At 36.0% G+C, this 66,019-nt stretch overlaps 4 protein-coding genes across 5 annotated transcripts in view; 3 read left to right on the top strand and 1 right to left on the bottom strand.

Annotated features, from left to right (window-relative positions):
- LOC115988651 (NADP-dependent malic enzyme) overlaps positions 1-3,598 on the top strand; it is a 7,568-nt gene extending 3,970 nt beyond the window's left edge. For both annotated transcript variants that reach the window (XM_031112238.1, XM_031112237.1), the window contains exons 8-20: positions 12-107; positions 234-305; positions 421-504; positions 589-687; positions 1,096-1,143; positions 1,254-1,307; positions 1,398-1,496; positions 1,596-1,685; positions 1,780-1,857; positions 2,003-2,077; positions 2,175-2,265; positions 3,025-3,153; positions 3,242-3,598. In XM_031112238.1, the coding sequence (XP_030968098.1) occupies positions 12-107; positions 234-305; positions 421-504; positions 589-687; positions 1,096-1,143; positions 1,254-1,307; positions 1,398-1,496; positions 1,596-1,685; positions 1,780-1,857; positions 2,003-2,077; positions 2,175-2,265; positions 3,025-3,153; positions 3,242-3,330 (1,104 nt within the window). In that variant the 3' untranslated portion in view covers positions 3,331-3,598. The remainder of the gene's footprint in view (positions 1-11; positions 108-233; positions 306-420; positions 505-588; positions 688-1,095; positions 1,144-1,253; positions 1,308-1,397; positions 1,497-1,595; positions 1,686-1,779; positions 1,858-2,002; positions 2,078-2,174; positions 2,266-3,024; positions 3,154-3,241) is intronic.
- An 18,055-nt stretch (positions 3,599-21,653) lies between these two features.
- Positions 21,654-27,041, top strand: LOC115988653 (transcription factor MYBS3). The gene is made up of 3 exons (XM_031112243.1): positions 21,654-22,178; positions 25,729-25,937; positions 26,285-27,041. Exons 1-3 carry the CDS (start codon positions 21,809-21,811, stop codon positions 26,813-26,815), a joined length of 1,110 nt encoding a protein of 369 aa, XP_030968103.1. The 5' UTR covers positions 21,654-21,808; the 3' UTR covers positions 26,816-27,041.
- Positions 27,042-39,074: 12,033 nt separating this feature from the next.
- On the top strand, positions 39,075-41,394 carry LOC115988654 (histidine-containing phosphotransfer protein 4). Its single transcript, XM_031112244.1, has 6 exons — positions 39,075-39,216; positions 39,659-39,789; positions 39,897-39,965; positions 40,064-40,135; positions 40,725-40,797; positions 41,115-41,394. Exons 1-6 carry the CDS (start codon positions 39,157-39,159, stop codon positions 41,163-41,165), a joined length of 456 nt encoding a protein of 151 aa, XP_030968104.1. The 5' UTR covers positions 39,075-39,156; the 3' UTR covers positions 41,166-41,394.
- An 18,914-nt stretch (positions 41,395-60,308) lies between these two features.
- Positions 60,309-61,058, bottom strand: LOC115990133. The gene has a single exon (XM_031113989.1). It carries the CDS (start codon positions 61,056-61,058, stop codon positions 60,309-60,311), a length of 750 nt encoding a protein of 249 aa, XP_030969849.1.
- Positions 61,059-66,019: the final 4,961 nt, after the last annotated feature.

Genomic DNA, 66,019 nt, shown 5'->3' with positions numbered 1-66,019 from the left:
AATTGTTTCAGTGCTTGCCAATAACCATTGATGTGGGTACAAACAATGAGAAGTTACTGAATGATGAGTTCTACATTGGACTCAAGCAAAAGAGGGCTACCGGCCAGGTTTGTAATTTGCGTGCTAAATTCTTCTAGCATTCATTTATTCATTTGAGTTTCATTTATGAAGGACATGAAATTATTTGTTATACACTTATTCTAAAGTTTACTTGCCTTCTTTTTGAACCATAGGAATATGCTGAACTTCTAGATGAGTTCATGATGGCAGTCAAGCAGAATTATGGAGAAAAAGTCCTCATCCAGGTAGTTGGCCCCAGCCAAAGATACCATTTAATTGTAATCTGGTTTGCAGGGCTTAATGGCTTATTTATCTATTTGTAGGTTAGTGTTTTCTAAATCTGTTTGCCATGTCTTGCAGTTTGAAGACTTTGCAAACCACAATGCTTTTGATCTGCTTGCAAAATATGGCACAACACATCTTGTTTTCAATGATGATATTCAGGTAAACTAATGTTGATTTCCATTATTGATATTTGGCAAATTGGGATACATGCATCTTTAATATTTGGGTATTCACTTACTGCAGGGGACGGCTTCCGTGGTCCTAGCTGGGCTGGTTGCAGGACAGAAATTAGTTGGGGGAACCTTAGCTGACCACAGATTTCTGTTCCTTGGTGCTGGAGAGGTCGGTATAAATTATGCTGTATTGAACAATTAATAAAGGGATTAAGGCTGTGTTCTTGTATTAAACAATTAATAATAAAAAAAGAAATAACAAATTTCTGGATTTGAAAAACTTATTAAATGGGTGAGTTGATGACAGTGGAAAACCGTAATATTATTCAATCATGGCTGTTATAAGCGCTTGTGAGCCTCTAATTTGCTTGGTCCTTGTGGGCTCTCATACCTGCTGTATTTAATAACTCTTTCTTAAAAAAGTAATTACATTGTTCTATAATGGAGAATATAGGATCATTCTTATTTCAACTGTAATTCCCTACTTGTTTTAGTAACCCTTCTCTTCAATTTTTTTTTTTTCTCCTTACTGTAAGTGCCGAGACTTTGTTGTCTCATTTTTGTCTGGTGGTTACAGGCTGGTACTGGAATAGCAGAACTCATAGCCCTTGAGATGTCTAAACAGGTTATAAGCTGCTCTTAGGGTTTTTCCTTTTACATTCTTTTTTGGGTGATGTGATTTATGGAAGAATTAGTAGATACATCTAAATATAGTATTACTCCTAATTTGTGCAGACAAAGGCCCCACTAGAAGAGACACGCAAGAAGATTTGGCTTGTGGACTCTAAGGTAGGGACAACCTAATATAGCTCCTTGCAGTGTGCAGTAGATTATTGTTTCTTTCCATCAGTTAAAATTTGCATACAATTCCTTTTTCAGGGATTGATTGTAAGCTCCCGCAAGGAATCACTCCAACAATTCAAGAAGCCCTGGGCTCATGAACATGAACCAATAAAGGAACTTGTGGATGCTGTTAAGGTCTGAACACTCTCTGACTGTCTCTCCCTCTCACACACACACACACACACACCTAACATTTCCTTAGTTTCTATTCCCTAACTTTTCTCTTGTCATTAGGCAATTAGGCCAACCGTGTTGATAGGGACTTCAGGAGTAGGAAGAACATTTACTAAAGAAGTGGTTGAGGCTATGGCCTCCATCAATGAGGTAATTTGTCTATCCATTTACTTCTGTGTTTTAGGAGTTGTATTTACACCCTAGAGAAGCTAAGTTGGTCGTTGTGTATGCTTACTGCTTGTAGAAACCTATTATTCTTGCTCTTTCAAACCCAACTTCACAGTCTGAATGTACTGCTGAGGAAGCTTATACATGGAGTCAGGTAAGAAAAACATGCACTTGTGTTTTTTGAGTTATAAAGAATCTTAAATTGTTTTTGAATGATATCTTTCAGCTTTTATAGCTCTTCTAGATTACTAATGATGACCCACTTCTTTTTGTTCTTTATTCATCTCTGTTACCCACAGGGTCGTGCCATTTTTGCTAGTGGAAGCCCATTTCCTCCTGTTGAATATGACGGGAAGGTTTTCGTGCCTGGCCAGGTCTTAAATCTGATGTATTTAATGAATAATGTGCTAAATGTAGACACCTGAGAAACTTGGCAACTAATTTTGGTTTTTTTTCTTTTTTTGGATTCAGGCAAATAATGCATACATCTTTCCTGGACTTGGTCTGGGTCTAATAATGTCTGGTGCCATCCGTGTTCATGACGATATGCTCCTGGCAGCCTGTAAGTGCAACAAAACATGGATTTTTAAGAGTTAATTTTTATTTTAGCCTTGGAAAACAGGATGTAGGGCACTTTTTTCAACCTATCAACTCCAAGAAAAATTGGTGGTTATTCTCATTAACTTTCATCTAATGTATAATGTTATTAGATTCTGCAATTTTCAGTGCCAATGAACTCTGGTTCAAATGGCACTTCCTCCAAAATAATGGGTGTAGGGTGAGATTGTGAGTTTAAAACCCATTGTATGCATGTGCTACTCAACAATAAGGGGAAAAAAAAAGGTTCTGAACCTCTTTTTAGGTGGGCCAAATGTTGGCCTAAGCTGGAACCAGACTTTCTGGTGGAGATAGGAAAACGAACCAAAATTATGAAAGAGTTTGTGGTCTATCCCTTGCCAAAATGTTGCATCTGATTTTTATCTTTTACTTTTAAAATTACCTTCAGTAGACATGGAATGTCGAAAAAGTATTTTTTAAGTTTGATGCAGTCAACTCAACCCTAAAAGGCTGCATCCGAAGGTTGACAATGATAATTAATGACTCATGCCTGATCTCTTTGAAAGAATTCTTGGGACTGACTTAGTCCATTGGAATGATGAACCTTTTCCTTGTTCTTGTGTATGTTGTAGCGTACAATTAACCCAATTATTGTGATTAAGGTCTTTGTTTAGTTGTAGCATCTGATTTTCTTTAACAGTCAAGGAAAACTTTCCTACTGATAACTAATACATCTTTGGCCGTGCATGCTTCCTTGGAACAGCGGAAGCTTTGGCTGCACAGGTGAGCCAGGAGAACTTTGACAGGGGTCTCTTATACCCTCCATTCACTAACATCAGAAAGATTTCAGCTCATATTGCTGCTAATGTAGCTGCCAAAGCTTATGAACTTGGTGAGTCATCCAATTGCTGAGATTGCAAAAATTTTGCTTTTCCAACTCCAACAACTTTAGCAGTTAACATCTTACAATTTCTTTGTAGGTTTGGCTACTCGCCTTCCCGAGCCTAAAGATCTGGTGAAGTATGCAGAGAGCTGTATGTACAGCCCTGCCTATCGAAATTACCGGTGAATTAGTAGAAGTTTCTCTAGAACTTGTTGTATGAAGTTCACCATAATCATATAACCTTTCATTGTCATTTGTCAATTTCATTTTGGTTATTTTCATTTTTTTGAAGCCTTTCTCCCCCTTTTTTCTATCCTATAAGTCGGGTGGATGAAGGAATAGGGTGGGTGCTGGTAGTTGCATTACAGGTAAAATATAGTTTGGAAAATGTTGTGCACTGTTCAATTTATCATTTTACAAGAAATAAAAATTCAAAAATTTCAAATTAGGAGCATTTTAATTTTATGGAGTTACAAAAATGTATGCCCCACCCAGATATTAGGGGGTGGCACTTATGATTCAGGTCATCTTGATTCCCTAACTTGTAAATTGCAATGGTATGGAAATCTGAAAGTTCTGAACTACATTGTCTGCGGCTATAATACATAGGTTTCACACGGGTCCCTTGTAGTATCGCATGCTTTACCTTAGAAAGTTATTGTCTATCATGGACTTATAGTAACGAAAGTACATGTAGGCAGTAATGGACCTAATGGTCAGTCTACTGATACAAAAGGGATGTGAAAATTTTGGTAAAAAAAAAAAGGTCTCTGTAGCAGTTGTTTAAGGCAATATTGCCCCACTCCATTAATTTGATTAGACCATACATGTGGTCCTCCTAAGCAATACAACCATTCCATCCCCCTCTTTAGTGCACAAGGACAAGTTGCAGCCTGCAGGTAAAATAATTGTAGCCATTAAAATCACCCCAGGCCCAGCGCATAAATGATGTGAAGTTGGATGTATTCAACCAAAAACCAAAAAAAAACAAAAAACAAAAAAAAAAAATTTGTGAAGATGGATGAATTTTAGGTGCCTAGTGAATCCAGCCCAAACCTGCCTTGGGCTGAAGTTCACAAGCCTAGATGGGGTACAAATAGAAGCAATTAGATGCCTGACTTGAGCCTATATGACATGACCAATCATTAGACCAATCAATTATTCAATTAGATCGTGGTCTTGGCCTCTTGGATCCAACCCTATCAAGTAGTAAAACCTAGCAGAATCCTTTTTAAATATTTTTCATGTTCTACATCTATAGCCTATAGGGGTATGAAGAGCTGTGACCAAAAGATTGACCTAATGTGTTTTGTGCAGAGTGTACATTATACATTTATAATTTGGGGTTTTAATAAATATCATCCTTAGATTTTCATGTATCAATTTAGTTCTTACATTTTTTATTTAACGAATTAATGCTATGCTTGTGACAAATAGAACCTTTCTTCTCAAACCATAATGAAATATATCGCATGACATGCACTTACGTATTTTAATGACATTATAAAAGGTCATAGCTAGTGCATGATGCTTTTATTTTTATATACACACGCACTAATTATACCCCAACCCCTACTTAGGGAGGTTCCATTAGACCAACATGGTCATTGACTCATCCACATATAAAATTTTAAAGCACATGTAAATGAATATTTGAAGAATTTCTTTTTCCCAATTTCATTCAATTGATTTTTTTATTTTTATTTATCTTACATACAATTCTAATTAATTTTTTTTTTTAAAAGGAAAATTCTAATTTGAAAAAAGAGTCTATCGTTCAACTGAATCCTCTCTAACAAACGGGTATTGTTTTTGTAAGTTAGTTTCTTTAAGTGGTATCGTTTATTTCACTTTTTTTTTTCTTTTATATTATTTGACTCTTATGAAGTTATGAGAATGATCCATTTTAACAATTTAGTTAATGTTGAACCGAGCCTTGTAGGCAATCATTAGTCTTCTTCTTAACTAGGTTTAATAAATTAAGATATGATTTTATTTAAGAAATATGATAATGTGATAACTTCATTCAAATTTTAAGTAAAATTTTTTTCCTTGTCAGTTGGCACAAGTCACGTACATAATATATATATATATATATATATATAAATATTTTTTTTTTTGAGAAACCAGACAAGGAGCCTGAGCAGATATTATTAAAACAAACTCAATGAACGTCAAATAACAGTAAAGGAGCAATGTCTGCAGGTGGCTCTGGCATCCACACCTGATGCCCCAGCTTGCTTTGAGCTTTTTTTCGCTAAACCATCAGCTACACAATTACAAGAACGACTAACATGATTGAATTCAGAAGACTGAAAATCTGCAGCTTTACAGCGAATGTCTTCAATGATGTTTCCATAGGAAGCAAACTCAGCATCACCCTGATTAAGAGCACTGATAATCATAGTCGAATCCCCTCCAAAAATCACCCTTTGGGGCTCAATATCAGCAACAAATTGGACTGCTCTTTGGCTCGCCACGGCTTCCATATCAGCAACAGAATGAGACAGGGGAATGGACATGGACAACGCACCAACAGCTTCACCCCCGCCAATCCCGAGCAATTACTCCAATTCCAGCCAACCTGGTAGCTTTGAAGTTTGAATTGATCCGCTTCTAGTGGGCGCTGTAGAGAGGGAAAATTCCCGACCTATCACAAGCTGACACATCATACTATAAAGTCCACAAAATACAGCCAATGAACTCTCATAAGTGTGTCTTGAACTTGAAATGGACTCTCACAAGTGTGTCTTGAACTTGAAATTAAATTGGGTCACTACTTCAACCTACCATTCCCGTTCGGTGCCTATCAGTCTTCCACCTACCATTCTCCTTTCGGTGTCAAACATTCCCATCCACCATTCTCACAAAAAATTCTCATCTGCCATTCTCAACTACCCATCTACCGTTCTTCATCTTTCCGCTATAAATAGAAGGGTCGGATTCATTGAAAACTCATCAAGAGAAACACACTGAATCATGAAATGAAGATTTGCCTCTTTCAATTTTTCAAGTCCTCCTTCTCACAGCCATTTCTCATTATAGCTTCATTATTCTCAACACCTAGCAACCAATATTGTTTCATAATCAATTTGAAATCAACCTTCTCATGGTTCAATAGAAACTCTTCTCACAACATCATTGTTATTTTAAGATCCAAACAAATTTTGTTTCCCCATTTAACGACCCCATTTGTCCATAAAATTACTCATAACAAGGCCAGTATCGTTGTTCCGTGCATTCTCGAACTTGGTTGGCCAAGAAATCTAAGTCCAGCAAAGACACTTGTTTCTAAGCTCAAGGACCCTGTAGTCTCTCTCCAATTGCTTAGTCTTCCAGCAGAAGCAGTGGTTTAGAACAAACAAGAACTTGGCTGGTTTTTCCAACAAGTGGCATTAGGTGAAGGTGGTAAAAAGTGTTGGGGTATCCTACAAATTTTCCCCCATCCAACACTTATGATGACCCCCAAGGTACCTGCTCATCAGAAATCAACCTTTGGTATCGGTAAATGGTTGCTAAAGCCTTATTCCATGTTCCCACCAGTGTGGGACCTAAAGGTCATCATTGCTGGTACCTTAGAACACACTTTTCCAGAATTACTCCAACTTAAATTCTACTTGAAGTATTTCAGAAAGTACTATTTTGAAATTACTTCAACTTAACGTCTGTCGACATGGTCTCATCACACAGGCACATTCGATGACTTGCTGCGGGACCTCATTCAGCATGCAGTCAGTCCTATATCCCAAAGTATACTCCCCAAAAACATCTACACTAGAGAGTCCTGCATGGATTAAATTGATACTCACATAAGCATGCCTTATAATATTATTACAAACCATAGTTAATTAGAGATGCTTTGTTGCTTTTGTAGATTAATGTATTTCATAAAAAGTCAACGAAGACTCATAATGGAAGGGGGAAATAATTCTACTCCCATTTGACCAAATATAACAAGGGAAATATTAACATTGATTTAGAAACTACTTTTATAAATGTTTTTATGGGACAATGATAAAGTAATTAATATTGTTGATAGCTTTTTATATTTTTCCTAAAATTTGTGTTAAAATTTTCCTAATATAGTTTATTAATAATTGCCCTAAGAGTAGGACACTCATTAATATGACCCATGTAACATAACTAATAGGCATTTCTTCTGGGTTTGAGTTCATGTTTCATCTAGTCACTTTTGATATGACTACTGCATTAAGCCTGACCCAAACAAAATATTTAAATAGGCCCACAAAAATGCGTATAAAATTTTATATATAAAACAGTTCCTCAAAAAAGGAAAAGAAAAAAGCGTATAAAACTGTATATAACTATGTTTTGGAAACAAAGATGACAACTAGTTCAAACTGAATCCATAAAAAGTATTTGATGTTTGTGCAAGCTCAAAACTAAGATGTGTCATCTTGTGAGTCAAATCCATAGAGCGAGAACAAAAGATATTTATTGCAAAACGTAGTCATCTAGCCCAATTGATCGTATTTTTGGTGGGTTGTAGACTTGTAGGCCTAGACTTCTCTTTGAGTTTGGTTAGCCAAGACCAAAATTAAAGGTAGAAATGTTTAAATATGGACCTTAAGGTGGGGGCGTTTGGCAACACCAATGCACTAATCATTTTGGTTGATGCCATGGTCGTGTACTCGTGTTAAGATAATACAATTTCTCTTTCATATAATAATAATAATTCAATTCCTCTGGTGAGAATAAAAATTGATTCAAGATATACTTCGATAATGATTTTATGGATTTTCAAATTAAAAACTATATTAAAGGCCATCTTTAAGAACCTTGAATTAGGAAATCAAAGTGCTTGTGAAAGTTGTGAATGGTAGGTTTAAAATTAAATATGTAACTTATTGACTAGGTTTGTTTGTTTTTGTTTTTTTTCTTTTCTTTTTTTGCACTCAAAATATTGTATTATTAAACATTGACGTGAATTATCATAAACAGTACTTAGAGTCCTTCCACTACAAACATATCTAAATTTATACTCAATTTTACAACATACTTATATATTAGTTTATAGTTGAATTTTAGCACTTATCCATGAGACCATCGCTAGTACTTTCCGAAAAAAATTTTTAGTTGCATCTATCATAATATAACACTTAAGAAGGTCGTGGATTAACTATCTAAAAAAAAAAAAAACGTAGGTCGTGGATTTAGGGGTGTAGGTAGATGTGTCTCTAGCTAGCTAGGATTATTCCGGTGGTTAATGGACCTTGAATCTCATGATTGTACTAGCCATTTTGGGCCGAAAAAATTTTAGATTACTTAACAACAATGACTTTAAGGATTTACGTGGCCCAACTAGCATTTTTGGGCCAATTTTGAAATTCTTCCTAAATCGGAATAATGAGAAATTGGGGACTCTCTAGTCTCTTCTACTGCCACTTGGGCTGAGCAAGTCCATGTTTGACTTTGAAACCCTCTTTGGGCTTTGTCAAACTCAAAGTCAAAGTAGTCAAACTATAGAACAAAGAAAGGACCACGACTGGGTTATACCTAAAGCTATGTAAATGGAAAGAAGCAATTTTTTGTGTGGACCACTAGTCAGCTGAATTGTGCACTCTAGGCTCTAGCCGACATTTGTTTTAAGATTACTTCTCTTCTTTCTTTTTGAACGTTAATTTCTTTTTAAACAAGTTTGGTGGAAATTTCTTTAAAATAAACTTAAAATGGCTTTAAGATTATAGCTTTTTTTTAAAAAAAAAAAAATTATATTTTTGAACTTAATTTTCTTTGAAAATAGTGTCTAGAAAATTTCTCGAACTTATTACGTGTCGATTTTAGTAAGGATCTATGTATACTTTTAACCTAGAAAGTATGGACACTTTATTTAGGGCATTGTACTTGCGTCATGTATGTTGGTGTCATTTTTATATTATAGTCAAAATATCAGTGGATGGTCATTCAATTTGTTTTGCGAATGAAATTTCATAGTCCATGAAAGCAATCATGGGGCACTCAACATTAAGTATCCACACTTTAGCCCCCATTGTTGGAACATAGACGATAGAACCAGCTTGGTCTACATGCAAGTTCTATTCAAGGTCATATATAATGTTTCTTTTACCTTTGACCAAGGTGAAGTATCAAACAATTCTGTGTTCTTTCCGTGTGGACCTAATCTCTACCTCTTTAACTAGTCTTAACCATTAAAGATCATAGGAACACGATTTGATCCAAAATGACCTTTGTTTGTCATTTATTGATTTCAAAGTTTCCTCTTTAGAGAACCTAGCACAGTAAATTTGCTCACGTTTCTTTTCATAGTTTAGTAAAAACTAAAAAAACAGCATGTTGAAAATGCTAACACAGACACATCTTTTTGTCTCATTTACCTTACGCCATCATTTTTTAGACCTCAAAGAAGTCTACTTTTTTGACACGAAATTGAGTCTAGGGTCCACTTCTCAACCTTTCAACCTAAATATATAATCTAATTCTAATCGAATTTTCTCAGCAACCACAAAGAGAGGACAAAGATTTCAGATATTCTTTGGCTTCACATAAACCTAATTGGACATTTTCTTGGTTATCACTTAATAGTCATACTTTAGAAAAATTGGTACACGAAATTTCCTAGGCATGAAGTCAATAGTTGAACAAATTAAGGGCTCATTTGTCCATGACTTGGGTCTTTCAGGTTGTAATTCTAAAAAAAAAGGACAATCGGGAAATTATTAATGTCTTTGTTTTGGTGGAACTGATTTGTCGAATTTTGGTTTTAAAGTTTGATTATATATGCAAATAACCATTGCTTTGTGTTTAAGAATATCAAATCTTTTCATCAGAAAAAAGAGCACCAAACTTGGCCTATATTTGAAAAAAAGGAAGGCATTGGTGGCCCATCTTTATGCATGTGTCATGCTTTTTTATTTTTTTGAGATCAACAATAACTTATTTATTTAGCCCAAGAAATTTAAGAAACCTTATTCTTATTTTATGTAGTAGTAAAGGTATATCAAAACCCATCAGGTAGGGCCATCAACAAATTAATTTTATTCCCCTCAAAAAAAAAAAAAAATTTATGGCTGAAGAAAAATAATTGAAGTTGTTGGCACAAGGAATGGGAATGAATCACTTCGTTTTTGTTTTTTTGTTTTTTGGTCTGAAAGGAAAGAATCACTTTTGACTTGTGCATATGTTATACACATTATGGATGGGGTCATTTTAATTTAATGGATGAACTGGAAAGACCCTTACTGATTCTATTTTTTTGAATGATAATGACCCTCACTGATTCTAATAAACAAAATCTCAAATAGTTTTATTAACCTATTCAGTTGTGAGGAGCTTATCAAGAAAAAGAAAAAGAATGAACATTTAAGTTTTTTTTTTTTGTTTTTTATTTTATTGAGATATAGTTCTACTTAACTTAATTTAAGTGTATATGTTTGTAAAAATCCTTCTTGAAAATTTGAATTTTAACCTTTATTCCTCTTACCCCATAAAATTTTGTACCTATAGAATGATTATCACATAAAGGGGTGCCCGATAATTGCTTCTAAATTTTTAATTTTTTATATTTCCTAATCAAATTTATTATAGTGAATTTTCTAAATGAAGCACATAAACAAAGTTAACATTTCAAAGGGCATTGTCTCTCTCTCTACATTTTTATTGTTTTTGTCCCAACTTGTACAAACTGACCTGCAGATAATTGCCGACTATGTGATGCGTGGTGCTTCGCAAATTATACTTCACGTTAATTTGTATAGAAGTTTGTACTTTTTTATTTTTTGAAATTCTCGTCTCAAATAACATTTATATCAGGTGGGATCAAAGATTATTTATAATGAGAAAATCAATATAGGATTTACTTTCACAAACTCACACCACCCATTACCTAATTAGGTGCTTATTTCAAGCCACTTATGCTGTCCTTTTGTATTAGTATAATTGGATAGTTGTGATTACGATGCCAGGCAGCTTGATTCAATAGCTGACTATATACTATATAGTGATCGAGATTTGGGTCAAGACTGTTAATGACTAAAAATAAATAAAAACTACACACAAACTCCATTTTTTCTTCTTGCTTTAAAACTGAGTCTCACACACACGCTTTTACTTTCTTCCATCTTACCATGGAGAAGGAAAACTTTGACTTTGGAAAATGCCACTAAAGACTAGAGTTACCATGAACTTTCGTCTTCATCTTTTAACTTCTATTCTAATGAAGTCATATTTTTAGACTTTAAATAATAAAAAATGACTTCGTGTTAGCTTGAATAAGCTCAATTTTCTGCATCTTTAATTATTTGTTTATTTACTTAAAGTACGGTAGAGATAAATAATATATATATATATATATATATATATATTACCATGAACTTTCATCTTCATCTTTTTACTTCTATTCTAATGAAGTCATATTTTTAGACTTTGAATAATAAAAAATGACTTCGTGTTATCTTGAATAAGCTCAATTTTCTGTAACTTTAATTATTTGTTTATTTACTTCAAGTGAGGTAGAAATAAATGAATTATATATATATATATATATATATATATTTTGTAAGGACCATATTTGAGTCCCTAGCCTAAAAGATGGATGGACTTAGACTCAAAAAACCCAAAACAATGATTTTGTAGAGAGTGAGTTAGAAAACTGGGCTAAAATGAGTTGGACAACAAATACAATGGGCTCAAAATGAAAAGAACAGGAAGATAAATTGATTTAATCCAAAAAAAATCGTCCTCGGCACAATCCGAGGAGATGAATTCTTATATATTTCTCACAAGTTGATTATAAATTTGATTTCTGATTGCTACATTATTTCTCTCTTGACTTCTCGATCTCCTTATTCTGATGATCTTCACTCTAATTTATACTATCTCTTCTTTCTCATCTTTACCCTACACGTGGACAGTAGATTGCTTATGTTGATCTTTGTCCCATCAACACCTTCTTGAAGTCTTTAGGGGTAGCTGTAAGGCTGAAGAACATTGTTCAGAGATCACTTCCTCATTAATGCAGCTAGAGAGTTAGTTATAAAGCATTCAATGCGGTGGTAACAGCTTTTCTTTTAGATATTTCTGAACTCCCATTCCTCTTGTACGTTTACAATTCAAGTGCTTATCAGTGGAGCTTCCTGGAAGGCCACCTTGAATGGTATGATATACTTTTGATTTATGCTCTGTTCATCTGAGGTGACATTCCTCCTCGGCATGCCTTCCCAACCTTTTCGTTTGTAACCTACCCACAGGATTCTGAGCTTAACATCCTCACTACTGTTTATTCGTCCTTGAACCAACCAACGTCCTCGGCCAAGGCCTAATGCCCAATATATAATTTTGGACCCTTGTTCCTACATATATATATATATATATATATATGAGAAAGAAATAAGTTTTTATTTATTTATTTTAAAGATAGTTACAATATGTTGTTAATCTCACAATTCGAATCTTTTCTCCCTTAAACTCTCAAATACTTTGTGCATGAAGAGTTGTCAGTTAAGTTATAAAGTTATTGGCCAAGAAAGAAAGAAATAAGTTAGGTGTACACAATCTCACCATTTTCAATGAGTCCAAAATGTTGTGCTTAAAAAGATAGCCATTAATTTAAGTTGAAAATGCACCCAATTAAATGGAACCAATTGCACACTTATTCTTTTAGATAAGTACTACCTCCATAATATTTTCACAATAAATATTAGGTGGTAAATTGTTATTGGTTTTAATTAGTGATAAACTAATTATCTTAGGGAAACACAAAACACCTTCCGAGGAATGCCAATTCTACTGTCTACGAGAAGGTGGAGGCTCCAACTATCTTAGCGACTGAAAAACCTAATTATCTTAATCATATATAAATTTAAGAAAGCAAGAATAAGATCTAAAAGGCTCAATAAAAGATAATTAGATAAATTGTACTAAAAATTTAACTAAAAGGAAATAAAAGATAAATGTCACATCCCACAACTTTTCAAAATGCAAAAGTGTCCTAAGCATGTTGTCCATCAAATCTTTGTTTTATTTTGTCCTAACTAACCACCTCATGCACCGCGACCTGCCCCACATCCTCTTGCACCTTCATGTCTAGGCCCACGTCCTCTTGCACCTCTTTGACCTGCTCCATGCCTGCCACCACCAGTAGGAGCGCCATGTCCAGCCCTAGCTGCAGGAGCTCCACCTCCCTACCCAGTAGGAGCTGCACCTTCAGACTGTAGGGAATATACTTAGTGACTTAAAACCATTGGGAATTATAGCTCAAACTCCTAAAATATTCAACAATTCCTATATATATATATATAATAAGAAACCATTACATATATTAGATATGTATGATTTAAAAAAAGTGCAAACTAATACCATGTATAATTGAGAAACCATTACATATTATAAAAATGTATGGTTTAAAAAAAAAGTGTAAGCTAATACCATTTATAAATTGAACCCCTTCTCAAAAAAAGTTTAATTTGAATTGTATAATTGTGATTTTTTTAACTCAAAATTTTGAATAAGGTATATAAACACAAACAAAAACACAAATAGGAAGTTTTCTACGAACAATGATTGAGTAGGTTGAAGTTTTCTATGCACCACGACTAGCCCCACGTCTTCTTGCACCTCCGCAACCAACCCCATGTCCCCTTGCACCTTTGCGACCTGCTCCATGCCTACCATCACTAGTAGGAGTGCCATGCCTAGCCCTAGCTGCAGGAGCTCCACCTCCCTACCCAGTAGGAGCTGCACCTCTAGACTGTAGGGAATATATATAGTGACTTAAAAACATTGAGAAATCATAGCTCAAACTCCTAAAATATTCAACAATTCCAATATATATATATATATGTGTGTGTGTGTGTTAATAGCAAAAATTTAGAGAAAATCCAATTAGATTTTAACTGGATTATCAATTTTACACCATGTGAATTAATTCACACACACACACACATATATATATATTAATTCACATACAGTAATCCTTTAGTTTTCTCTAATCCAATTAGATTTTTTTAGCCAAGTGAATTAAACAACTTGATCTTATTATGCGTACTATACTAATATATTACACTTTACATATGTATTTTTTTTTTTTTTTAATAAAGCTCCCATTTATCATTCAAAATACTCTTCTAAAAACAAATCATACAAAATAAAAGTAATTTAAAAAATACACATTTTCTATAATTAAACATATTAAATGTTCTTCTGTACAAAATATACTTTAACTTAATTGAACAGTAATTCTTTTATCGAAAATATAATTGTTTATTCAGTTAAGATGTGTCATTATATATAACAATTAAATTATCAAAATTAATACTTTTAGTTTAATGTTTTATTATTTATATTAAAAATCAAATTATTCATGTTTTTATTATAATCTTGAAATTTTTTCATCTATTATTACTTTTTTTTTGTTGTTAAGTAGGTGCATGAAAAAATATACTCTATTAAACATTATATTATTCATTCACTTGTTATATATTTTCTTTAAAAACACAACTAAAATTTGATTAAAAGTATTGTGGGGGATAAAAGATCAATAGGCCCACATCGATGTCTACACTGGGCCAGGGGCCCAGCCTAAGAAAAAATCCCTCATCCGCCATGGGGAAAATCCTCCTCGGCATGGATATAGCCGAGGATGAGAGAGGCAACCTGCCACTAGTAGTAACACTCTATATCGTTCCACAGAGCAGGAAAATGACTAAAGCAGAAAAGGACAACAGAAAAAACGGAAGTGTCTAAGGGAAAGGCTGTTATTATTGCATTCAGTGCCTTGTGCCTGACACGACTATACTTCTCTGTCCTTACAACCATTCCCAACAACTGGAGGGAAGGGCAGATGGGACAAGCACCTACCCTAGGGACCCCATTTAGGAAGAAAGAAACTACTATAAAAAGGGAAGAGAGAGAGACAGAAGGGGCGGGGCTGAGACCCCCCATCCCACTAGAGGCACTGAAAAAAGCTCCCTGGACCGTGCCGATGAGCAATCCTCTCTGGTAAACTCGATCCATGAAGAACGCCGCGATTATCGTTGTTCATAAACCAAAAGCTTAGCTCTTTGGCCCACTCTTTACAAATTCATTGTATCGGGCTCACAGTCCTAAGGTCTCAAGCATCTTAGACCGGGCCTGAAAAACGTGACCCTACAAGTATATATATACTAAATTTATTAAACTTCTTCATTAGTTGAATTTTTATTACATGTTATAAAATTATATTAAGATAATATAAGTATGCTACTAAATTGAAATATATTAAAAGAAATAAAATTGATTCACAAAAAAAAAAAAATAGTATATATATATAACGTTCTTTTAGTCCCAAAATTTTCATTTAAATTTATAATATACCCATACTGACTAAGGACATCTATTTTTGATTTTTTTTTTCTGTTTTTTATTTCACATTTTAATTAATTAAATTAAGTAGGTCCCACGTGAAAGTACATGCTTCATTACCATGTACTTTGAATGAAAATGTCAGTGAAGAAACAATAAAAAAAATGTTATTTATATACAGTATCTTTTGCAAATACATTGAACTTGTGTTTACTTACAGAATCTTCAAATATAAATCTATTTTGATATAATATCTTGAATTTCAATACAGTAATGAGGATCATTAAAATGTTACATTTCACTTAAAACTAATATTTATTAATTAAATACTTTATTATATATTTTGAATTTCAACGTGATAAAGACTAAAAATAATAGAAATAATAAGATTCATATTAACCTATAAGAGTATTAATTATATTAAATTGTTAAATTTCACTTATTTATAATATTTATTAATTGAGGTTCAAGTAAACTCAACTGGTAAAACTTTTTATTAAATAAGAGATTTGAGTTCATATCTATAAGTATTAATACAAAAATATTAATTAAATACTTTATTATATATCAATTTGTATTTTATGGACAAATTTTCATTTATACGGATTATTGACTAAAATATGATAAAAGTCACGCAGCTCAAGGTTGGTAAAAAAGTACTGTTTTGAGATTATCTCAAAAACAACAACCAAGGGTTAGCAAATCTCATCTTAGATATATGATAAGGTTACACTAATCTCAAAACTCAAATGATAAAGTCACACTTATCTCTTTGTCTTTTTTGATTTCTGTTTTTCTGAAAAATATACTTTTATTTGAAGAGAAAGAAGAGAGGATTACAAAAATAAAAAATAAAAATCTAGCACCACAAAATAATGTATAATTTTTGCAAATAACTCTCCATGTAATTAACCATAATTGGTAGATGAAAAATAATAAATTTATATAAAAATAATTGACAATCTAATACAATTTAAAACGTAAAAAAGTTGTGAATTTATTTATTGGAGTAAAATAACTCTACAAAAGAGAGTACCATTGCTGGGGCTAGAGGCATTTCTTTCCAAGTCACAACTTATCTCATCAGGATCATAAAAAGTCTCACACACCCAGAGATTCCTGGAAGTTCATCTTCAAGATAACGTACTTTATGTGATTTCTTTTTCTTTTACATGGGAAAGATAAAAAATAAAAAAACTCTATTGTTCTCTTGCGTATCATAATCAATTCAGCAAAGCTTGACTTTGCTTCATCACCCTCTCCATTTTCTAGGAGCAATTTTTCTTTTCATGGAGCATGTGATGCCACGTGGCACCAAAAGTTGCCCTATCCCATGCTTTCACGTGTCCGTGCATGTCAACCTTTAACTTTGACACTTTAGGTTAAGATAGTGTACTTTTCTTTAGTATTATAAGGATTTTAGTCGACCATTTTGGCTATCCCTATGTGCAGTAATGGTCAATGATTTGATCTAGTCAACACATCCGATGGTCGTGATTATTGGATCATGGAACTATGGTCTCTTTCAATAACTAGTGCATCACCAATTATTTTTCTTTTCTTAATCATCACTAAGTTTACCTCAATTCATTGTTTTAAGGTAATTAATATTTAATAGTACTAGGTTTAGTGTAATTATATGGGTCAAGTCGATGATATACTCAAGGTTTTGGGACAATTAAAAGACAATAATAACATCTTGTAATAGTAGACTACTATTTCTTCCATTTTCAAATGATAAATGTTAGATCATAGATGACGATTTGGTCTTGTTAATTAATTGTATCCAAAGCATCCAAAGCTTTGACATTTGGTCTCTGGACCAATCATATAAGACTATAAGTATATATCTCCAAACAATATGCTCATAATTAATTGGATAAAACTACCAATATAGTTTTTTTAATATTTTAGAAACGACCACGTATAGTATTAAAATAACTAAACTTTAAACTTCACGAAAAAAAAAAAACTAAACTAAACTTTGAACAATAAAATAACAATTCTATTTCTTGGGTCAATAGCAAATAGCTAGCCTTGTTTAGGTTGATGCTTACATATATTGTTATTCTATAATAAATTGTTGATATATAATGAAAAAAAATGCTAAAACGAATATCAGTTTAACTATAAAAATATTTACAACTAAAGTGATAATAAATATAAATATAATTGATGTCAAATAAATTATTTATTTATTTTTTTCGTATTATGTTTAAAAGCTAATATATTACTAGTTTGTAAAGTTATCATTTGGTTCAGCTTTTAAAGCATTGTTTTGTTATTGCTATTCGCTTTGTCTAATGCGAAAACACAGAAAAATCACATTATTAGATAAAAAAGAAAACATGATTTGTGCATTTTTCTAAACACATTAAATCAAGCGTGGTAAAATTTTCCCCAAAACATGGAAACCAAATGGATACATAATAAAATTTATAATATATCTTTAACATCATTCATTATGTCATTCATTTGATAATACACTAATCTTTGTGTAGGTAAATTGAAAACAATCTAATTAAATTATTCATAAATAATCAAGAGAATCTTATAGTTCAATTAACACTTCTTGAAATATAATATACTAATCTTTTGTGTAGGTAAAGTGCAATATAGATTAATTATATTATTCATAGATGGCAAAAAGTCTTATAACTTAATTATAAATTCTTTAAACTAAAGTTTAGAGTTTCATAACTTCAAGTTCCTCTCGCTCAATTATTAAAGTTTTAAAAGTTTCGATCTCTCCAAGCACACACACAGATTATGGTCAAAATAGATTTGATTTAGATCTATTCACATTCTTTTTATTTTTTATTTTGATTGAGATCTATTCACATTCTATTATTGAACAAAGCAGGCTTTTCTTTTTTGGGCAAAGCAAAACAGGCTTTTTGAATGGGGCTGCATGTTTTTGATGTGAGTGTGTGACAATCGTTTTTCCTGTTTATAATTATTGCAAAGCATTTCACGCAAAAGATCTTTACGAGAGCCGAAGCATAATTAGCAGATATTCCTTTATGGATTAGGTGGATTTTTAGGAAAAAAGTTTCGGCAAAAAGAATAGGTGGATTAGAAAAAAGGAAAAAACACGTCGGTCTAACGTGTACACGTGTGTGGCGATCCATGCAATAAAATTGATATCGTACCAAGTCTTTGAAGTTTGAACCCCACATAAAGCTAGTGTGGGCCATATCTAAATCCACATGGTCTATTGTGGTTGGCTAAGTACATCCACTAGGCTTTTTGGGAGTCCCAATCGATTTGATAAACATGACTGATCAATGTACCTTGCACAATAATATCCTATCCAAATTAATAGGTGCCACAATAATAGATACAGGTGTATATTTATGAATATTCCACAATCCAAATAAAAAACCCTTTTTTTTTTTTTGCTACAGTATGTCCCATTTTGTGGCATTAAAAAAGTGCAATATGGTCAGAAAGAAAAACATTTTTTTTTTTCTGACATGAAATGGAGTAGTTCATAAATACCCACAAAAATTTCGTAATGTTTTATAAATACCCACACAATTTTTTTTTGGGATAAAATATGTTCCCCGAGTTTATAGCCAGACCATGCAATTCCCATAAATAATCTAAAGACAAAAGTGCTATATCGATTGACCCGATATAGGAAAATGACCTTTTTGTTCTCGGAGATAAAGCGAATATCTCTGTATTCCTGTTTCTGTGAAAATTCCAAGGCTCTTTCGCATTCACATTCAGGCATGGTTTCCATGTTTTGTATATAAATCAAATTTAGAAGCCACCTTTCTTTTTCTCTTTTTAACTTTTCCAACAGTAGAGAATTGAACTTTCCCAACAGTAGAATTGAACTTCCATATTTAAGAATAAAAAAAATTCAACACCCAACAATTTTTTCGGCTATTTTAAATGAACAAGGTTTAAAATGAAAGAGCAATCTAAAAAAAAAAAAAAAAAAGAAAGAAGAAAAAAGAAAGAGCAAACCTTCTAGAAAAGAAGGTTATAAAGATCCTGAGCTCCTTAAATTAGTTTTTGCTAAAAACCCACTTTTCACGTATATCTTTATCATACTTCTTATATTTTTCTTTTTAGAAAAGAACTTTATAAATATCATGAGCGTAGCTTAGTTTTAGCTAAAAACCCACTTATCACATGTATCTCTATCAGACTTCTTATATTTTTCTTTATCTTATATGGATACTATTTCTTTACTTTTTTTAAAAAAAAAATTAGAGAAGGAAATGTATCAAACTTAAATACAAGCTTTATTTATTTATTATATATATATATATATATATTATAATCGACACCCTATCTTTCTTTCTCTCTCTACTTCTTATCTGATATCTTCTTTTGAATATTTTAAATGAAAAAAAAGTAAAATATCAAAGAGCAAACCTTCTAGAAAAGAACTTTATAAAGATCATGAACTTAACTTGGTTTTAGCTAAAAACCCACTTTGCACATATATCTCCATTAGACTTTTTATATTTTTCATTATCCTATCTCTGGATACTGTTTCTTTACTATTTTTTATATAGACTGGAGCATGAAATGGGTCAAAAACTAAATATATAAGAGCTTTTATTTCCCAATTTGACACCCTATCTTTCATTCTCTCTCTACTTCTTACTTGGTATCTCTTGGTGAGTTACAATATCTCACTAATGGTAATGTAGGTAGCTTTCTCAAATTTTTGCCAACATGTGCCTAACTTGATGAAGCTTCTTTTTTTTTTTGGGGCTGCCCTAGCTAGATTTTGGCTAAAAAGACTTGGGGTATTTTTAAGCAAAATTACCATTGTGGGAATAAATATATTTAAGCTATAGTTGAACTCACCCAAAAAAGGCCTTGTGGCCCTCCCAACCAAACACTTTCAAGATTGGTTTCTCAATGGACAGAAGTTGCTAAAATCTTCAACATAGTGATAGCATCCTACTTTATTTATTTATTTATTTTTTTGGGGGTAAAAAAAAGAAAGAAAAACCTTGCTGTCACTCATGCAAGATATTTTTATCCAAAATGGCATGCACAAAACGTTGTGATGAGAAACAAATGACAAAAGACAAAAGCAAGCCATCTGTGCCATAAATCTTTTGATGATTGCGTGTAATCTTAATCTATTGTTTTGTAAAATCCCTTTCAAATTGAATGCTCATTGTATTCTGATAAGATTTCCAATTATTAAAACAACTTACAATATTTATAACATCAGATCAGATGAAAGATGAATAATTTTCGTTCTGAATGAATAATAAACAACTATTTTTCTTCACAATCTTTTCTTTAAATCGACTCTTTCCAAATAAATGTCCAAAACTTCTAAACTTGGCACTCAATATTCATAATGACTTATGAGAAGGTGTACAACAACCACCAACTAAAAACAAGGACCAACAATGCTAATTACTAATCCAAAATCTAGCCAAACTGACATGGCCACCCCTCTGTTTTCCTATTGTACAATAAACCACCATCATAATTCCATTAATCTTTTTTTTCTCATAAAGGCTCATTAATCGTTCATTAAAACTTTTACTTTATTCTCAAGAAGAAAAGTACAAATTTTTGCATTAAAAAAAAAGTAAAAATTTTCATCTAAATTGAATTAGAGAAAGGAGGTAATTATTTTTTTATAATAATTATAGAATTGGAAATTGAGTATTTACATTCTAGACGTTTTTGTTAAAAACAATAGAAAGTGCCAACTAGTAATAATCAATAAATATATCTCCTTAATTACTATTTTATGTCGATGATATATTTATCAGTACGACTGGTGTAATAAAATTGGGAAGTATTCTTAATATTACTCAAAATAAAAAAGAAAAAACAGGTCAACAAGCTATATAATAGGGAAGAAAAGGAGAGAGAAATTCTTTGGTTTTGAATTGGAATAAACCTTTGTCCAAAACAAAAGGGGGGGGCCAAACTCTCCCAACCAAGATCTAAAGAAAAACTCCTCACCAAAAAAACAGGAGACGCGTATTACAACGTTATCCTTACTATAATACATTTCCTCCGAGTGGTAGGGCAAAACCGTCATTTAATTAAAAAACGCAACGAACGAACCCCCGCATTCCTCTAATCCCTTAAATTAACCTTTTAATTAAAAATTACACGTTTCCCATTTTACCCTTTTCTCTCTCACTTCCCCAAAAATCCCAAATATAAATACCCATTTCTCTCTCTCTCTCGCTCGCTCACAGCCTCTAATCTTAAAAACTCTCTCTCTCTCTCTCTCTCTCTCGCGCTCACTTTCTCTATCTATCTCTGTTTTTTGGGTTTATATATCCGAGTTGGAGTAATTGACTCGGGGGGTTGGTGGTGAGGGTGTGGGAACGACACGGCCATGACTCGGCGGTGCTCGCACTGCAGTAACAACGGGCATAACTCCCGCACGTGCCCCAACCGCGGAGGCGGAGGAGGTGGAGGTGGCGGCGGCGGAAGTGGTGGCGGAGGTGGTGGTGGTGGTAGTGGTGGTGGGTTGAGGCTGTTTGGGGTGAGATTGACAGATGGGTCGATGATAAAGAAGAGTGCGAGTATGGGGAATCTGTCGAGTGCGCACTACCACTCCTCGTCTTCCGCCGCCGCTTCACCCAATAACAACCAACATGACTCGCCTTCCTCCGACCAACACGTCCACGTGTCTGATGGTTACTTGTCTGATGACCCCACTCACGCTTCTTGCTCCGCCAATCGACGCGGCGACCGTAAAAAAGGTACGCGACAATCTTAACCTATAGCGTCAGCTTCGGATGATTACTTTTTATATTTATATATATATATATATATATATATATATTCACGCACGTACGTTTTGATGGGATGTGGTACACAGCGTGATCATAACCATTACTTTTTAATATTCACTTTTTTATTCAAAAAATAACACTTTTTTTTTTTCAAATTTTTTATTTGAGATAAAAGATGATCATGTGGATATCTATGATTGATATATTTATTTTTGATATGTGTGTATTTTGTAGATATAGTTGGGATTAGGATTGGTATGTGGTGATGTAGGATGAGGTTTTTGAGTTTTGGTTCTGTTTATGATAATAATGTAATTAATTAAATTTATCTTTTATTATTTATCTATATATATATTTTATTATTTTTTTGTTTATGGGTGTTTGAAGTTTGATTGGTTTGTGGTGATGATTTAGGATAAGGTGTTTGAGGTTTGATTCTGTGTTTGGTGTGTTTTACGTTTGACTAAATTTAGGTAGTAAATTTATGTGTCCATCATTCATGGTAGTAAATTTCATTTTCATTCATTTATTTTTATGTACTTATTTTTGGCCCTCTAAAATTTTGTTTGTTTTTTGCGGTAGATGGGCTGGTTCTATCACCTTTCGTCTCATTTTGACTCAGTCCCTTTTACCTTTTGTTTTTTTTGGAAGGGGAGAGGGCAAAAATTCTTTTGCGGGGGTTGGCGGTGTTCATTTTTAGTATTATTTACTGCTTCATTGTCTTTTTCACCACTGTTGAAAAGAATTCAAAGTAATTTGAATTTTCTGAGTTTTTTTATTTTTTATTTTAAAATAAAATAAAATTGCCAATATATTTGTTTTGTTCAAATTTTTAATTTTTTTTCAAAGTTTGCTTCTATATAGATGAAAAATGACGTGCTTAGCAGCAGATTTGTTGAGTATACTTTAATTTGTGGATGCCCATTAATAAGCTCGGGCTCAAATGACACTTTCTTCTTTAATAATGGGCTAGAGAGAATCAACGAGTGCAATTACCAATAAATAAAAAAAAATTCTGGATAACCATTGCAGTATGATTTATATTAAAGCTTGGTCATGTTTTTATGCATTTGATAAAGAAGGAAATAGTGGGAATCAAGGTTGGTTAAAAAAAAAAAAATTATTTGTGAAAGATTTTTGTAGTTTCTTTTTTGGGCCACATGACATATTATAATGCTCTGCTTTTTTTTTTTTTTTTAAATTATTTATTCCCAAACACTTTTGTCTTTGTGAACCAAGCACTTAAGGACGATCCTTTTTGTTTGACATCTTATGAATTGAGTTGTATTTGCTTCTGAGGCTGGATCGCTGGAGGTTTTGTAACTCTTGAGGCCAATACATTTTATTTTACGTTTTCGCAGCATTATTTATAGTTAGTTTTGAGGTAGATTAAATATCACCATAGCCTGATGAATGACTAGATGAATATGAGTTTTGCAATGGCAGCCTATTTTTAAAAAGCACACCGGGTGTCTAAGTTCTAACTGATGAGGGGAAGGTTGAAGGCAACTTTTGTATTTCTATGGAGTTTTGTTAATTTTCCTTTAAGAACTACAGCACATTAGTGCTTTACAGAGAAATAATGTGTAACTTGGAGGTAAACTTTTGAGCAATGGACACACCCAAATCTGTGTTATGTGAACATAAATAAGCATACACTATAATCCTTGCTATTGTAATTAATCAAATTATTACGTCAAAGCAGTAGTTTTCTCATGCTTTATGACTTTTGAGAATGGTTTGCCACATTACCTATATATATATATATATATATATATTAAAAAAAGAATAGTTTACAAATGATCTATTTTTATTCATTAGTTAATTATGGCAATCTAAGATTGTTTGACATGTATCAAACAGCAGTTGACAAAATGCACGGCGGAAGAGTATTTTTAATGTGATTGCAGATCTTCAGTGGGTTTCTTATATTTTTTAGATTGAATGGAAAAACCATAGCATTTGTCTCAATATACATAGTGGACTAGTCATAAGCTTATTCTTACCTGGTCAATATTCTAATTCCACATTGTAACTACTTGTTCTTTAATTTTACAATAGTCATTAGTAAAACTACCATCTTGCTAAAGCTTTAGTTAATCTCAAATTGTGTAGTTAAGTTCATTTTAGTTGGTTTTATCATAGAGTCCATAATAGTTCTTGGATCTTTTTAGCAAGTTAGGCATGGTATAGTGAAAAATAGGTATTGACTTCTCAAATAAAAATGAAGAGTAAGTTATGAAATTTATCGATATTGTTTTCATTTTCTTTAAAAGAGGATTATATTTTGGGATATTCAATATGGAATAAATGCTATAAGATGGATGGAGTATACTTTTTGTAATATATATATATATATATATATATAAATATTTGGAGATAGGTAGATAGTAAGGGGGGGGAGGGGGAGGTGGTGTTTGAACCACAGACATTGGGCACCATAAAGGATGCCATTATTACTGAGCTATCACTTGACTTGAACCCCTAGGAAGCTGCTATTTGCAAAGCCTTTTGGAGTCTTTGCCTAAATTATATGTTTTTATTATTGTAGTGGATAAGTTGTGGGTTCTAGTTAGTTCCACTGGTAAAGTTTATTATTATCGACTGATGAACCTAGTTTCAAATCCCTCCTATTCCAATACCCAATTGGTGTCCTCTGACTCCAAAAGTCAATAGGTGTCTTGGCCTAATGGTGAATAACAATTATCATGGAGCAAACGCTATAGGCTTAAATCCTATTGCATGTAAAAAGAAAAAATAAATTATTGCAGTGGATAAGATGAGGTTGTTGGTCCACATTTATGCATATTCAGTTCGTTTATCAAAGTGAGTTCTCTTTGTACAGAGGAACATTAGCTGTTTTCTCTGACCCTCTGTGCTGCGCATAGGGCCTCATTATAATAGTGAATTCTCAATCAAGCGTTTAGTGTAAAGAAAACTTTCACATATACATAAATTTCATCATGACTGTTCTGCCATGTTGGAGGAGGCAACTATTTGATTGGCCCTGTGGCCTACAACTTTACTGAACCCGACCACACCCTGCAACCCATTATTATTGGGGGAGGGATGCTATTTGAATTTTGAGCTAGATCTTGTTAGCCACTATTGAGATGATTCCTGCCACACATTGCTTTGATTGTCTTGCATTATCCCATGTTTCTGTTTCTCTGACTGTTTAGGGGCATCATTAATTAGGCACCATTAGCTTCTTACCATACTTAAGTTATCCTATTGTTTTGGCTTTCAAGATCAAGAGAATCTACTTTCTAGCGTCCATAATTCTCACAGTTCATCAATCTATTACAACTGTTTCTTCTCTGTATAGTTGCTTAACCTTCAGAGCTCTAGTTGACTGATGTATCAAATGCTTGCTCATTGAATGTATATATAGACATAAGGACAGCTACCTTTGCATTCTATAAATCAGTTATCTATCAAATCAACCTAGTTATTGTGCAAGTCCAATTTTCTTGTCAAAACATTTTTTTTTTACTGTACTGGATTTGATTTTCAGGTGTCCCATGGACAGAAGAGGAACATCGACTGTTCTTATTAGGCCTTCAGAAATTGGGGAAAGGAGATTGGCGTGGGATAGCACGAAACTTTGTCATGTCACGGACTCCTACACAGGTGGCGAGCCATGCACAGAAGTACTTTATCCGGCAGACTAATGCTAACCGAAGAAAGAGGCGTTCCAGCCTTTTTGACATGGTTCCTGATATGGTTTGTCTAGCTTCTTACATTATCTTAGTTGTTTCACACATAAAGACACTGGAATCTTTGCACACAGACAGTCACTGCCAAATGCTTATAGGTTCTTACTTAGCCCACGCATTCATATTTTCCATGTTGTCAGTTACATCATCCCCCATTTTTCTGAATTAAAATCCATAACTCAGCTGGAGAGAGTATCAATTGTGATTATTGCATATTTTTACAAACATATATCATAATCCAATGAAAGAAAATGGTATGTTATTCTTGTTGAAGCAGGGCATTAAGCAAATGCAATTTAATGGTGGCAGTAATAAATTCTTCTCATTGATTTTATTTTTGGTTATTGTTGTCAGTCTACAGATACACCATCTGTGCCAGAAGAACAAGTATTGCTGCCTTCTGCTCAGGCAAGAGAAACTGATACTGCAAACCCATTACCTTCATTAAATCTTTCCCTCAACTCGGAATTTGAACCTATGGAAGCTATACCTCAAGAGGAAGCCAAAGAATCTGGTGAAAGTGTGACAGGATCAGGTGGAATGGCACCAATGATTCCTGAATTTTTCCCTGCTTTTTTAACTCTCCCTTTCCCAATGTGGCAACCAAATACAGCTCCTGTAGAAGAAGAGAAGGGTGCAGAGACATCACATCATCAGGTCTTGAAGCCAATTCCAATCCTTCCCAAGGAACCTGTCAATGTTGATGAACTTGTTGGCCTGTCTCAGCTTAGTCTTAGAGAGGCTGAGAGACTCCATAGAGAGCCTTCACCACTCTCCTTAAAATTGATAGGAACGCCCTCAAGGCAGTCAGCGTTTCATGCAAATGCTCCAGTCAGTGGGTCTGACTTAAACAAGGGTGAGAGTAGTGTGATCCAAGCAGTTTGAAATTGGGTGAAGAGAGCTGTATTAAGATCCTTTTCTTTTTCATGAATTTGTACAATTACATCTTCACTAAATCATGTTGGTTTATTTTTTGTTAGTACGAAGAATCTCAGTCTCTATAACATAGGTTAGATCAACATCTTAGGCAATATTTATTCTTTTCAACTGTAAACAGCTAGCTGTTGAAATAATTGAATTGATTTGGCAAAACAGTTCTGATTTTTGTAGATGATGACCTATGATAGGTATATCCATTTTCGTACTTGGTTGTCCATGCAATCTTAGGCAAAGCTCTAACCCTTATTTCTACTGCTCTTATGGTAAAAGTTGGCCAGATCGTAGTATGTCTTTTAGCTAGTGAAGAATTCATCTTAAGGTCTATGACCTATCTAATTACCACCACAGTCCTCCATGTCTAAGCCCAGCCCCCAGGTCTTTGCTGCATTTCAGAGGCCCCTATATTTTACATTTTATCAGAGGTCTTTGCCATATGCTATCAGCTCCTCAGATCCCAAACTGCACCAAAGGAACAAATTCAAATGTATGGTGAATTTGTATTTTGTGCAGAAGGCATATGCAGCTTCAATTTCTTCCTGGTACATTTGAGGAGTGTCTTAACTTGTGTCTTTACTAGGGAGAGATCCATTGCCACGAGGTTGGTAACATCAAGGCTAATGGCGAATGCTGCAGTTGAAAGGAAATTGTGAAATACGAAACAAGATCGGTGATAGGCTTAGGCAGTGGTCAAGAACAAAAACTAGGGGGAAAAAAAAACCAAAATGCTACATTATAATGATATTATAAAGAAACAAATGCAGATGTCTTACGATAGTTCCCTTACACTTCTTTTACAATCTTCAAACGAGACATTAAGGATTAAAATCATCCCTCTGCTAGATTGCATTTGGACCCTAATCTATCAAAAATGTGCCACTGAATTCCAAGAGGATTATCAATGGATGTACTAAAATGGGAACTTCGACATTAACAATACTTCTACTAAACATGCACCTCCCTTGGCTCCTCCCTCATAATATTGTGTGCTTACAATTTTCAATTTGGCCTTTCCTTTAGAGGCCGTTTGGTTTGCGAAGTCTTAGTAGGATTCTCATTGCTTTCTGTGAATTTAACAGGTTGTCTATGTTTGTTTCCAGTTCAGACTCAAGACATTCTTGAAATGACATTCCTGAGGACTCAGATTGTAGCGAGGCAGCTACTGGCTTTGCTTCACTAATGCCTATCTTATTGGGCAAGACTAAACTGACTCAACTAACTATCTGGGCTATAGGCCTGGGGCCTGGGGGCTCCAAATCGTGCTTTAATTAGGCAAATAAACTCAATAAATTGCATTGAGTTGATACACAGAATTCTCTTCAGTCTAGACAAAATTGTTGTCCAGTGGACAAATTAATTTATTCTTCTCTTCTACCTTTGGGCTTGCAATATAATTTGTGACCCACATTTTCAATACGAGCCAGTCAGTCCCATCACTATTTCTGCTGCTTGAATTAAATACTATTATTTTTTTTTTGAGAAATAAATAAATACGATTATTAATTAACCTTTGGGCTTGCAGAATAATTTGTGACCCACATTGCCAAACTAACCTACTTGTGCGAATAATTGTGAGCCATGTGTTTATATATATTTTTTAAAAGTAAAATAGTTAGTCCAAGTTTGTTTGATAACAAATAATATTTTTGTTGATTTTGAGACACTACATTGCATGAAGAATCATAATTTTGAGATACAAGTTTTATGGTACTCAAGTTAGATATGAGTAAAGCATATAAGCGAGTTGAGTGGTTTTTCTTGAAGGAACTTATGAGGAGGATAGGTTTCAATGAAAGATGGATTAGTCTAATTATGGTTTGTGTGAAGAGTGTTACCTACTCTATTCCTGTTAATGGAGAGTCCAAATGCTTGATTCACTCTACTAGGGCCTAGGGGGATTAGACAGGGAAACCCATTATTTCCCTTTCTTTTCTTACTTTGAATTTAAGGGTTACATGGTCTCATTAAACAAGTGGCTAGGTTGGGGAAGATTAATGGTTTCTCTCTATGCAAACAAGGGCCAAAACTAACACATTTGTTCTTTGCAGATGACATTCTTCTCTTTTGCAGGGCTAACTCTAAAGAATGCAGCAATGTTTTGAATCTTTTATTCGACTATGAGAGCACATTTGGTCAAAAAGTTAACAGGGATAAAATGACTATTTTTTTTCTTCAGCAAATCTGTTATAGAAGCTACAAGACAAATCATTAAAGGTGTTTTGGGTGTCCATGAAATTAAGCATTAAGAAAAGTACTTAGGTCTCCCATCTCTTGTGGGGAAGGGAAAGAGAGCAAGCTTCAACTACTAGTTTGGAGGAAGCTCCAAAGTTGGGAAGGTAAATTATGATCACAAGTAGGACGAGAGGTTTTAATCAAGTTGGTTACTCAGGCCATTCCTACTTATGTTATGGGGTGTTTCAAGCTCCCATTGGGTTTGTGTATTGAGTCTAAGGTTTTGATCATAAAATTTTGGTGGGGACAACATGAAGATAAAAGAAAAATTCATTGGCTTAAATGGGATGAAATGACTAAATCTAAGATGATTGGAGGTATGAGATTTCGGGATTTGACTCTTTTCAATGATTCTCTTCTTGCTAAGCAAGCCTGGCGGCTTTTGCATGATAAGAACACACTTTTCTTTCAAGTTTTCAAGGCTCGTTTCTTTCCCAATTGTTCAATAATGGAGACGAAGGATTCTAGATCAGGCTCTTATGCGTGGAAAAGTATTCTTGTTGGTGTTTAGGTGATGGAGAGTTGTTTAAAATATGGCAACACCATTGGCTACCTATAAAACACCCTACCTTGGTTTCTTCTCCTCTTGTTAACTTGCTCAAGGAGGCAACAATTGATTCTTTGATTAATGCATCTACAAGACAATGGGATAGTGATATGATTGATGGCATTTTTGCACCTCAAGAGGCTAATTTCACTAAGCATATACCCTTAGCTTGGTGTGTGTCGACAGACTCTATCTTTTGGCCCATGTCACAAGACGGTCAATACTCATGCAAGTTGGGTTACAAGATCTTGAAGGTAGAAGCAACTATGGATCACCATGTGGAGCCTTTGCTAGATGAGAAAAATCTTTGGAATGGTATTTGGTCTCTTAACTCGCCAAATAAAGTCAAAAAATTAATGTGGAGAGCTTGTCAAAATTTATGCTCATGAAGTCTAACTTGGTATGGAAAACTATAATCAATTGTCCTCTTTGTGATCAGTGCAAAGCTGTTCTAGAATCTCCACTGCATGCCTTATGGTCCTACCCAGAACTTGATCTGGTTTGGTCTGATGCTACTACATGGATCGCCATGTGGAGCCTTTGCTAAATGAGAAAAATCTTTGGAAACGTATTTGGTCTCTTAACTCGCCAAATAAAGTAAAAAAATTAATGTGGAGAGCTTGTCGAAATTTTATGCTCAGGAAGTCTAACCTGGTATGGCAGACTATTATCAATTGTCCTCTTTGTGATCGGTGCAAAGCTGTTCAAGAATCTCCACTATATGCCTTATGGTCCTACCCTGGAACTTGATCTGGTTTGGTCTGATGCTACTACATGGATCGCCATGTAGAAGTAGCTATGGATTGCCATGTGGAGCCTCTGTTAGATGAGAAAAATCTTTGGAAAGGTATTTGGTCTCTTAACTCGCCAAATAAAGTCGAAAAAATAATGTGGAGAGCTTGTCGAAATTTTATGCTCATAAAGTGTGATATCCCAATTTGATTGATTGTGTAATGTGTGTGGGTGTGTGATGAGTCCCACATCAGGTATTTATTGGGTAGATCTAGACTTTATAAACAACTACAAGAAGTCTCAATTATGACTAGTCATTTTGAGGTATAGTGCAGTTGTGGCTTGTGCTTTTTCATGGATCGTTACATATGGTATCAGAGTTGGCATGGTAACCTCGTGTGGGCTCAGAAACACTACCCTATAAAGTGGGCCCTAACGAGGATGTTAGGGATTTAAGTGGGGGAGATTGTGATGCCCCAATTTGATTGATTGTATGATGTGTGTGTGGGTGTGTGATTAGCGTCCGACATCGGGTATTTATAGTGCAAATGTGGCTAGCATTTTTTCTTGGGTCATTACATGAAGTCTAACTTGGTATGGCAGACTATTATCAATTGTCATCTTTGTGATCAATGCAAAGTTGTTCCAAAATCTCCACTGCATGCCTTATGGTCTTGCCAGGATCTTGATTTGGTTTGGTCTGATGCTACTACATGGGGTTTTTGCAATACCTCTTCTTTCTTGGATTTCAAGAAGCTTCTTTCATGGGTCTTAAAACAGAACAAAAATTCAGAGTTATTTGCAATAATCGCCTGGTCCATTTGGAATCAAAGAAACCAATTTCATTTGGTTCAACCATGCTACAACGTAAATTCAATTAGCTTAGCTTTCCAAATATCGGTTTGAGGAATTCATTGCTGTGCATCCACCTGAGCTTCTTCATCCATGCAGGCCTCGTTTTTCCTGGAAGGCTCCACCTTAGGTAGCTTCAAAATTAATTTTGATGGTGCAATCTTCCCAGGGGAGAATAAGTCTAAAATCGGAATGGTAGTTCGTGATTCACAGGGCTTAGTCATTGCTTCTTTGTCCCAATAGCTCTCCCAAGCCTTTCAAGCTTTGGAGATTGAAGCTATAGTGGCAAGCCAAGCTCTTGAATTTGGTATAGAAGTCGAAGTTCATCAAGCTATTTTGGAGGTAGATTCTACCGTGATTATGTAGGGGCGGCCCAACATAATTTGGGGCTCAAGGCGAAAAATTTATGCGGGGCCTTTAATATGTAAATATTAATTAAATAAAATTATTTAATACTAATCAAATTAAGGTTAATTTGATACATTAAATACATAAATAATACCAATTAGACTAATGTTAATTTTATATAGAGAATTAAATATCATAGTTGAACTATAAATATTAATAAAAAGAAATAAAAATATATTGCGATTGAAAAAGATACTTTATTTTGGATATAAGGCAATGCATAGTTAAATAAAGTTGTAATCTAATTTTTAATTTTATATTTTGATTTTAAGAGAGAGAGATGGATATTATTTGGTGTGTGGCTTTGTAGGATATTAGTTTACAAAAATCAAAGTCTATAATTGATGATTTAACACATTTGCAACATCTTTTTGAAATATTTTAGGGTTTCAATTGAGTTAAGGTTCTATTGGTCTCATACTTTGAGAGTCTTAATAGAAATGAAAAAGAAAAATGCACTAATTAAAAGCACTATAAAATGTTCAAAATATAATGTGACATTGTCTCTCATTGTTGAACTTCATCAATTTAACTAATAAATATTTATATCATTTTTTTGGTGATTAATAACATGGTAATTTGTAAGCCAATAGTAAAATTTGTAGTATCCTTAACATCACTAATAAAAAAAAAAGTACAACCTTAGGCCTTAGTAAAAAAATGTACAACCTTAGACCTTAGGCCTTATGCATAATTTTATAAAAATTTGAGCTTTTAACTATGGAAAGTGGGGCCTTTTTTTCATAAGGAAATTTTTTTTTTTTTGGTGGAGCCTTAGGCCTAGGCCTTGGGCCGGCCCTGTGATTATGAAAGCTTTGGGAGAGGATGCGGTGTCTTTAGCCTCCTTTGATCCTCTGATTCAAGATGCTAAGTTTTTCTCTAGTTCTTTTAGTTAATTGCTATACTCTTATGTTAAGAAAGATGGTAATAAATTTGCTCATAATCTAACTAGGCATTCTCTTAATGTCACAGATTATACTGTGTAGATGGAGGATGTTTGTAGCATGTTCCGCCATAGTTTTATTGTGTTTTTCAGGCTGATAGCCGGTCTTCTTTAATAAAGTTTTTAGGTTTTCTTCTTCTTCAAAAAAGGTCAAATTTCATGTCAACATTTTGTTAGGCCACGTAGGACATAAACTAATAGACAGACGAAAAAACAAAAAATAAAACATGTTGCAAGGTTTATGGACAAAAAATGAACTTTTGAAAGTTTAGTAGGTACAAAAAGTCACTATTTGTGCTGTTTGAATGTGCTGTTTGAATGAATATGATTGATTATTAATTATTAACTGAGCAGTCATAGGATTGATGCCAATAATGCAGCAGTCCTTCAAAGTTCAAACAACCTTGACATTTGACACAGTGAAAACCTGTCGTTTAGATAAAGGTCATTGACAGCATGTTGAAATATTAAGTGGCCTACATCTGCATTATAAAACCTTAATCTTCCACATTTTTTTAAATCAAAGATAGTCTTAAACGTCCACATCTTTGCCTTTCAGTTCTGTATATTTTACAATATTTTCATTCAAGAATATACACAGCACACAGTATTATAAAACTACACTAGTCCATAGTCTTAAACGTCCACATCTTTGCCATTCAGTTCTGTATATTTTACAATATATCCATTCAAGAATATACACAGCACACAGCACACAGCACTACAAAACTACACTAGTCCATGTTATTACAAAAGTCACGATGCATGACAATATTTACGGTATTCATGTGGTATTCTGACAAGATATGCTAGTTTGAAGCAAAAAAAAAAAACAAAAAACAACAACAACATTAATGATGGATTCTTAACCCTCTTAATCCTCAGAAACTACTCAACCAAGGTCAAGAAGATGATGATGCAGCATAACATAAGTTTATGTAAAACTCGAGCTGCCTAATAGAGCCAAAGCTAGATTGCTTCAATTCCCAAATACTTCATTTCAGTGTCATGCCTTTTCGATTTATGTTCAATTTTATTCCACGTAATGGTTAAATTATCGAATCCACACGTTCCCATCAGCTCAACTTCTGGAATAAGTGATAAAATATCACAAGAATTTGATTGTTTTTGATATTTGTATCTGTCACACATCAGATGATTTGCAATATCTGTCTCTGTCCATCACACAATCCTCTACAACTACAAGCACGTTAGTCGTTTTATGCACAAATGCAGCACAAACCTCAAGGCTTTACAATGAAATTTGATTGTGTTGGACCATGAAATTTGATTGTGTTGGACCATGGATTTGCTAGCAGCAAAGTTACAAATTTCTATTTGCTAGGCACTAGGCAACATTAATTGTGATTTTATCATAACTTGGTGAATCAATCATGATCATTCGGTCCTTGAAGCACAAGCTAGCCTAAAGTGGGGATGCTTCTATTACTATCAATAATGTGTATAAGGCAAGCAGTGGATTCTGATGAAGATGAACAGAATTGATGCTGCAAAGAGGAGAATATCTGTGTAAAGGTCACTAAGAAATTAAAGCAAGCTTAAAGCTAACTTCTGTATGATTGCATCAATGCCCACAAGTTCGGATTATTCGAGAGGTCCTGCAAGCAGCTAATTCTTTGATGTGCCTAGCAACCTTGAGCTCTCCCTTTAGGACAATATGGCATTGGCATCATAACCCCATGCTCCTTTCATGTCACGGATTGTACTAGCTTTAACTTTTTTAGCAACCAGTAGTTGATATAAGCTTGATTTTTTGTTTTTAGCATAACACGCTTTGCCTTTGTAAAGATTCGAGACTAGGCTGGTTTCCCAAGAATTATGCAGATTTCTCTTTCTGCCAAATATAGATATGTGCAAGAATGACTTTAAACTAGTTGTGCTGTTGAAATACTGAAATTACAAGGAAACCTCCACCTTCTTGTGCATAGCCTAGACTCACTGATCCTGCATCGAGACACTTAAGCTTAACAACTTTAAACTCTTATAAATAAGAAATTTCTTTCCTTATCCATATAGGATTCAATTTTTTTTTTTTTACCAAACCACTACCTCCTCACTATTTTTTTTTTCTTGTAATAGTTAACCACCTTAGTGCTTAATTAATTCATTTAATCATTTTAATATTAAAATGCACCTAACAAGTTATGAGAGAGATTTGTATAAAATGGAACTCCTATTGGATGTCTGGTTCTATTACTTTGCATTGGGGTTTCATAATTCATTAGGGCATATTAAATGGGTTACCCCCCTTTTCACCAATCAATATTAGTAACAGAAAGACTTATTAGTAGATTTTCTGTAGCCAGATTTGATCATTCTCTCTGTCCAATAAAAGTGAAAAGATCAACAATAACAATTGAATTTAAGCCAACAAAGAAATTTTCAACTTCCAAAAACTGGAAAGTTTGGTGAATCATCTTCTGTTAAATTACTTAATTAAGAGGAACGTGATCCATGACATATATTATATGTAATATGCAATATGCTTGTATAGTATAAGGTGATGAATCATGATCTAATCAATTGGTGGCGTGGTGACTAAAAAATTGTAGCTGAAAGTCTTGAACCTATCCTACCCTATTATCCAATGCTCAAAGACCAAGACTTTTTCTTTAGGCAGAAAGTAATAGACAAAGCCAATGCAAATTTAAATTCATACGAGCAATTCAAAAGGAAAATGTAAATATTTGATAGGATTTAGTAATGTCATAATCAGTGGCCTGATGATTTGCTGATGTAATTTTTTTATGCACACAAAAATTATATAGTTCCTTATTTGCAAGCATGAGATTGATCATCATCCTGGGTGGGATTCTTATCAACATAGGAGAGAGTGAGGAAAAAAGAATCACACACTCTATGCCAGGTATAGAGAACACATAAACATATTCTGATCCACTCCACTCACCCAAAACCCCCCTCAGCTTTTTCAACTCTTTTAACAAAGTAGTAGATGTGACCATCCATTTGCAAAAGAAAATGTAAGAGAGAGTGGGACAGTGAATTGTTAAACATCTATTTCTCCCTCATCTCACTTGGGTGTGGCAGAGGAATAAAGGGATAATCTTTTTATCCAACAGTACTATTTCCTCCTTTTAACATGCATCTTGATGAAATTGCAGGCTGTGCAAGAGAGAGAAAGGAAGTGTGGGGGAACATGGAAAGGACCACTTCCATGCAAGGTAAAGTTCTTAAGTCAATCATTGGTGGGATTTTTTCTCTCTCTCCTAAATACTTATTATTTTCCTTTTTAAGTCGCTCTATGATTCATTGATTCTCACATTCTTGGCGTGTTTCCTATCAAATCATTATTCTCCACCCACCAAATCTACCACTGTAACCAAGATTTTTCATGTTTTAATAACTCTGCAGAATCAGAAAGAAAATAAATAAATAAATAAATAAGTACAGTACAATAGAATAAAGCTAAACTAAAGTTATAATTATTGGGCAATATGTACAACCCCGCTTAATGTACATATAGTCACTTAATGAATGACCTTTAATGATTGAGATTGAAAGTTGTTTTTTTCAATTCTAAATTTCGGACATTGATATTTATAACATTAGGTGCGATATCTTAATCTTCTTTAATTGAAAACCTTCTTCACCTCTCTAATTATTTCTTTCTTTCTTTTCTAAATGTTCATTTGGGATAGACTATTTTTATTGGTTTTTAAGAATTCAAAACTAATAATAATTTTACTTTAAAAATACTGTAAATTGATGTGATTAGTGTCACTTCAATAACATAATCAATAAATATTTAGAGACACATCAATTTGTAATACTTACATAGTAAAATTTGCAATATCCTTAACATGAGTCTTGGTTTATTTTGCTTAACAAAAAAGTTGGACAAAAGGAATAGTTTTTTGTTTTTTAAATTTTAAAAGTTGTACATAAATCAAATTAAAAATGGGGAAGGTACCATATTCCGTCTTTTCTTCATAACCCAAACGAACTTGAAAAGGCAATAATAACAATTACCATCGACAAGAATGATAATATAATATTAATAAAAGAAACCTCTGCTATGGTGAATGGTCCATCTTCAATTGCCATTATAGTAAAAACTATAATATTGAGATCCATTTGGCACAATGTCCCTAAAAGCTGGTGAAAAGTGAAAGATATTTACCTCCGTAAAAGAGTATCTCATCTCTTTGATCAATCAGTGTCTAGAGTTGATTTCATGAAACCACTCATTCCCTACAATATGGTCGAATTGAGTTTGGTGTTTCAACTTTGGGTTGAGGTTGAGGACCAGCCTAACGCAGTGTAGGTCAAATCTAACAAAGCACATACATGCATGATACAATTTCTATTATAAATTCATCATGGATCACAGACTCACAATTGTTTTTGCCATAAATTAAACTGTTTGAATTTAGAAAAGTGAAATGAAAAACTTTTACTAACGAGTGGCATATTATTAATTAAGGTGCATTTAATATTTTATGAAACGGTGTTAATTGATATTTAAAATAACTAAATTTTCATTTCTCAAAAAAAAAAAAAAAAACTAAATTTTCTAATAGGTATAAAGTTTCCTGTGTAAAGTTTATACTTTTTTTTCCTAATCAAATAATTTACTTCTCCAATATCCATCTGTTAGCTCTTAAACAACAAGATAAAAAAGTCAAAAATCTTATAACTCAACTAGCACATTTTGGTGTTTTCAACTAAAAAAAAAAGTCTACTCTAGAGTTCAAATAACTCAACCCTATTGTAACTATCAAACAATAATAAATAATTAAAAATAAAAAAACTAAGAGAATTTTGATCATGCTATAATCTTGATCAAACATGACTAATTATGGAGAAGTTAAAGGGTAGTAATCAATGAATGGTTTTTTGTGCTTAGCATCCATGCTTAGTGATTAGATGATTAAGTTAATCTTTACAGTCATATTCCAACATGGTTTTCAGTTCTCTAAAAGAAATTATCACATCTGAGATACTTCTAACTAATCACATGTAGGAGAGAGATGCTAGATTGGGATTAATTAGAAGGGAAGTACTTGAAATATTCTGTTTTTAGTTAACCAATTGTCTATTGATAGAATCATCAAGAGCCACTTTCGGCAGCCTTAATGTACCTTTTGTTTAAAAAGAATATATTTAATCAGTATATATACCAGTAATACTGTTAATAGAAGTGAATAATAACAGGAAGTATTAATATAATGATAATCTTAGTCATAGTGCTAACAATTAATCATGGCATAATTGATGTTCATGAGTTCTATTTTTTGGCTTTATTTCCAAGCAAGCTTGTGGTTGTGTGAGGATGAATTCCCTGTTCCATGAATTTATTTCTTTATCCTGTCTTTATCCTGTCTTTTGTTGTCAAACAATTAATCATAACCAAGAATGTCATATTTCAAAGCAATTATTTTGTATATTTGGCTCTTACTAAGGGAAGTACTTCAACTGACCAACTCTCACATAGGTGAAAGGAGTAAAATAATAGAAGATGCTTGCATCTTGTCCTCTTATCATGATTTAGTTTTGAAGTTTCGGTGGAAAAAAGGGATTTTAACATGATATTATCTTATCTGGTGGTGTCAATGTGATGCAATGGTTCAACTTAGCTTGATTTAAGAAATTCCAAGAAACTAGCTATCTCAGTTTCAGCTGAAGCTTCTTGCTCTCCCTTCTCTGTTGTTTGTTTACTTAGATGTTAGATCCAACAAATTATTAAGACATGGTCATGATGGTTCTCTTATTTATTATCTCCTTCTTTTATTAAGGTTGTTGATGAGAATCAAATCCTTAATAGCTCCCCTAATTAATTATTGTGAAGCCAACACCATGAAATCGTGTTGCAACTTGAAATGACTTTGACAAAAGTTTTATTATTCTTTATTTCTTTATTGTTGACATGCAAAGCTGAAATATTTAATCATTACCTCTACATTCTTCAGTCGGTTTCACGGAATATTGGGGATTGAGTACAAAAAACGCTAATTAATTTCACCGTCAGGGAACAATATAGAATGGAAAATGCCAAAGATATTAGTACACATTTTACCAGATAACCATTACAAACTAATATAACATTTGAATGTGATTGGTTGCAACATAATTAACAATTTATAAAGGCTATATAGTATAATTTTTAATATCCTTAAGATCACTCATAAAATATATCTACATGCATTTTGTTCTAGACTTAAAACAATGACAGTAATAATTCTGATAGATGATATTGTTCTTTTTCTGACAGCATAAAATTTTATAATTAACCTCATATACCTACCCTCTAACATATGCTTTGACATTACTCGAATCTGTCTTTCACTTCACACTAAGATGTCCACTTTGTTTGCTCTCACCTCTATTCTTGAGACAGAAAGGAATAGAAGAGATTGAGAGAGAGAGAGAGGGAACAAAATATAAAAAAAAAAAGCTGTTCCCTTTCCTCTACTATATAAAGCCAATATTGCATCACTCAAGACTCAAGACTCAAGTCTCAACCTAAGCCTCCACAATCCTCTACACCCTCTCTAACACCCTTAATTTGATCGTCTACTCCAAACATATTCTGTAATGGAGAGGAACCAGATGCGCAGGCAGCTAGCCCTCATGAGGCAGTCCTTCTTTGATCAGGTTTTCTCATCTTCTTAACCTCTTCATGCTGTCACTGACCTGAAGTCAATTTCTTTTATTTGGGAATTCAAGAATCACACACAATTTATCTTCTGATTTTTCTATGGTACCACACAAACACAGTTGCATGAAATACATGTTCATACACATTCATTGTACATGACACTAAACTTTCCACTACAATGAGTAACCTCTATTCTCTATGTGGTTTTCTCATCATGCATGAAAATCTATACATATGCACAAAGTTTTGAAGATAAGTAGAACTAAATACTTGCATTCTTTGATGTTATTTCGATCATTTAAACGATATATATTATGGACTGCATGGATAGTTGAAAGTCAATATATTACATGCAAATATTATGTTATATTCCTGTCTGATCTTGCTTTAATTTCATGGTTATGATGGAAATTAAATTGGATATTGGACCGTTTGCAGGGCTTTCTTGATGAACAATTTATCCAACTGGAGGAGCTGCAAGATGATGCTAATCCTAATTTTGTGGAGGAAGTTGTTACATTGTACTACAGGGATTCATCCAGGCTAATCCTTAACATAGATCAGGCACTGTAAGTATTTTTATTCTTAGTTTTATTTATTTATTTTAAAATTCTCTTTGTTATTTAATTTTTTTCACTTGTGAAAATGATAACAATAATATCTTTTGTCTATGCAGGGAGAGGAACCCTCTTGATTTCAATAAGCTGGATAACTATATGCATCAGTTCAAGGGAAGTAGCACAAGGTACATACAATTGAGAACTAAAAATGTGGAAAAAATAAATTGGTATCATGAAGAATATACTATTCTTTATCTCAATATTTCTGCTATAATGGGTGCAGCATCGGAGCCAAAAAGGTGAAAGCTGAGTGCACACAGTTTAGGGAATATTGCAAGGCAGGAAATTCAGAAGGGTAATTCACTTTCCACTTGATCCCACTCCATGCATGGAGCGCCAAGATACCATTCTTATGGTCCTGACTAGCACATTCGACTGTATTTATAGTGTTAAAAAGATGAATACTGTCATATTCACTGTTCGTCAGCAGCAAAAGATTAACAACTATTTAAAAAAAAAAAAAAAAAAAAACTTGAGTGAGGCATAGAAATTGGTTGCCCTATATATGGTTCTAATGTGTATAGCTGACGGGAGGTTTGGTATCTTATTAAGTCTTGATCCTAAAAAATATTAATTAAGGTGTGGAAAAAGGAAATTTTTTAATTTGATCTAATATTTAATGATTTATATATATATATATATTATTAAAATCTTAAATTATTTAACACTATGCACATGCATGGTTAGATACAACCATATAAGAAATAAAATTTTGAGTGTACTAAATGGACTTTTTTTTTTTTTTTGAGAAACAAATGGACTTTCTGAATATCAAGTGAAATGAAGAGAATCATATTTTTTGGAGAAAATATTAGTCCACGCATCCATTATTTCATTAATTCGTGTTTGGAGGTTTGACAATGGTTTTGCATGAACGTGAGCAGATGCATGAGGACTTTCCAACAACTGAAGAAAGAATATGCCATTCTCAAAAGGAAGCTTGAAGCTTACTTTCAGGTGCATGCTTTTCTCTTTCACATATTTCCCTAAATCTATATATTTGACTTTTGTAAAGGGATGCATTTACATGAGGAATTTAATGGCGTCACTACATTAAAAATTTACAAAAACTAATAAACAAATAAAATTTTCACCGACTAGTGTGACTCATGAAAAATGCTTGTCAATTAAAAAAATAAAATCTTAATTTTTACCTCTGCCTCCATATCAAATCCTCTGCACACACTCGTTAACCAGATGCTTTATATACACCCTAAATATCAATTTTACTGTGCTAACAGTCATCATTATTTCTCTTTTGTCTAATTATTCAGCAAGCAAGACAAGCTGGGCCCTTGGAGACAGCATGTCGCTCAAGGAATTGATGGCAGAGGGCAAATAAAGAAGCAGGATTTGACATGGCAAAATATTGTGATTGACAAGTCTCAAATTCACACTTGTAATCACCAAAAGAATGGATGCCCTAGTGGGATTAGAACGTTTTCTTTTTCTATGTAGGCTATTTATATTTTACACTATCGAAAATGCTAATGAAGTTTTGTAGTTTTGCTTTTGCTCTCTACTCTCTCTCTAGTCTATTTACACTTTCCTCAAAATGCATGTGTGTGTGCACGTGTATATATGTGCGTGTGAGAGAGAGAAAGGACCATGTTGTTCATTTCATCAAAAAAAGAAAAAGAAAAAGTGTTGTTCATGTCCCTTCAAAACGTTGCTTGAATCTTGATATTGCTGGGCTCACTATTCCTGGTTCAGTTCTATTATTATTGTCCAGATCCATACCAAGTTTTGAGCTTAATTAGGCTTCAGTTCTGGCCTGCTAAGCCTCATACATACGTAGAAAGGACCAGATTCAATTTCATAGTTTTGATGACCAGAAAGAAAACTATTCTCGTAAATCTTTATATAATGGATTTCATTTACTAAAAGATTTAACTCCGTAATTCATTAGAAAAAATTATTAACTTATTATCTAGAGCCACTACAAAAAAAAGCGGGCTATAATTGCTTTTATTTTTTAGCCACATTTACAAAAAACGCGGCTATAGCTAGCTAAATAAAAGTAATAACGTAAAGCAAACCAACTAAATCATTACATGCATGGAAGTCTTCCCTTTCTTGGAACAAATTCATTATGAGACCCACAGCCTCTAAAACTAATCCAAATACTCAGTATTAATTAACTAATAATAATAGTAAAAAAGAAATGCTTTTGAATTGTGCATATATATAGTAATCCTGACTGAGTATAGACGTTGTGTAATGTATCTAGACAACCCTCGTCACATTAAGAACCAGAATCTTTACTTGGTTTTTTACATTATTTAGTTGGCATTGGAATAACCACTAGACGCTTTGTCATAATTATTTATCTAAGTATAAACAAAAATAGTACATTAGATTGAAGAAAAACTTTAATTTGTGGGGAAAAAAAAGAAATAAAAAATTCTTTATTCGGATCATTTCCTGCTTGTCATTCACATAATAAAGATATCAGATAATATATACTTCAGAGTCAACTCACTGCCGGTGCATCAAATACCTATTCTTCTTAGTATATCAATTTCTCTCTTCCTTTTTGTTTAAACAAGCTAAGTAGGCTATATTAGCCATTGGGTATAATATATATTTTTTCTAATTATTCTTTATTAATTATCAAGACATCAATGGTTAATGTAAATAGGATTCAAACCAAGTTTTATTATTTAATGATTAGAGGCTTTATCACTTGAATTAACTAGAACATAGGTACCCTCTTTCTAATTCTCAAGTGAATAGAGGGTTTTAGCTTATTTTAACCAATTGTTATAGGAACTCAAAAATCACAGAGTTTTTATGTATGTGAAATTGTGAATATGTGAGCCTTCAAGTAAAAGTGGTAGCCTTTTTTTTTTTTTTGTAAAAGGACATCTCAGCTCTGTAGTCTTTGTTCGGAGAATGTTGTGGCTTGAAATTATGTGACCATCACAATCAGCTGAGACCATAATTCATCAAAGTAGAATTTAATAGCACAAGCCTGGTATATAGACCATATCTAATAGGACCAATATGTGAAAGTATTCTTTCATCATATTCAGGCTATACATATACATAAGCCTAGCTAGTTTAGGCCATATTTAAAAGGAACCCACATGTCACTACTTTTTGCGACAGTGGAATGAAGCTTTAAGTATAACATGATGGTTAATACTTGATACCATTGTCTACACTCTCCCTAGTAGGAGCCTTTCCTCTTGGTCTGAGCGAGAGTTCCCTCCCCTTTTTCTTTTAGGGTTTTTCTTGGCCAGCCATTGACCCACTCAATGTGCAGTAGTCCACTACCCCACCTGCTATGGAAGAAACAGTCTTGAATGATCTCATACACCTCAAATTAACCAAGGAAGAAGGAGAAGAAATACGCATCACACACATCAATCCGGTCACCAACCTTGAAGAATGTTCACTAAGTCTTTTTGGAAAACTGCTTTCAGACCGTCAACAGAACGTTCGTGCCCTTAAGAACACCCTCCACACGGCCTAGAAGCTTGGTTCTGACCTAAGAATAGTTGAGGTCGGCAATGATATTTTGCAGTTCAAGTTTAGTTCAAGATATCAAATGGAATGGGTTGAAAAGAGTGGCCCGTGGAACTTTGAAAACAACCTCTTCCTCCTGTGCCACTGGAAAAAAGGTCTATCCTCTACAAATATTGCTTTCACGCATGCTTCTTTCTGGGTTCAAGTCTGGGGCCTACCCTTTGAGTTTATGAATGAAGAGGTAGGTAAAGATATTGGCGGCACAATCGGAAATTTCCTAGAAGTTGACCAACGCTCCTGGTAGTCTGACCAAGCAAAGTTTATGCGCATAAGGGTTGAAGTCCACCTAAACAAGCCCTTGTGACGAGGAGGCTATGTCTCTGGCACTGAGGGAGGTAAACACTGGGTCACTTACAAATACGAGCGGCTCCCAACAATCTACTTTATATGTGGAAAAATTGGTCATGACATAAAACACAGCGTAGAAACTACCAACTACTAAGGGGCAAAAAATAGTATAGGGACTGGATGAGGGCGGGTTGGTTCTTTAAGGGTGGGAAAGCAAATCCCGGACCGCCAGCAGTGAGGACTAGGCCGCGGCAGATTTGGGAACCGGCAGCGTGGGAAATCGTGCACCATCTGACATTTCTAGTGTGCCTGAGTTAGCTAGCCTCGGGAGAAATAATATCACTGAGGCAAATCAAGCATTAGGGAATGTTCCAAAAGCAAGTCTTGCGACAAACCATATTGCTCTGCTATTGCAGGCCACAGAAAACTAGGATGGATAGGATAGGGCAGAAAACTTGAAATTAAACCAGAAGGAATGGGAAAGCTCTCGTGACTTGTAAAGAAAGTTGACCTTTGGTAGCACCCAGGATCCCAAAAATGAGGAAAGGGCTTTGGCTTCTAAAGTGGGCCAATCAAAGTCATCTAACTTTGAAGCCCAGGAGGCTACAAGCCCATTAAGGACAAAGCTAGAGCATAAGTGTAAACCTAAAGCTAACACCATGGGGCACGGCCCACCCAACAGTGCCCAGTCAAAAAAGAAGGTTAATTTGAAGAAAATTGCCAAACAAAAGGCCCAAGATGATGCCCAAGCCCAAGATACCGAGATGCTCACCTCTGAAGTTCAAGTGGGCTCTAAAAGACCAGGTAACCCTAAAACTTTAGAGATTGAAGAAAATAGAGTTCAAAAACGTATCCTTTATGCCCCCTCCCCTCCCTTTCTCTAATGGTATATTAGCGGTGATTGCCTTACAGCACCACCGAGAGCAATGATTACCCTTGGATGGAACTGCCAAGGACTTAGGAACCCCTGGACAGTTCGGGTGCCTCGTGATTTCATGCAGCATTGGAATCCCACAATAGTCTTCGTTACGGAGACAAAACTCAATAAAAAAGAAGCGGAGAAGAGAAGAAGATCAATATCCCACCTAAACTATTTATTTGTTCTGAGTAAAGGCCAAAGTGGTGGCCTTGCAATGATTTGGAAAAAGGATATAAAACTTAACATTGTAACATATGGTCCACACCACATTGACGCCATTGTCATTGAAACAGACTCGGGCTTTAGATGGAGAATCACAAGCTTTTATGGCCACCTTAACACTCACAAAAGAAATGACTCATGGAAGCTCCTCACCTCTCTTCACCATCGGTTTCAACTCCCTTGGCTCTGCCTTGGGGACTTTAATGAGATCATCTCAATGGAGGAGAAGCGGGATGGGGTTCAAAGGTCGCAGCATCAAATGGACGGTTTCAGGAATGCAATTAACTACTACAGTTTCAAAGACTTGGGATATAATGGGTCTAACTTTACATGGTGTAACATGAGAGAGGGGTCTGACAGAATTTATATGCGCTTGGATCGCGCTCTAGCCACTGATGACTGGAGAAGCCAATTCCAGAATACAAGAGCCCACCACCTTTTTTACTCTACCTCCGACCACTGTGCCCTGCTCATTTTCAATACAATGTTTGCGCAACCCCCCAAGAAGCGTCGGTTCCATTTTGAGGCAATGTGGATACATAAGGAGGATTGCAAAGATATTATTTGAAATGCTTGGAGTGCCTGCCGAGACACTAGCATGCCTGGGGGTCTTACTCTTAGCCTTAAGCATTGTGCAGCTGACCTTTTGAGTTGGAGTCATTCAGTATTTGGACATATTCCAAAACAGATTCAAGCTAAAATGAAAAGCCTCCGTTCTCTTTTCCTCCAAGACACTGATGGTAGGCATGGAGCTGAAATAAATTGCCTAAGGAAGGACCTTAACGATTTGCTGTACAGTGAGAAAATTTTTTGGAATCAAAGATCAAGAGTCCAATGGCTTAAGAAAGGGGATCGAAATACAAATTTTTTCCACCATCGGGCATCTAAAAGAAGGAAAAAGAATACTATTCGGGGAATTTGAGATGAAAATGGGACCTGGTGTGACACAAACGAAATTATTGCAGGAGTTACCATTCAATATTTCAAGGAGATTTATACTTCTTCCAACCTGCCTGTTTTGATGATGTAATAGGAGCAGGAGCAATTCCCTCTTGAGTAACCAATGAGATGAATGAGGAGCTGATCAAGGAGTTTACATAGGATGAAGTCCTCACTGCCCTCAAGCAAATGCATCCAACCAAGGCCCCCGGACCTGATGGTATGTCAACTGTTTTTTTCCAAAAATACTGGGATATTGTCGGTACTAGTGTTACTAATATGACTCTCAATGTTCTTAACTCTCATATGCCTATTGCTGATATTAATAAAACCAACATCTCTCTTGTCCTGAAGAAAAATTCCCCCACAAAAATGGTTGAGTTTAGGCCGATCAGCCTAAGCAACGTCATATACAAAATCATAGCAAAAGTCCTCTTCAATAGGCTTAAGGCTGTGCTCCCCAGATTATCACAGAGAACCAAAGTGCTTTCCTCTCTGAACGCCTCATCACCGACAACATCTTGGTTGCTTTTGAGATTATGCATTACCTAAACAACAAGAGGGAAGGGAAGGGAAGGAAAGTTTCATGGCCGTAAAATTGGATATGAGCAAAGCCTATGACCGTGTCGAATGGGGTTTCGTTGAGGCTGTAATGGAAAAGCTTGGGTTTCATGAGCGGTGGATTGGTCTCATCATGCATTGCATTACTAGGGTCACATATTCTGTCCTCATAAATGGTACGACCTACAAATGCATATCTCCCTCACGCGGTCTAAGGCAAGGGGACCCCCTCTCCCCTTACCTCTTCATTCTTTGTGTCGAGGGTCTCTTCTCCCTCTTTAATCAGGCCACATGGACCAGGGAGCTGAGCAACATTTCCATCAGCTGTGGTAGCACCCAAGTGAGCCACCTCTTTTTTGCCGACTACAGCTTGCTATTCTACATAGCAAGCAGCCAAGAATGCCATAAGCTAATTGAGATCCTTACTAGATACGAGGTTGCATTGGGTCAAAAAATTAACACGGACAAATCATCCGTATTCTTTAGCCTCAACACAATGCAAGAAACAAAAAATGAGGTTTTGGATATCCTAGGCCCAATGCAAGACTCTAGGCACTCCAAATACCTTGGCCTTCCTTCCATTATTGGTAAGTCCAAGAATGAGGTCTTTGTGGAAATAAAAGAGAAAGTGGGAAGGAAGCTCTCGAGTTGGAAGGAGAAAATGCTTTCTATGGGGGGTAAAGAAGTCCTTATAAAAGCTATTGCTCAAGCCGTGCCCACATACACAATGAGTTGTTTCCTTCTTCCAAAAGGATTATGTGATGACCTTGAAGGCATGATACATAATTTCTGGTGGGGGCAGTGTCAACAAGAGCAGAAAATAGCTTGGGTTGCTTGGAAAAAAATGTGCAAGTCCAAACTCCAAGGGGGAATGGGGTTCCGAAACCTTCAAGATTTTAATCTGGTCATGCTAGCCAAACAAGCTTGGAGGCTACTTACAAGGCCAGACTCTTTGATCTCAAGAATATATAAGGCAAGATACTTCCCACACTCCAATGTCCTCAATGCTCAATTGGGATGCAATCCATTGTATGCCTGGCGTAGTATTCATAGCAGTCTTGAAGTGATTCATAAAGCTACAAGATGGCGGGTTGGTAATGGCAAGACCATACACATCTGGGAGGACAAATGGCTCCCAATGCCCTCAACATACAAAGCAATCAACCCACCCTGCAATTTTGATGACTTTCCTATGGTCTCCGCCCTCATTGACCAAGACACACAGCGTTGGAAAGCTGATCTTGTTAAAAGAACATTCCTCTCTTTTAAGGCTGATACCATCCTAAGCATCCCCCTCAGTTACTCCTTCCCAGAAGACAAGCTTATATGGATGAGGAACAGGAAGGGGGAGTTCACGGTCAGGAGTGCATATTATGTGGCCTTCCCAATTGTTGAGACAATTCAGGAAGGTGAAAATTCAAGTGGCGACCCTCGGACCCAACTATGGAAGAAGGTGTGGCATCTCAACCTTCTTGCAAAGATTCACATTTTTGCATGGCGGGCATGTATGAATGCGCTGCCTACAATGCTAAATCTTAGGATTAGGGGGTCCTGCACAAAAGCCAGGTGTCTCATATGTGATCAATGCATTGAAAATACTTCGCATGCCCTCCTTAATTGTGATACGCCTAGGGCTGTTTGGAGCTTGTGGTCGGGCAGACCTGTCTTTCTTGAAAACAGACAAGCAGACATTGTAGATGTGGCGCTCCATGTTATTAGCAATGGCTTTTCCCAGGACCTTGAGACTTTTTTTGTCACTACTTGGTACATATGGTTCAATTGAAATCAAATTATTTTTGAATCCATATCCCTTCTCCCTAGCTAGATTTGGGATTCTGCACTGAGGCTTGCAAAGGATTTCAAAGGCACCCTAACTCCAACAGTTCAGCAACAAGGCTGCCAAGCCATGCACTGGTCTCTCCCCCACCTGGTTTCCATAAAGTTCAAGTGGATGGAGATACAAGCCTTGATTGCTCAACCTCCAGTATTGGGGTAATTATTTAGGACTCAAGTGGGCACATCACAGCAGCACTAAGCAAGCCCCTCCCAGCATACTACCCCCCTGACGCAGCTGAAGCCATCGCCCTGGAAAATGGCATCATTTTGGCCCATAAGATGAATATCCCCCGCATCATACTTGAGTCGGACTCCCTCTCCAATGTGCAATCTATTAGTGCAAAGAAAATTGGTGGACCTCTTGGCCACATATTCAATGGAATCCATAGCTCTCTCCTTCAATTTAGTAGATAGAGCCTCCATCATTTGAAACAGGACCGCAATAGAGCAGCTTATGATCTCGCCCACCTTGCAAAATCTATGGGCACAACTCAGGTCTAGAAAGGAACTCCCCCACCTCTGCCACGGGCTTTGCTTCACCCAGGCCCGACCCCCACACTCCCCCCCCCCCCCCCCAAAAGCTATGTATTTGCTTGAGCTTATTAGCTCTTCTCTGTTGTAATTCTTTTTGGGTTGAATGAATGAATGATAGTTCCCTTTCAAAAAAAAAAAAAAAAAACTTGATACCATTGTCTACTAGTTTAATTGTATTCTATTTTTTTTTTAAACAATTGTGTGATAAGTTATTAATCAATTAAGTAGGTCCGTAACTCTATAATTGTATTTATTTATGGTGCAACAGGATGTTGAATTTCTTTTTTATATGTTAATAACATAATTAATTTTAAAATAGGAGTGCCAAATGAAAATCAGTGGCGTTAGGGAAAATGACTTGGTAAAAGAAATATAGCCTAATACAGCATATTTAAAACATGATGATGAAGTTGCAACGCCAGAGTTTGAAATATAAAATTAAGATGTGAAGATCGCTGCAATTACTGAAATTCAATTTCACAAATAGCGCCTAGTATAAATTCAACGAAGTGTGATAGAGAAGTAAGGATGAAAATTACACGTGAATCAATAATTGTTGAGGTCTTAGGTATAAATAGAGGCTCATTTATATTACATGAAGAGACACATCCTATATACTGATTTCATTTATTCTACTGTACCCCCTACAGTAGTAACCTAAAAGAATTCTTGTGAATTTCTTAGCAACGGTGGAAAAGTTCTTCAAAATTTTGAATGTGGTAGCAATAGCATTATTTATACATGATGAGATATGGCCCTTCAAATGACATCTTTTGAGAGTAACCTTGGTAGAACAAAAAATGTTTTACTAGGCATTTGAGATAACAAAGATCGTATTCTGCAAAATTCTGTAGAAAAACTTTCTACCTAGGGTGGGCCTTAAGCTTTGCTTGAGCTGGCTTTTAATGATGCACTTGAGCTGCCTGTCAAGACTCAAGAGTGCCTCATGTGGAAGTCTTAATTAGTTTGTTTTGGCAGTCTAGGCTTCACTCGATTCCTCATCTATTGGCACTTCAAAAAGTGCAATGTTTACCATTCGACACTTCAAGAAATACATTGTTTGCCAACTCAAAATTTAACAACACAGGACTCTTAGCAGCTATAGGACTCAGGTTATAGCTGCGTTTAAAAAAATGCGGCTATAGACCTGTTGGACCTATAATTGCAAAGAATAGGCTGCGTGTGTAAATGTGGCTATAGAAAACACAGCTATAGGCTATAGCCGCGTTTTTAGGGTCTACAAAGCCCTCTTTTTTGTAGTGTAAAATTCAAGAATTTTAATTTATAAATTCCCTCGAGTCTTTTACTTTTCAAAGTAAACTTAATTACATACATTTTAACTACTTTGTATATACCTATATATACAACAATAGGTTCACAATCTCTCTCTCTAGAACTAATTTTTTTTATTGACTAATTTTGTTCTCGATTGTATATGTCTTAGATCCAAACTTTGAATGCTAATATAGTTAAAACTAATACTATGCTCTTCTTGAAATCAGTATTTGAGTTTTTTTTTTTTTTTTAAACATTAATTGGGATTTTAGTTAGAAGAATATTAGAAATCATAGATTGGTTTTCCATGTATTAATTTTATTTTGAATCTTATTATATTTTCTGTTGAGTGGTAAATTTTTACTAATTCATGCTTTAGCCCCTAAGATAAAATACTAATCTATATATATAAACAAAGTCCTCATGTTAGAGAGTATGAGGTTGTGCCATGTGGCGCATTTCTTGAAGTTCTCTTTATTTAGTTTTCTACTTCAACAAAACTTGCATTTATATTAAAGAGATTAAATTTAATAAGGATGAGGTGTAAACCCTTTAGTTTACACCAACCAATAAATAAATGCCACATCAGATTTTTACTTAAACTCATTGTAAAATTAATACATCCTAATGCACCTAATAACATTTCAACAAACAAATAATTAAAACCTATTTCACGTTTCCTAGAATCTCATATCACTTTTCAGCTCATGCGTCTCCAGCCCATCCTCACCGGACCAACGTTTGCCGCCGCACTACCTCAAATGGAATTCTAATGACGACATATCAGATTATATTGTTTAACTTTAGAGTCAGATTTTTTTTTTTTTTCCTGTTAATTATTATTTGATAAGTTTGCTGATCTTGCTATTATAAACCGACCTTAGCCATGCCATGAAAAATCAATATTTTGACGTTGATTTTATGTACAATCATGTTGGGATTTAGGTTCTAAGATTTGTGAGGATTAACACCACAATTAACAATGTAAATATGTTAACAGGACCTCCGGACATAATATAAGGCTTTTCTTTCCATCAATTACCGAAATTCGTGTTTAATAACGAGTTGCTTCACTTTGGGGATCGAATCTATGTAGTCAAAGAATGGAAGAACTCAAATATAGCATGAACCAAAACAGCAAAAAAAAAGAAGAAGAAAAAATCGTCCCTACTAGGACAAACCCATATCTGTCCTTATTTCAAAAAAGCAACATACCCAAACCACAAAGATATGAAAATATAGCAATGGCCAAAATCAATCAAAATATAGCAAAACCCAAAAAAAAATTGAGAATAAGAACAAATCACCTAGGTCCGGCGAGATTGTGCGGCGGCGGATGGAGGTCTGACGAGATAGTGCAGCGGCAAACGGAGGTCCGGTGAGGTAGTGCGGCGGCAAACGTCAGTCTGGTGAGGATGGGCTGGAGGCGCATGAGCTGAAAAGTGATATGAGATTCTAGGGAAACGTGAAATAGATTTTAATTATTTGTTTGTTGAGATGTTATTAGGTGCATTAGGATGTATTGATTTTACAATGAGTTTAAGTAAAATTCTGATGTGGCATTTATTTATTGGCTGGTGTAAACTAAAGGGTTTACACCCCGTCCTTATTAAATTTAATCTCTATATTAAAATATTAGTTCATTGAATTAGCCAATAGAATAAATGCATATATTAATTATTTATTGTTGTGCATTAATTATTTATATTAAATGAATTTACATGATTATTTTTATAAACTCTATATAGAAAATAATTTTTAGTTGGAATAATAATAATAAATTTAGAATATGACATTCTTACTCATGTTTAGTTGTTTTGACAACTGTAAGGGCAGGTTTTGATTCCCAAGTCCAAATGATGAATGGATTAAGGCCCAAAGAGCCCAATATAATGAATTTGTAGAGAGTGGGCTTAAAAGTTAGGCTTCAATGGATCCCACAACATGCACAGTGAATCAAAGATAGTAAGAAAGTAAAGAAAAACAAGCTCTGTGCAAAGAAACCCTCGGCAAAATCTGAGAAGATGGTCCTTATTTATATTTCTTTTAAACTGGGATGTAATTTTAGTTCTTGTTGCTATAGTGTTTTCTCTACAGATTTTCCGATCCCTTCTCTCTAGAGGGTCTCTTACATTATATAACTCCCTTTAGATGATCTTGGCCCTCTATTTGTTGATTGTCCAGGCCACTACTTGAGAGCTTGTCCCATCAGACACCTTCCCAAACCCCTTGTGAGTTGCGGCAGCTAAGGCAGCACTGTTTAGGGGTTTTCTCCACATAAATGCAGCCAGGAGGTTTGGTGGGATGCATTAAATGTGATGGCAGCTACCATCCCTTCAGTTATGTCAGGGCTAATCCCTTCTTCGAAACTCTTTCTCTACAGTATGACCTCCACTGGTAACATGCCACTGACGTGGCCTTACTGTCCGAGGATGTGACCTCCTCGGCACGATAATGGCCCCTTCGACCATGGGTATAACACGTGGCGCAATTACCTTATTTAAATTCCTGTACCCCACAATAGCCCCTCAAAACTTTGGTTTTTTCCTCTTATCCGAGGAGAAAAGTGGGGTTTTGACTTTGGATAATTAATTACACACATTTCTTTGACTTCCACACATGAGAATGTCACTTCGTGTGCCTCGCAACTGTTTTGGCGCTTCGGAGTCCGCAACGTCTCATATGCTCCAGGCGGCACTTTGTTCCTCACGTCCTACGGTGAGATGGAGATCCTACGACTGGCATTTCTCCTCAAATTTTGGGTAGGATAACTCCCACCCAATTCTGCCTCCTATATAAGGCGCCTGGGGGATTCATTTCTCTCACTTTCCCAATCTTCGAACTTTCAAGACTTCCTAAATCTCCAAACTTTCAAGACTTCCTAGATCTTCAAACTTTCGAGAAGCTCCTAAAGTGACCCTTGTCCTTATTTTCATAAGTTTTTTCGTTCTTAGGCTATTTTCTCCTCGGCCAGTGTCCTCGGCCTTCTACTTTTTACTTCTTCTTCACAAATATTTCCTTCACTTTTCTTTAGTTTGCTTTAATGGGTAGGTTTGCCCATCTAGTAGATTCTCTTGTTGGTATGGAGGGGTTTAGGGCCTTGTATCACATTCCTTGGGGCAATTCCTGCGATATTGCTCCTCGGGTGAGTGGCTTACCCACAGGAATGAAGGGGAGGTCATCATTCCCATGATTGTCTTCATAGAAGGGGGAATAAGGCTTCCCATGGGTAATGTGACTAGGGACCATTTGATCGCCTATAGGCTGTGCCCCCACCAATGTGCGCCCAACCTATTTAGGATTCTAGGTAGTGTAGATGCTCTCAATGAGAAAATGGAGTTGAACCTCACATGGCACAACGTCATTTGGATGTATGAGTGCCATCTGCTGGCAGACTCGAGCTACTACCTTAAGTCTAGGTCTTCCGTTGTTAGGCTCATCTCGTGTCTTCCCAAGTCCAACAAGGACATGAAAGATGACAACCTAATCACTTCTGGTGAATGGCATGACGGTCTTCACTGCCCAACCTAGGAAGGAGAACCAGATGGTGCCCTAGGTTTAGGTCCTTTGACACGGGACCTAATTTTGCGGTTCTCCTCTTTTTTATTTATTTATTTATCTTTTTTATTCCTCTAACACTTTATTCTCTTCTGACTGAAGGTTCATCTTTCTAACTATGATTTTGCTTCTTGGCTGTCTTCACAGATAAAAGGCACGTAGCTCCCAACCTTAACTTCGTCAACGTCGTGAACCTTAACAAGGTGCTAAAAGCTGAAGTGTTTGTGAGCAAAGATAGACAACTGAGAGTTGTCCACCTCATCCTCGACTTCAAACCCTTGTCGGAAAAGTTTCAGAATGTGGGCCACGCGATCAGAGCAGGTGATCCTAGGCTAGCTTGGATAGGCATCTCGGTGCCCAGATTTTTAGCCTGAGAAGATATTGTGCCAGTTGAGTTGCCCTCTCGTCGCTTTCCCCATAAAGCAACAGTCCCGAGAGAAGAGACAACTTCCTCACGATTGTCATTCGAGACAGAGATAGACCAGTTTCATCTTGAGGAAGAGAAAGAGGAGCAAGAAGAGCCTATGGTCAGGTCTTAGATTCGGAGGACGAGCTTGATAGGTCTTCCGACGTTCGTACCCCCAGGTTCATAGTTGCTTGAGTGGACGACAGTTCAGAGGAAGAAGAAGAAGAAATGGCTTTGAATAGGAAGAAGGGCTTGTGTGAGCTCCTCGCAGACAGGGCCAAGGGGTTGGCGCCCAAGGACGCCTTAGGGTCTCAGCCTCCCCTTGCTCTCCTGCCTCCTCTTTCTCCTACAGTTAACCCATTTGATGTTACCAACCTGAAGAAGAAGATGAAGAAGAAGGAGTTAGCCGAGAAGGGGGAGTTGGTCCCTCAAAAGAAGCCCAAGCAACAGAAGACGGCTAAGGGCCAAGGGAGGGCCTCCTCGGTCAAAAGCAAGGAGGACCATACTGTGGCTGAGGTATGCCCTCAGAATTCGGTGTGGAAGCCTCGGCTGGAGCTGGAAGGGGCAGCTATACTGCGGAACTCCTCCATCAGGGAGTTCCAAAAAGGGCACGCCCACTACCTCACCGAGGCCTTGGAGCAGCCCCTTCTGCTGCTTAAGGATATGACTGCCTTGAGGAATGTGAGGCATCCGGACCTCTTTTTATCCCTAAAGAGGGACCTGGCCTTGGTGAGTTTCTAGACATGCCTTACTGACATCTCGCTAGGTTACCCTTATATATATTTGGTAACGTATTCCTTCATTTTTATGCAGGCCATTCAGGACGTCTTCATAGTCGAGGAACGGGTAAAATGGGAATAAGGTTAGGGTCGAGGCCAACCTTCGCGCCGAGACCAGCAAGGCCTTGGGCGCAGATGAGCAGAAGAACCAAGAGCTTACTACAAAGCTGACTGCTAAGGAGAAGGGCGGAAGAGCGCTGAGACCAGCCTGAAGAACGCCCAGGACCAAGCTGAGGAGCAGCGCAAAAGGCTACATTACGCTAAGATAGAGGTGGCCATGGCCAAACAGCAGGTCCTGGATTTGAATGCAGAATTGAAGAAGGCCAAGGAGGCTGCTTGGGTAGCCAAGGTAGTTGTGGAGGCTTCGGAGTTGAGGTCCTACGACCTTGGCATCCAGGAGACTAAGGCCCGCCTAACAAAGGAGCTCGCTGGGGTTTGTAGGGAATACTGCTAGAAGGTGTAGGCCGAGGCCCTAAACTTGGCTGGAGTTCCTGTAGCCTCGGATTGGAGGAGGGCTGAAAACATCTACTACCCTGAAGACCTCCAAGAAGCTCTTGCAGCACCTCTAGGCCCTGAAGCGGATGCTGCCCTTACAACAACTGTGCCTGAGCAGATTCTTAGCCCTTAAGTCTCTCTCCCCCCCCCCCCCCCCGTGAGGCTCCCAAAGGGCCTAGCAAGGCTGGTGACCAAGGTCGAGGGTGGAAGTGGCCAAAGGCAAGAAAGTTGGTCTGGGTAAAGCTTGGCCAGAGGACAAGAGAAAAGGCAAAGAAACCAAAACTCAACCAGAGACCCAGGGCCCAGAAGCTACTCCCAAGGCTAAGGAAATTGCTCCTAAGGCTGCTGATCTTCACGTCTCCCGGCCAGCTAGCAAAGAGGACCCCCCTTCCTGCCAAGGTTTAGCTTAGGATTTTGCTTTTTTTTTTTCTTTTTTCTTTTTCTTTTTTGTACTTTTTCTTTTGTTATGGCAATTTGCCATTGTTCATAATGTATCTTTCTTTTGTTCAATGAAAAGACATCAACTTTGTCTTTATGAACCTTTATTTTTCTTGCAATATTTATCTCTAGTTGGTTGTAATCATTGTTTTGCCATTTGCTGAGACCTTAGATTAATGATGCTTCAAAGGATGAACACCCACACTTTAACAAAAGCTAATAGTAATGATTTTTTGTTAACTCAAATAAATTAAACCTATGTAAATAGTGAGAAAAATGACCATGTGTTAGTACTAAAAACTGTGTAATCAACATGGAGGTCTAAGTCCTAAGAGACAAACAAAACACTTAGTAGGAAAAGAGGGTGTTTGAGGTCTCTCATTTCAAGAGTACCTTGTGAATGTACCCTCAAAATCCTTTAACCAAGACCCAGGGTGAGTCCTTGTTTTCATGTGATGATGCATATGCCAAGGTCCCATCCTTGGCGAGTTTACTAATTGTTAATTTACCTAAGGCATGTGATCCGAGGGACCAGACATAGCCAAGGTTCGGTTTAACATCTGAACAAATAATGAAGAGTGTTAATTTACCCAAGGCATGTGGTTCGAGGAACCAGGCATGACCAAGGTTCTGTTTAACACTTAAACAAATAACCAAGAATATTAATTTATCCAAGGTGTGTAGTCTGGGGAACCAGACATGACTAAGGTTTTGTTTAATATTCCAGCAAGTAATGAAGAGTGTTAATTTACCCAAGGCATATGGTCCGAGAAACCAGGCATAACCAATATTCTGTTTAACACTTAAACAAATAACCAAGAATATTAATTTACCCAAGGTATGTGGTCTGAGGAACCAGGCATGACTAAGATTCTGTTTAATATTCAAACAAGTAATGAAGAGTGTTAATTTACCTAAGGTATGTGGTCCGAGGAATCAAGCATGACCAGGGTTCTGTTTAACACTTAAACAAATAACTAAGAATATTAATTTACCTAAGGTATGTGGTCCGAGGAATCAAGCATGACCAGGGTTTTGTTTAATATTCAAACAAGTAATGAAGAATGTTAATTTACCCAAGGTATGTAGTCCGAGGAACCAAGCATAACCAAGGTTCTGTTTAACACTTAAACAAATAACCAAGAATATTAATTTACCCAAAGTATGTGGTCCGAGGAACCAGGTATGACCAATTTTCTGTTTAATATTCAAACAAGTAATTAACACAACACATAATGTCATACATAAAAAGATGGTAGAGCTGCCTTTCATTAATAATAGTTCCTTCGTAGGTTATTTACATTCCAGGGTCGCGGTACAACATTTTCGTCTAGATCTTCTAGGAAGTATGCACATATCCCTGCTACCGAGGTGATATGGTATGACCCTTCTCAATTGGGCCTTAACTTTCTCCATACTGGGTTTTTTGCAGTACCCACGACCCTTCGTAATACCAAGTCCCCTAGGGCTAATGGTCTTAACTTCACGCTTGAGTCATACTCCTGTTTAAGCTTTTGCTGATAATATGCTAATTAAACCATGACATTCTCTCTCTGTTCTTTGACCAGATCCAAGCTCCTTTCTAGTAAACTATCATTGTTGTTCGGAGTGAATAAACTTGTTCTCAACTTTGGGAATCCAGTCTCTAGAGGAATCACAGCCTCGGCCCCATAGGTCATTAAAAAGGGTGTCTCCCCTGTTGATCTACGAGGGGTAGTTTGATATGTCCAAAGAACGTGTGGTAGGTCTTCTACCCATCTACCCTTTGCCTCATCCAGCCTCTTCTTGAGTCCACTCACTATGACCTTATTGACAGCCTTGGCTTGTCAGTTCCCCTATGAATAAGTTGGGGTGGAGTACCTATTCTTAATGCCTAAATCACAATAGTACCTCCTGAAGGTTTTGCTATCGAACTGAAGGCCATTGTCCGAGATGAGGGTATGAGGGATCCCAAACTGAGTGATAATATTTTTCCACACAAATCTTTTGGCGTCCACATCTCTAATATTTGACAAAGGGCTCAGCCTTAACCCACTTGGTGAAGTAATCAATGCCAACCAACAGCCACTTCCTATTTCCTACTGCTTTAGGGAAGGGCCCTACAGTGTCCAAAACCCATTGAGCAAAAGGTCAGGAGCTAGACAAAGGATTGAGGACACCCTTTAGCTGATGAATATTTGGGGCATACCTCTGACATTGGTCACACTTCTCACATATTCTTGTGCTTCCTTTTGCATATTTGGCCACCAATACCCTTGGGTAAGGGCCCTGTGAGACAATGACTTGCCCCATGTATGACTTCCACAAATCCCTTCATGTAGCTCCTCTAAAAGTGGGTCCATTGCCTTAGGATGAATGCAAAGCAAATACGGCCTAGAAAAAGAGCATTTGTATAACTTTTGATCCTCGGACAACCAGAATCGAGGAGCTCTTTTTCGCACTTTATCAGCCTCACCCTTCTCCTCGGACAAGATGTCATTCTTGAGAAATAGCACAATAGGATCCATCCAACTAGGCCCCACCCTAGTCTAATGTATAAGGACCCTCTCATCTCTCATCTCGGTAGGCTTGCATAGATCTTCAACCATGATAACTTGAGGTAAATTTTGTGCCGAGAAGGTTGCAAGAGTGGCAAGAGAGTCAGCATGTGTCTTTTTGCTCCTTCGAATTTGTTGTAAGGAGAAAGATTCAAACCCCGACTGCAAGTGCCTAACTTGTTTCAAATAGTCCTACATTCTTACATCCCTGGCTTCCAGTTCTCCCTTTACTTGGCCTGCGACCAACCTTGAATCTAAAAATATCTCCACTATTCTTCCTCCCATTTTCTGAACCATAGCCATTCCCACCAATAAGGCCTCATACTCAGCCTTATTGTTTGTGGTCGAAAAGCCTAGCCTTAAGGATTTCTCAATGATGATCCTTTCAGGAGATACAACAACTAGTCCTACTCCTGTTCCCCTTTGATTTACTATGCCATCGACAAACACCTTCCAAGATAGAGGTTCCTGTAAGGAGATCATCCCCACTAATTTTTCATCCATGTTCGACCTTTCACCATTTTCTTCTAGGGAAGGCTCGGCAAATTCAGCCACTAAATATGCAAGGACCTGGCCCTTTATAGAAGTGCGAGGCATATACTTGATGTCAAAAGCTCCTAGGATCGTTCCCCATTTTGCAATCCTCTCTGTGTAATCAGCTTTTCGAAATAGTGGTCGAAGTGGGAGTTAGGTTAGAACCACAACAGTGTGAGCCTGGAAGTAATGTGGGAGCTTCTGTGTAGCATGTACTACCACCAAGATAGCCTTTTCCAGGGGTAAATAACGAACTTCTGCCTTATGTAGTGATTTGCTCACATAATAAATTAGTCTCTGTACCCCATCATCAACCCATATTAACACCAAACTCACCATGTGTAAGGCTACATCAATGTAAGCAAATAGAACCTCCTACTCCTTGGGTTTAGACATAACAGGTGGCTGAGAAAGATATTCTTTTAGTTGCTGGAAGGCCGAAGAACATTCCTTTGTCCATTCAAATCCCTTCCACTTATGCAACAACTAGAAGAAGGGCCTACACCATTCTGCTGACTGAGAAATGAATCGGTTCAAGGCGACAGTCATTCCTGTTAACTTCTAGACCTTTTTGGGATTCTGAGGAGGCTGCAGGTTGTTAATTGCTTTAATCTGATTAAGGTCAACTTCAATTCTGTGATGGGTAACCATATAACCCAGAAACTTGCCAGAGCCTACGCCGAAAGAACACTTAGTAGCATTAAGGCGCAATTTGTATTTCCTCAGTATCCCGATAATATTCTCGAGGTCATCTATATGCTCAGACTCTACTTTGCTCTTTACCACCATATCTACACCTCAATATTTTTGCCCAACTAAGGCTCAAACATCCCAGTCATTATCCTCTGGTAGGTAGACCCTGTATTTTTCAATCCAAAGGGCATCACTTTATAGTGGTAATTCCCAGTGGGTGTAAGAAAAGCAGTCTTTTTCTGATCGTCCAGAGCTAACAGTATCTGATGATAGCCCTGAAAGGCGTCCAAAAAGCTCATCCGAGGATGGCCTACAATTGTGTCCACCAATTGATCTATTCGAGGCAGGGGGAAGGGGTCTTTTAGGCAAGCTTTATTTAAATCCGTAAATTCTACATATACTCATTACTTTCCAGTTTTGTTTTTTACCACTACTGTGTTGGCTAGCCACTCAGGGTAAAACACCTCTTTTATGGCCCTAGCCTACTTGAGCTTGAGTACTTCCCCCTTGACAGTGTCAGAATGTTTTCTAGATGAGCGCCGAGGTGGTTGCTTTTTGGGGATGGCAGAGGGATTGACATTTAAACGATGGCAAATGAAATCTGGATCCACCTTAGGGGCTTCGTAGGCACTCCATGCAAACACGTCAATATTTTTTTTTTAGAAAATCTATCATCTTTTTCCTTTCTCGAGGAGGTAGTTGAACTTCGACTTGAAAGAAGTTCTCCTCATCATCGCCAATGACAAATCTTTCCAATTGCTCGCATTTTGCCCCTTCTTCCTCTACCTCCGTGACAGAACTGGCACCTTTGATTGCTATAAGTCCCACCCTGCAGAGGTTGAGGACTCACCCTCGGTTTAATGTTTAATTGTGGCCACTATGCATTGCCTAGCCATAGATTGGCTCCGTAATAGCTCCTCAACCTAATCCCTAGACAGATACTTCACCTTCAGGTGCAGGGTGGAACGTACAACTCCCATAGTGTGAAGCCAAGGCCTTGCCATAATAGAAGTGTAGGAAGAGTAAACATCTACCACGATGAAGTTCACCTTCACGACCTCTGTCCCTGTTTGAATGGGTATTCGAATTTGGCCTTTTGGAAGGACAATCTTCCCATCAAACCCTATTAGAGGGGAATTATAGTAGGTCAGGTCCTCGGACCTCAGCTTCAGTCCCTTAAATATGTCAGGATACATGATCTTTGCGCCACTGTCCTGATCTACCAACACTTTCTTCACATTGTACCCACCTATCCTGAGGGTGACCACTGGGGCATCACCATGTGGCTGCAAGGTCCCGACCTTGTCCTCATCCGAAAAGTTTAAAGCCGGCTGGACTTCCATTCTACTCCTCTTCGGATTAAGGGATGAGCCATCAGCAAATGGCCGAGCTACAGACATCACCCTGGATGGCTGAGAACTAGTCCTTCCCAAAGCAGCAAGAATGACATTGATTGTACCTAAAGGTGGTCTTGCGGAAGCATCTCTCTGAGCCCCTGACCCTGTCTGACCACCCTGTCCGTTGGGTTGATACAGGAATTGCTTCAACTTTCCTGCCTTAACTAATTGCTCTAGGTGGCTCCATAAAGTCCTGCAATTTTCTGTAGTATGCCCTCGTCCTTGGTGGTACTGGTAATGAAGACTTTGGTTGCACTTCGTGGGGTCTCCCCCCATCCTGTTTGGCCATTGAAAGTATGGCTTATTTTTTATTTTTTCCAGGATTTGGTGTACTGGCTCTCGGAATACAATACTGACTACCTGAGTAGTAGTAAATCCAAAATGCCCCGTAAAATCTCTCTGATGTCGGTTGTTATTGTACCTATTCGACCTGAGATCCCTTTTGTCTAGAGGGACCACCTTCGCCTTCCCCTTTCCCTACTGCTAGTCCTCTTTCACCCGCTTATATTCATCAATATGGTCCATAAGTTAACGCACACTCCTAACTGGTTTTTTGGTCAAAGATTTTCTCCGATTGTGCTCGGTGGGCAAGCCGACCTTGAAAGTCCTTATAGCCACGTCATCAAAGTTCCCATCTATCTCATTGGACATCTCCCAATACTTGTCAGAATACGTTTTCAGGGTCTCCCCCTCTTGCATGATCATAGACAGCAGGGAATCTAAGGGTCGAGGAACCCTACTGCTAGTCACGAAATGAGCCACAAAGGCCTTAATGAGCTCCTTAAAGGAGCTAATAGAACCTTCTTTCAAACCGTCAAACCATCTCATCGCCACGGGCTCCAAACTGGATGAGAACACTTTGCACATCAAGGCTTCATTCCGGGAGTGAATGGCCATTCTCTAGTTGAAGTGGTTGACGTACTTCACAGGGTCCGTTTTGCCATTATACATGGTGAATGTTGGCTGAGTAAAATGCCGAGGAAGCTTTCCCCCTTCAATTCTACGCGCAAACGGTAATTTAAAGATCTGGTTAAGAGCCCTACTCATAGCATCATTGCACAAACCTTTGCGAGATGGACTCTTACTTCTCCGCTTGTAATGACGGTCCTCATCGTATGAAAAGGACTCACTGGGAAGAGTCTTGGACCTGGGCCTGTAGCTACCATCTCCGTCATCATCAGAAGAAAGGTCAGAATCTGAAGGAGTCCTTCTCTGTCGCTCGTGGCATAGCCTCCTACGAAGATGGTCAATCTCCAACTGCATGTTTCTGATATTCTCCTCATGAGAGATGTAACTCTTGCCTAGAGACTGGCTCTTGCTAGTATGCGTGGTGTGCACACTAACCTCGCGATCCCTTCTTCGCTCAAGGTTGAGGAACTGATCTTGATGTTGGAAACCAATAGACTCCTCTCGATCTTGCCCTGATCCTACCATGGTTGGACGTTGAACTTACTAAAGCTCAAGCTTCCCCATAAACGGTGCCAATTGTAAGGGTAGGTTTTGTTTCCTAAGCCTAAATGATGAATGGATTAAAGTCCAAAGAGCCCAATACAATGAATTTGTAGAGAATGGGCTTAAAAGCTAGGCTTCAATGGATCCCACAACATGCATAATGAATCAAAGATAGTAAGAAAGTAAAGAAAAACAAGCTCTGTGCAAAGAAACCCTTCCTCGGCAAAATCCGAGAGTGGTCCTTATTTATATTTCTTTTAAATTGGGATGCAATTTCAGTTCTTGTTACTGCAATGTTTTCTTTAAAGATTTTCTGATCCCTTCTCCCTAGAGGGTCTTTTACATTATATAACTCTCTTTAGATGATCTTGGCCCTCCATTTGTTGATCTTCTAAGCCATTACTGGAGTGCTTGTCCCATCAGACACCTTCCCAAACCCCTTGTGAGTTGCAGCAGTTAAGACAGCACTGTTCAGGGGGTCTTTTCCACATAAATGTAGTTAAGAGGTTTGGTGGGATGCATTAAATGTGGTGGCAGCCACCATCCCTTCAGTCATGTCAAGGCTAACCCCTTCTCCAAAGCTCTTTCTCTACAATATGACCTCTTCTAGTAACGTGCCACTGTTGTGGCCTTACTGTTCGAGGGTGTGACCTCTTTGGCACGATAATGGCCCTCTCGGCCATGGGTATGACATGTGGCGCAATTACCTTATTTAAATTCCTATACCCCACAACAACAATTGTCACAAAAGCCAAAAAAAATAAATAAATAAAATTGTGAATTCACTAAAATTAATTTTAATCTTTTAAATTTCCTAACTCCTTTGCGTGTGTGTGTGTGTGTGTGTGCGCGCGCGCGTGCACGTGTGTGTGTGTTTGTGTGGAACTAACACTGTAGTATGTATTCTATGTAATAAACATATAATAAATATGTTTATTTTGTTATATTAATTATTTTAATATCATTTTTCTAATATTTATATGAGATAAAATTGGTTTTATTTTTATCTTTTTTTTTATTTTTTTTTTAATGTGAGAAACAATTGATTTGAAATATGGCATTTTTACTCAAATTTAGTTGTTTTTGCAATAATCGAAACTATGTCCAACAAAAAGGGGAAAAGTTTTTAGTAACATACAATTAAGAATGTAAAAAAAATAATTGAAAGATATATGCATTTTTTAGTAGGCATGAAACATGCCAATCTATTTTAGCTACTATATCATACAATTTTTAATTTGTAAACACACACACACACATATATAGTATGATCAAATCATTATACTACTCTTAGTGTATTTCTATTTTGTCTATTTATAAAATAACTAAAGATTACAATTTTTACAATGAAATTTATTGAAATTTTTTTTTATACATCAATAGTTGGGAGTGGGAATCTGAATCCTAAATGTTTCTATTAGAAATTGAGGTGTCAATCAGTTAAGTTACAAGATTTTTAGCAAAACTTATCGAAATATTGGAGAAAGCTAAAAAATAGTTGCACCGCACATCGTGTGAGAACTCAACTAGTTAGTTCAATCATAGAAGAAGAGAGATTGTGTAAAACAAAAAGGGTTGAAAATTTGTAAAATTTGAACATTCCATTTTGAAAGTTGCATTTTAAGGAATGACACTTTGTTTAGGGGTTCATAAAGGAATGGAATGAAACAAAATGTATAAATAATAAATGAATGGAAAAATATGGAATGAAATGGAATATGTTTAAGTAATAGAAAGTGTACGGGGCATGGTTACCCCTAGGGCCCCTATGTTTGTATGATCCAATGTATGGGTGCCATGTATACAAAGCTTTAACCTTGTTGAGCATTGAGCCTTGGACCTTAGGACCTTAAGTGCACTTATGTGTTCTATTGGGCTCGCAACCTTAGTCCAGATTAACCTTGATACCTTTCTAAAACTCAAGGACCACAATGATACCATCATGACACGAGCTACAAGTGCAGTTCCTTGTCGGTCAACTCTAACCTGGCCGAGAAGCACAAATCTCTTGGGAAGGTGGACTCGTAGATGCTCTGTATTGCTCTGGGAATTAATGCTACCGGGAATATCTCCTGAGGTAAGGAACCAGTTCCAATGCCACTTTCACCACACCCCATTTCCAACTAAACATCCACTTAGCAGTAATAACATTGGACCCCCTATACCACTAACCACAAGAGTAATCATAACTCCCCACTAATTATAAGGCTATAAATAAGAGAAGCTGAGGAAAAAGAAGGGTTGTTGAATGGGGTACAAGAAAACTAAGAATATAGAGAGAGGGAAAGCGTTAAGTTAGTGTAGTAGTAGGATAGAGAGAGTAAAACAGTTCAGAGGGAGAGACAATTAAGCTGGGTTTCTACGAATGACCCAAAGTAGGAAATCCTAAGCCCACTTCATAAATAAGTTGTGAGCCCAAGTGAGGTCCGGCCTACTAGCTTCCTCCTTGGCGCGCACAGAAAGGATTAGAAATGAAATGAATAGAATAAAATTAAATAACATTGTTTGGATATTTTAAAATAAAGGAAGGTAAGTAAACTTGTTTGGGAGTACTTATAAAAAAAGAGTAAAATTGTTTGGGAGTAACATAAAGAGAAAAAAAATGAAATTATTTTATAATAATATTACTATTAGAATATTATTTTAAAATAAATAGCTGAATATACGGGGGTATTTTGGGAGGTGTAGTAAAATTTCATCAAACATGATTTCATTTCGAATGAAAAATTGAAGTTTTAAAAGAATATAAAGGAATGAGTATTCACTTCTATATTTTTCATTCTCTCCCACTTAAACTACCACAAAGAACTATATGGAGATAATATTCCAAAAGAATTCATTTACTCCACACATTTTCATTCCCTTCTCCCAAACAATTTATTTGACATTCTACACTCATATAAAATTAGTATACTTTTTTCTTCTTCTTTTTATGTGAATGTATCGATCTTCATTCATGAACTTGAAATAATCAAATGGATTTTATATCCTGAGCAACAGCAAGTTACAAAGCTATCTATGCTCTGGGAATATCGTTTTTTTTTTTTTTTTTTTAATGAATAAAGGGAGCATATAGTATTATTATACAATTATACATATAAGTTTTATTTTATCAAATTGAATATTTATGCATTATTGTAAGCATGATTTTATTTTGTGGGATATCATCCCATTCCTTTTGTTTAAGGTCATTCTCAAATGATTTTGATAGAATAATTAACTTGCCTTCAATAGTTTCTGTCACCTATATTTCAAAAGGTAAATTAATCATAAACGGATAATTTAGCAAAAAGTTATTTAGCTGCATTTTCAAGACATTGTCACCTTTGTTCATTTGGATGACTTCCATTAACTTATTTTTTATGAAAAAAATAGAATTAAAGTTTTATGTTAAATAAACAAAATATAATACAAAAGTTGGAGCTAAGAAATAAACAATATAAGTTAATGAAAATAAACTCATACGGTCTATGTATATGAACTTTAAAAAAAAAAAAAAGTGAAAAAGACAATTATTTAGTTTATTTGATGATGTACAATTCTATAAAACCATGATCCCCTTATTATGCTCTTCTTGAAATCAGTATTTCTATTTTATTTTTTATTATTTTTACTTGGCAACATTAATTGGGAGTTTAGTTAGAAGAATTTTTAAAATCACAGACTAGTTTTCCTTATATTCATTTAATTTTGAATCTTAGTATATTCTTGTTGAACAGTAAATTTTTTCTGCTTCATGCTTTAGCCCCTAATTAGATAAAATACTAATTAGTTCCATTATAAAA

Source organism: Quercus lobata, chromosome 5, assembly GCF_001633185.2.
Source record: "Quercus lobata isolate SW786 chromosome 5, ValleyOak3.0 Primary Assembly, whole genome shotgun sequence".
In the NCBI taxonomy this organism is placed as follows: domain Eukaryota; kingdom Viridiplantae; phylum Streptophyta; class Magnoliopsida; order Fagales; family Fagaceae; genus Quercus; species Quercus lobata.
This window is presented reverse-complemented; position numbering and strand designations above follow the sequence as displayed.

Coding starts and splice junctions, on each gene's coding strand:
- LOC115988653 (XM_031112243.1), top strand. CDS start 21,809: ATGACTCGGCGGTGCTCGCACTGCAGTAACAACGGGCATAACTCCCGC. Junction 22,179..25,728: donor ACGCGGCGACCGTAAAAAAG/GTACGCGACAAT, acceptor TTTGATTTTCAG/GTGTCCCATGGACAGAAGAG. Junction 25,938..26,284: donor TTGACATGGTTCCTGATATG/GTTTGTCTAGCT, acceptor TATTGTTGTCAG/TCTACAGATACACCATCTGT.
- LOC115988654 (XM_031112244.1), top strand. CDS start 39,157: ATGGAGAGGAACCAGATGCGCAGGCAGCTAGCCCTCATGAGGCAGTCC. Junction 39,217..39,658: donor GGCAGTCCTTCTTTGATCAG/GTTTTCTCATCT, acceptor GACCGTTTGCAG/GGCTTTCTTGATGAACAATT. Junction 39,790..39,896: donor CTTAACATAGATCAGGCACT/GTAAGTATTTTT, acceptor TTGTCTATGCAG/GGAGAGGAACCCTCTTGATT.
- LOC115990133 (XM_031113989.1), bottom strand. CDS start 61,058: ATGGGGGGAGACCCCACGAAGTGCAACCAAAGTCTTCATTACCAGTAC.